The 70022-nt window shown below is 56.5% G+C and overlaps 3 protein-coding genes across 3 annotated transcripts in view; 2 read left to right on the top strand and 1 right to left on the bottom strand.

Annotated features, from left to right (window-relative positions):
- UNC93A (unc-93 homolog A) overlaps positions 1-7735 on the top strand; it is a 16545-nt gene extending 8810 nt beyond the window's left edge. Inside the window, exons 6-8 of the mRNA XM_032837235.1 lie at positions 518-653; positions 1641-1772; positions 7240-7735. Of these exons, the coding sequence (XP_032693126.1) occupies positions 518-653; positions 1641-1772; positions 7240-7505 (534 nt within the window). The 3' untranslated portion in view covers positions 7506-7735. The remainder of the gene's footprint in view (positions 1-517; positions 654-1640; positions 1773-7239) is intronic.
- Positions 7736-22796: 15061 nt separating this feature from the next.
- Positions 22797-32715, top strand: TTLL2 (tubulin tyrosine ligase like 2). The gene is given in 6 exon segments (XM_032837248.1): positions 22797-23658; positions 23661-23864; positions 23899-24050; positions 24167-24384; positions 27868-27951; positions 32376-32715. Coding segments are annotated over 6 exon segments (1860 nt in total).
- LOC116854973 (centromere protein J-like) lies at positions 32594-60197 on the bottom strand. The gene is given in 13 exon segments (XM_032837247.1): positions 32594-32770; positions 33357-33509; positions 34130-34247; positions 41539-41586; positions 45338-45419; positions 48165-48305; positions 49532-49627; positions 50420-50509; positions 55645-55755; positions 55871-56077; positions 59238-59367; positions 59705-59817; positions 59819-60197. Coding segments are annotated over 13 exon segments (1671 nt in total). The 5' UTR covers positions 60149-60197; the 3' UTR covers positions 32594-32718.
- Positions 60198-70022: the final 9825 nt, after the last annotated feature.

Here is a 70022-nt window from a genome sequence, read left to right as displayed (position 1 = left end):
GATCAGTGTCCTGCCCCAGAGGGGACATTTGTTCCCACCCGTGAACCTGCCATGATGCGTCTTCATCGCCCACGTCAGGGGTCACTCCTGGTGCTTGCGTTCCCCGGGTATGGACACGTGCGTAAGGACACGTGTCCACCATCACGGTGTCACACGGGGAGGCTCTGCTGCCCCGAGAGTCCTCTGTGCTCCCCCGGTTCGTCCTGCCCAGCTCTGTCAGCGCGCGGTGAGTGGAGCCAGAGCTGCCCCGATCCTCACGCAGCTCACAGGACCTCCGCGACACACGGTGAAGGACGTGTGGGGACAACCGGGCGCAGGGCCCGTCCTCGCTCGTTCCCACCCAGTTTGGGCATGTTGTCCTCCCCCGGCCGCCTCGAGGCCTAGACGAAGGTCCTGGCCAACCCAGCACGGCCACCGTCCCGCGGCAGAACTCGTGCCAGCACCACCCGCATCCCTGACCCAGACCCGCCACCGCACCCCGCGCGGCCATGTAATGTGCCCCGTGCTTCCCTCGCAGTCCTACACCACCTGCGCCCTCGGGATCCAGTTCGTCGGGTACGTGATGATCTGCTTCTCGGCCACCAACGCACTGTGCTCCGTGCTGTACGGAAGGCTCTCCCAGCACACAGGCAGGATCGCGCTCTACGTGCTGGGTAGGCGGACCCGTGGCCCCTTGCGGGCGGCAGCGGCAGCGGGCGGGCGGGCGGAAGGGGACGCGGGGCTCAGCGAGGGGTGCGGGCTGGCGTGTGTGGCCCTGCGGGAGGCTTCCCGTCCTCGCCCGTTGGGACAAGACTGCGCCTTAAGCGCACCTCACCCTCTGGTCTCTCGGAAGGGAAGATTCACAGCAGCGTGGATAGCCGGGGCATTGACGAGACCACGACCAGGCCGCCCAGTCCAGGTCTCGCGTGGCCGTGGCAGGGACACAGCAAAGAGGCCACAAACACTAGTCGGCGCCCCTCAGGGGCCATGTCATCAGACTAGGTTTCTCCGTTTCATCCTTCCGGTCGCCCTGGGGAGGGGACACCGCCCACTTTACAGATGAGGGAATTCAGGAACAAAGCAGGTAGTGAGCTGTCCCGGACCACACAGCCACGGGGAACGCGGCGGGCGTCTCCCTTGGACCCGTCGTCCTAGATGCCACAGTTTCCACAGGAATCACGAGGCCAGAACTCACGACACGAGTGTCAAGTCAGGAGGAACGAGCCTAGGGGACTCTGCCCACCTCTCCGTTCACATCCGCACCTGCTGGGGAGCCCAGCATTGTCCCCGCGCCCCCAGCACTCACCACGAGTCCAGGGGTCAATGACTCCCCCTTCTGTCACCCTGGGGTCTCCTCGTCTGGAGCACGAGGAGACCCCTGCAAGGTCCAGGGCTCATGGCCAGCCCCGCTGACGGGGTGGGGGCGAAGGTGGGCAGAGCGGCCCCCCACCCGGCGCGCGGCGGCGAGGGGCTGTGAAGGGCGCACTCCCGGGTCTGCCGGCGCGCCGTGTCAGCCTCCAGCGGCGGAGGGCGGTTGGGAGCGTTTCTGGGAACATTACTTACATGTTGAGGCAAACAAGAGGCTCCTTGAGCGTTGCCTGGTCTGCGCCTCCCGGGGGCTGCGCTCACTTCTTGCCAGTTTCCGCCCTCTGCGTCCACAGGTGCGGTGACCCACCTGTCCTGCATCGTCGCCCTCTTGCTGTGGAGACCTGACCCCCGCCAGCTGGCCGTGTTCTTCGTCTTTTCTGGGCTTTGGGGCGTGGCCGACGCTGTCTGGCAGACACAGAACAATGGTGAGTCTCCCCCCGGGGGTCCGTACCTGGGCCAGCGTGGGGGACACGTGGCAGGCGGGGGACCCACCCTCCCAGGGCCCCCTGGGGAGGTGGCACCTGCAGCGAGCCTAGAGCAGGAGGCAAACGGTGACCAAGGGTGCTCCGGGCGCCGGCCTGGACTGGAGCGTCTATTTAGGCCCAGGACGTGAAAGAGGGAAATGACCCGCGGGACAGCTTTCTTCCCTAAGAATGGCGGTCCCCTCGTGGCTGTCCGTCTGGAGAGCATCCCTGCACAGTGACACGGCAGTGCTGGGTGCTGGAGCCATGGGGCTGGATAGGCCTCCAGCCACCCTCGGCCTCGACGGGGGAGCTGAGCGGAAGATGGGCAGGTCACTGGGATAGCAGCCAAGAGGGGCGCTGGGACTGGGTCGCAGTCTTCTGGGGAACTGAGGGCCGGTCAGTGCGGCTTGTCTAGAGGTCAGGCCTGATTCAGGGCCTGGCTGACTGTCCTGGGGCCGGGCTGCAGATGGGAGGCTGGGGAGCTGGGAGGGGGGTTGCAAGTCTGAGACCGCGGCGCAGAGTCTGGGTCGCCAGAGGCCACTTCCTGGCTTGTGGAGACGTCTTCTCCTCTGCTCGCTGTTCCTCACTTGGCGGGAGGGACACGGGAGCTCTCTGGAGACTGCTTACAAGGACACAAATCCAACTCGTAAGGGCTCCCCCTTAAGACCTCGTCGCCCCCCAGAGGCCACACCTCCTAACACAGACACCTTGGGGTTAGAGTTCACCCTATGAATTTGGGGGACACAAGTGTTCTGGCCATAGCAGATGGGACATGCGGAGGGGACAGGCTGGGCCAGGTGCTGGGGGTGAGATGGAGAGGCTGGGGGCCTGATGGAGGCCCAGGCTGCCTGGGGAGGGGTCTAGATTTGCTCCGCATTGGGGCAATTAACAGAAAGGGTCCAGGTGGGAAACGGCAAGGTCAGCCCCTTCGGGTTATGGGGGGACAGGGAGCTGCTGCGTTCACTTGGGGAGGACAAACAGAGCGGCATCGAGGGGGACGTGTCGTGGAGCAGGAGGAGAGGGGAAGCGGGTCGAGCAGGAAGTGACAGGGCCAGCTCGGGGGAGGAGGATGCATGTGGCCTCGGGTGCAGCGTCCCCAGGATGGGGTATGAAGGGCAGACAAGCAGAGCAGAGAGAGGACGGTGCTGGGGGACGCAGCTCTAAGACGTGGTTGTGTGTAAGGCTCACCGCTCAGGCTCTGGGCGGGGAGCTGTGCACGGAGGGCCGCCTGCAGGGGGGACGTCATGGTCACCACACAGCAGCGGCGGGTCCAGGCACACAGTGAGTCCAGCGGGAGACTGGAAGGCCCAGCGGCCATCGGAGCAGGGGCTGATGTGGGCAGCAGCAGCAGCCGTGTGGGTGGGGTGTCTGGGGGGGCGCCTGTGTCAGCCGTGGGTCATGCTCTCCGTGGTGAGATGAGCCGTGGCGGAGGGGTGTCGGAGACGCCACGAGGAGAGGCAGGACACAGGGGTGCGGCAGCATGCGTGTAAGGCCGGTGGCCGAGGGCTTCCATTCTGGGAGGTGAGTGAAAGTAACAGCCTGCGTTTCCCACAGGCCCATCTCCAGCCTGGACGGGCAGCTGGTGCCGGGCCCAGGGATGTGGCTCCGAGGAGAGCCTCTTCTCCTAGTGACATCACTGCCCGGCCCCAAGCCGGGAAATGCGTGGGGGCTAGAAAGTGGGTCAGGCCAATCCACAGACAACACAAGGGCAGGGGCCTGGCTGCTGCCCCTGCCTCCAGGGAGGAGCACACAGGACCTCGGTCACCGTGGCCTCGGTGTCCCCGCGGTGGCCCCTTCCTTGCGAGCTGCGTTGTGGCCAGCTCACAGAACAGCTGGAAAAATGTCTTTGCACAAATCCGGTGCTACGGGAGTCAGGGGTCCAGACTTCCCGGCCTCCCAACGGCCCCGCGGGTGCAGGTGTCTTTGCTAAACTCCCGAAGCCACTGACAAGTGTGTGTGGACTCCGGGCCGTGATCGGACGCGGTTGCAGCAGGGACGGACACTGTCACAGGCTGGGCTGGAGGGTCCCTGCAGAGACGTGCTGATTCCGTGAGGAATGGGAGATGGAAACACCCTCACTTTTTGGGCAGCTCAGAACTGTGAGCCGGGTCAGGCCACGTCCTCTGGGAGCATCAGGAGAGAATTTCTCTGGGCCTCCGTGTGCAGGTGTGAGAGCCGCAGGGCGTTCCCGAGTGCACACGCACGCCGTCCTGCCTCCCACAGTGTTAGGCGATGCCTCCAAGGTCACGGGAACTTTGCAAGTGTTTACACATTACAAGTCAGGCAGGGGACAGGGGGAGGGGGGTCCCAGAACACCCCAGGCATAATCCTCTAGATGTTCCGGACGACTGCCGTGAAAATGCTCGGCTTTCTTTCTCCCGGAGACACAGGAATGATGGCGGTTTTCACCGTCCTTTTCTTGCCGAGGACAGAAGAGCCACGCAGGCCGAGCCTTGTCAAGGTTGTGCAGACGGGGTTCTGTGAGGCCCGGCGAAGCCTGGGACGGTCCAGCACAGCGGGTGGCCTGAAGCCAGACCCCCTGGAATAGGGGCACAGATGTGAAAGGAGTTATTTCTGTCTTTTCGTGCAGACAAAAAGTCATTTTTTTCAAGGACACATCGGCTATTGGGGAAAATTTTTCTTGTCGTTGCTTGAGGATTTCTTCCGGAGTCTGAGCTCTCAGTCCTGCTCGCGGGGACGGGCACTCTCATCCCTGAGTCCCGTGCGTGCTGATCGCGCCGGGGTCCCCGAGGACCTGCATCCCTGCAGTGCCCGTCCCCAGGTCCTAGTGTGCGCCCTCTGCCACGTCCCCATGAGAGCGCTCTCTTGGTTTTGCTTTCCTAAACAGCAGGTTGGTTTCTCCTCTTAGTCTCCCCGAACGTGTGTCTTGGTCTGGGAGGATAGGCGAGGCGAGTCCTGCCCTTTCCTAATTCTTGAGACTGAACTCGGTTCCATGCAACTTAGCCCTCCTCTCCGCCACGCTTCTCCGTTTAAAACCTGACTCAGAAGCCGACCAGAGGCCCGAGCATTCCCACGGGGCTCCGGGGCGCCTGCAGCCTTCGGGGCTGCCGGTCTGGGCCGCCGACCCCCATCTATTCATTTGCTCCGACGACGGTTCAGCAAAGACGGCACCGTTGCCATAGCAACCCCTCCCACCGCTGCCCGGTGTTTGAGATTCAGAATTTCTGGTCTAAAAATACGCTTCTGCGGCGTAAGCGGCCAGAGGGCTGTCTGTGCTGATTAACACAGAAAACGTGTCCCCGTTACAGACTCAGGTCACCGGCCCATCTTCTCCAAGCAAACAGGACGGCCCGATGGCGCGTCCACACCCTCACACGAGGTCAGAGGTCAGCCTCTGGTCACTCCCACCCGTGCCTTCCTGGGGAGGATGAGGCAGGAGCAAGGCTTTTTTTCTTTTAAATAAACTTTTTATTTTAGAATAATTCGAGTTTACAGAAAAGTCGCAAAGACTGTACAGAATGTCCCCATATACCACTGGTTAACCATCCAACCCTTGATTTCGGCTCAGGTCATGATCTCGAGGTCGTGAGACCGAGCCCCGCAGGGGGCTCTGCACTGGGTGTGGGGCCTGCTTGAGAGTCTCTCTCCCCATCCTCATCTGCCCCTTCCTCCCAAAAATGGTGAGGTTTCATTCCTTCCTGTGGCCAAATAACATTCCGTTGTGTATAAACACCCACGTCGTCTTCACCCACGCAGCAGTCGCTGGACGCTGGCTGCTGCTGTAACTGGGCGACTGTAAATAACATTGCTATAAACATAGGGGTGCATGTACCCTTAGTATTTCTGTATCTTTGGATAAACACCCAGTAGTGCAATTTCTGGGCCACAGGGCAGCTCTATTTTTAACGTCTAGAAGAACCCCCACCCTGCTTTCCAGAGCGTCTGCACCTGTCTGCATTCCCACCGACAGTGCGGGAGCATTTGCTCTCTCCGCGTCCGCGCCAACGCCTGTGGTTTCCTGCGTTGTTGATTTTAGCCCTTCTGACAGGAGTGAGGTGGTATCTCATTGTGGTTCTGATTGGCATTTCCTGCTGGTGGACGTCTTTCCTGTACCTGCTGGCCATCTGTACAAAGACAAATAAGAAACCTTTAAAATAAGCTTAGGAGTCACTAAATCCCACATTCTGTTATTAGACCCTCGTGGGTGTGCTTTCGTGAGAAGGGGCACGTCACAGTCTCGGACAAGAAGAGCCCCTTCTTCCGAGCCTTCCAAACGGCCTCTGGTTTCCCAAGTGCATGAAGTCATTTATGATGTATATCTGATCTTGTGTCTCTCTGATGGCCTCATCCTCCTGGTTCCTCCCACGGCAGGTGAGCAGCCGAGTAACCAAATGCCAACAAGGGCCTTGTCGGCATTGACATTTCCAGGCAGGATTGTAGGAGACCTCGCTGCTGGCCTCAAACCAGGGCCGGAGAGGCTTCTCCTCCCTATGTCCCTCCCCTGCGAAATGTGGGGAGGAGGAAATGGGCAGAGGCAAGAACAGGAAGAGAGCTGGCAAAGGACGGTGCACGGACGTCCGTTAGGGCCCTCCCTGCCACCGCCGCCCATCCTGCAGGCAGGGCACGTCTCTGCTGAGTGCTTTCAGCGTCCATCGGCCGCCCCACCAGGTCGGGAGAGGGCTTCTGGTCTCATCCAGGAACTCCGCCATTTTCCCATCCTGCAAACTGGAACAGCAGTAACTGACCTTCCTCTGGAAGCACTTATCAGACTACGGTCTCCTGCTCAGGCTGTCCACAGAGCGCAGCGGGTGGGCAGCTTACACAGCAGACCTTTTGTCTCTTACAGTTCTGGAGGCTGGAGGTCGGAGAGCCGGGGGCGGGCAGGCTGGCCCTGCTGAGGCGTCTCCCCTTGGCGTGCAGACAGCGTCTTCTCCGCGTGTCCCCGCATGGTCATCCCTATGTGCACATCTGTGTCCTGACCCCTGTCCCTCTAAGGACACTAGTGGTGGGATGAGGGCCCTCTCTAGGGACCTCGTTTACCTTCATCACCTCTTTATAGGCCCTGGCTCCAAACACAGTCACGTTCTGAGGTCCTGGGGTTCGGGCTGCCCGTGTGTGTCTTTGCTTTTAGACTCCAGCGAAGGGCCATGCCTCATTGACCCAGGTCGGGCCTCTGAGCCCTACTTTACTCTCCTGCGTACTCACCCACCGAGGGACAGCTGGACGGGGCTCCCCCCAGGGCTCCCCCTGCACAAGTTCTGCATTTCTCTTATGTGCCCTGGTTCTTCACAGCTAAAGACTGTCTCCAGACTTCCCTAATCCCCAGCGTAACGCAATTCTGTCTTTTTGAGAAGGAAACGTTCCTGATGTTGAGAGAATTGGGCAGCAGAAAAGCTGCCCCGTTTTCAGCAATAATGGGAAACTTTCAGGTTTCACAACCACGTGTTCATGCCGTGTCTCCCCACAGTGCTTTACGGCGTGCTGTTCGAGAAGGACAAGGAGGCCGCCTTTGCGAACTACCGCCTGTGGGAGGCCCTGGGCTTCACCGTCGCGTTTGGGTACAGCACGTTCCTGTGTGTCAACGTCAAGCTCTACGTCCTCCTGGGCGTCCTGAGCCTGGCCATGGTGGCGTACGGGACGGTGGAGCATCTGGAGGCCCAGAGCCTGGCCAGGCCAGCTGCCACAGAACAGAAAAAGCCAGCGAAGGAGGTGGTTATGGAGATGGCCATGTGACGGGGACGCACGCCCGCGTGCCTCGGGGCTTCTAGATGATTCTTCCCAGCGGCGTCAGCGGTTTCCAGCCGTCCTGAGCACATCACATAGTTACCTGCTTCTGTATGGTTTTTTCTCTTCTGACAAGTTTGCAGCCCACTGTGTCTCCGGTGGGGATGGAGAGTGTGCGCGAAGGAATCCCTCAACGCCAGACGCAAGGGAGACGTCGTCGGCCAGCGGCACCGGGCTTGGGTAGACAGAGCCCCCAGCTCCCACCTGCTGTTGTGCCCAGGGGCGCTGCTGTCCGTAAGAATCGGAAGGATGTGACGACAGTGCGTGTGACGCTATAATCGTACCCACGGGTAACCCGAAGCGCAGGCAAGTCCGCAGACACCCCCAGGGTCAGTGAGCGACAAAGCCAGACGAGAGTTACTGTCCCTCGAAGTTTACAGACTATGAGTTTCTAAATAAATGCAGTACAGACGTGTCTCCCACTCAGGTACTTCTGTTCTGAGCACTGGCGGCTCCCACGCACCGCGGGCGTCAGGTCGGGGAGCTAGTGCAGGCCCTTACCACGCGGAGGCTGACGACGCGGTAGACCCGGCCTGTGGGTGCATCTGGCGCCTGCCCCGTGCCCCGTCCGTTCAGAGCCCGCGTCCGCCGCAGCCTGCCCCCACCCTCGTGGTCTTTAACACCCCCAACGCTGCCTCTGCCCCCTCCTGAGGCGTCTTCCTTCTCCCTGAAGCTCAGCACGCCCGGCCCCCCTGACAGCATCCCTGGGCTCTTCCCTCCCCCTTCACCCCACGGTGCCGTCCGTCATCCTCAGTCCCAGGAGGCGGTCTTCTGCACGCTCCTACACCTCCTGCTTCCCTATGGACGGTGCCCCTCTGGCCCCAGCCCGCACGCCAGCCCCGCACTCCTCCGGGCCTTTAACAAAGTCCTGTCATCTGTGTAAAACCCTCACACCCCCCCTTCAACGAGGCAAGTGCAGTCCAGTCCCGAGGCCCAGGGGGGCTGCCGGGCTCCTCTCTGGACACTTCGCTCTGGACCTTTGCTCACAGGCTTCCTTGACCCTGAGAACCTTCCAGCCCCCCCACCCGTGCACCCAGCTCAGGCGGGCCGTCCTCACAGGCCAAGCAACTTCCGTCCTGCCGTACTGTTTGTCTCAGCATCGCCCCCAACTGAACCTTGAGCTTCGCTGTGCTGCAATACAGTATTAACAGGCACCTCGTGACTGTTTGTCTAGTGAAGAAAATCTATCAATAATTCAAGGAATCATTCACCCATTCCTGGGTCTCTCCATGAAATTCCTGCCAAACCCCGCCCCCCTCCCCCATTCAGTACAAGTTGAGCCCGTTTCACTGGCCCCGCGGTTCCCCTCCAGTGGGCTCACCTCCTCCTCCGTGGCCTCGTGGACCCACCACCTACCTCACACCCTCCTCTTCTCTCCTCCACCTCCGGACGGGCCAGGCCTCCCCCTTGCGTCTCTCCATCCGAAGCATTCCTGCCCTCCCGGGCCCACACAGAATTCCGTAACTTCCTGAGCCCTCCGTGGGCTCCACAAGACCAAGTCTTCACATTCTCTGAATCTCGTGTGTGTTTTCCCTCTCGCATTGCATTTGTGTGTACGATCTTGACCGTCTCCAAACACAGAGTTTCAGTCATCTCACGAAAACTCACAACTCAGCAGGTGTTTGTAGGAAGGCCTGGCACGAGCGGTGGATGACCAGCGCGGTGCCTCCAACTTGGAGGTTCAGGGCTCTGTGCGTAGAGGTTGTGTGGCTCCCGGATGCACATCAGGATAAGACGGGCCAGTTCGGAACTGATCTCTGGTTACTCAGCTCAGAGCCTTTGAAAGTGAGACACCCTCACTTAAGGAACCCTCATACCTTCCAGAGACGCCCTTGAAGATTATCCTAGAGACAACAGGCCACACGCGCCTGACCCTGCTAGACATCTGCTGACACGTAGACGGCACTGAGGAGTGTGCTCTGAGCCGAAGGTCCGCGGGAAAGGCCCCATGGGCTGCGAGCTGAGCCGGGACGTGTCGGGCAAAGGGCTAGAGACCTCCGGGGACACCTGTCCCAGCCAGTGTCTATTGTCAGAGCCCAGACCCAGAGGGGATGCAAGCCATCCTGATAGTTTGTTGTTTTGTCTTAGTTTGGTTTTTTTTAAATTATTATTATTATTATTTTATTTATTTATTTTGGAAGGCTAGGGAAGCGTCCTCCGTGATTGGTGACATTGGCTATTTCCTGACCCAGGGGCGGCATGCTGTCGAGTGTCTGAGGGAGGAGGACGGGCTGACCAGGTTTAAAAGGCAGAGGCCGGACCCTCGCCCCTGTTGCTGGGGGTGCCCCGCCCCTCCCTGCCCGAAGGGGTCTCCCTGATCCATCAGACCCTCGGAGATGAGAACGTGGGCAGAGGGGCCTAGCTTCGAACTGCGGGCCCAAAGACTGCCCTGGTCCCAATACCAGGAGCAAAGGCCACCTCAGGACGGACTGTGAGAGACGGGGTGGAATCTCTGAGCGTCCCCACAGCAGGGGCTGAACGATTTCTCTCGAGGCTAAGGGGTCGCCAGCGTGCCGGTGAGATGGCTGAGCCCGGATCCCGTCCGCTGCTGCTGATGCCAGTGGGGAAGTGTGCCAGACGGCACGGCTGCCCAGAGCCCAGGCCCCCTCGAGGGATGGGAGGCCCGCAGGTCCACCCTGACGCAGACACTGGCGGCGGCTCGTCGAGGAGGGTCTCCGCGGACAGCCCTTTCCCCTCTGCCCACAGCTGCTCGGCTGCGTCCCTGGCTCTCCCGGGACGATCGCCTACGGCATGAGGGCCTCCTCTCTTCTCTCCTCTCTCTTCTGTGCTTTGAACTCGCTGGTGAGAAGCATTTGAGAATGTGCCCCAGAGCCCTGGTGCGGGGCCTGGACAGAGAGGCCCCCCGCCCCAGCTCTGGCCTCTGCCCAGCCAGCGGGTGAAGGGTGAATGGCCCCCGCCCAAGGCTACACCAGGACTTCCAGCTCCTCACGTGCCGGCGCGAAGGCCGGATTGTAGCGGAAAGTAAGTGATGTCACCTTGCTTTTTGTGTTCCTTTCCCATGGTGAGACTCTTCCCGTGTCATAAGGAGTCAGCACGGCAAAGTGTTGTTGTGAACGTCTGTGAGGGGCTGTGCACAAAGGGGCGTTCATCCCCTGGACCAAGGTTGAAATACGGCACTTCCCAGCCTCCCAGGGCTTGACCCAACCGTCCTCACCCTCTTGGCGCGGCTCCCAGGGCCCAGCAGCTAAGCCGTGCTTACCCCCTCCGAGTCACTAACAAGGGTGAGGGTTACAAATTCTAGACCGTGGGGACGTGTGTCACGATATGTTAAGAAAAACTTCCTGCAAACGGGAGAGATAGCGGAAAGAAAACGCTAAATGTAGAAATAACAAAGTTAAAAGCATCTAATGAAGAGATTCATGAGAGAAGTCTAGGCAGTCCCTCCAGTTTGCAGAAACGAGCCCAAGTCTAGGGGCAGCCAAGCCAGGGCAGTAAGAAACCCGCAGATCACAGCGTCATCATTCCCGGAGGACAGCAGCCTTGTCAGTGTTTTCAGAGAGAATCACCTTCCAGGTCCCAGATCAGAAAGGGACGTTCCACCAAGAATGTGGGTGAGCCCAGTCCGAGTGCGGACCAAGGGCCTTTCGGAGGCCCTACCCTACCCCTACCTCTACCCCGACCCCTGCCCCTTCCCCTACCCCTGTTCCTACCCCTACCCCTACACCTGTCCCTACCCCTTCCCCTGCCCCTATGCCTACCCCTGCCCCTACCCCTGCCCCTTCCCTGCCCCTGCCCCTACCCTACCCTTAACCCTACCCCTGCCCCTTCCCCTACCCCTGCCCCTACCCCTACACCTGTCCCTACCCCTACCCCTACCCCTACACCTGTCCCTACCCCTACCCCTGCCCCTACCCCTACCCCTGCCCCTACCCCTGCCCTGCCCCTGCCCCTACCCCTACCCCTACACCTGTCCCTACCCCTTCCCCTGCCCCTATGCCTACCCCTGCCCCTACCCCTGCCCCTGCCCTGCCCCTACCCTACCCCTACCCCTACACCTGCCCCTACCCCTGCCCCGTGCCTACCCCAGCTCCTACCCTACCCCTGCCCCTACCCTATGCCTGCCCCTACCCCTGCCCCTACCCTACCTCTACCCTGACCCCTGCCCCACCCCTGCACCTACCCCTACCTACCTCTGCCCTACCCTAGGTCTACCCCAACCCCTGCCCCTACCTTACCTCTACCCCGACCCCTTCCCTACGTCTACCCTGACCCCTGCCCCAACCCCTGCCCCTACCCCTACCCGTACCCCTGCCCCTACCCTACCTCTACCTTTCCCCTGCCCCTACCCCTGGCTGGTGAGGGTCTGCTCCAGCCTGGGCTTCCTGTTCCTGCGTGACTGCAGCAAGTTTCACCCGCCAGAGAGAAGACACCAGGTGATAGCAAACGACAGCTGCGCGAGTGCGAGGGTGTTTGATGCCCACTTCCAGCTTCACGTCCAGTCAAAGCCAAGATATTTCTTCCTCCTGAACCCCTTTCTGGGCCCACGTCTGGGCCCCTCCATTGGCCCGACTGCAGACTTCTCCCAGAAGCCCCTGCCTTCCCTCCCCGGGCCACGTGACCCCTTGTCCCCGGCTCCTGCGGGCAGTGGGCATCCCAAGGTCCGGCCCGCCCAGTGACCATCCCGCTGCTGTGGCCCCTCCCGTGATGAGCCACCGCAGGCATCAGGTCCACTGCCAGGGGCCCTTCCTGGATGCCTCTGCAGCCCAGCTCTCAGCCTCGTCAGTCACCTGCTCTGTCGACGCTGTTATTGGGGAATCCTCCGACCCCCGTCTGTCCCCATGGTCTCCGTCGGTGGGTCACCCGACGGACCGGACCTCAAAGTGAGAGGGGGACACGCTGCTGTCCCTCCTTGTCCACCAGCAATGGCCACTCTCAATCAGGATGAAGTCCCAATGCCCTCACCTGGCCTACAGGGCTCCCCAAAGCTGGTCCCCCTCACCCTGGCCCCCCACCCCATCCTTTTCCCACACAGCGACATAAATGTCTCTCGCATCCCTGTGACGCTGCAGTTCCTGCTGGCTTTCCTGGAGTTCCTGTCCTCCTCCGTCTGCCTGCCTGAGGGCTCGGGATTCAGCTTAGCAGTCCCTTCTTTGGGGACGTCCTTTAACACCACCCTGTGCCCTGCAGACGGCAATCCACCGGCCTCAGTCTCCCTCTCGATGGGTTTCCAGTGCCTTCTGTCCTCCCTTCCACACTGGAACCTAAGACAGCCTGTCCCCTTATCCGTCCCCTCCCTGTGTGAGTGCAGGTGAGACGGTGGGCAGATCCCACAGCCAGAGGGTATCTGAGTCTGGCCATCAGCCCAAGGTGGGGGCTGGAGGCTCATTCCGCGGCTGAAATGTTGGGCTTTTGGGTCACTGTAGTTCAGCTTCCCTACCCGGTGATGGGGAAGGCAGGGATCATCAGTAAGATTAAAGTCACAGGGCTGGTTAGTTGAAGAAATGGGACAGAACTTGATTTCTCAACTCCGGGTCATTTTTCTACTAAAAGGGGAGCTGATGGCAGGAACCCTAGATGGCATTCTTCGACTGAAATATAAGCACTTAATTTTGGGGGAGCTTTCCACTGAATTGTAAAATAAAGACAGGAAATGTACAATTGTGCAGTTACAGCTTGATAAGACTTCACAAACTGCAAACACCCATAAAGCCCAGCCCCAGACCAGGAAACAGCACAGCCGTGTGCAGCCCCGTGGGGACCCAGTCCCTCCCTTCCTCTGGAGGCAACAACTTCCAAAACTACAGATTCTCCTTTTGTACTTAATGCCATGTATTTCTCTCTTGATTATGCTTTTATTGTAAAAGAATCATGTTTGTAAATGTCCTTCAAGGAGTACTGAGGTGATCACGGCAATCAATAAAAATCCATTCTCAATAAGCAGTCACCATCTTTCCGGGGAGCCAGGTTTGGTGTCATTGTTGTGGCTCCTAACCGGGGGCTTGGCCCCCCGCTGGGAAGACCTGCAGGGGCGGGGGAGGTTTCCAGGTTCCCGGAGCTCCTGCTGTCCCTCGTGTGGCTCTCCCTCGGGCTTGGGAGCTGGGAGAAGGAATTCTTTTTCCAATGGCCCCGGGGGTGTGAGTTTCGGTGCTCACCTGGTGGGTGGACTGGGGTATCAGAAAAAGGTGGGTTCAGTGTTTCCTTGGACACCAGCAAAGTTCTAGATTTAAACATCTTAATGAACTCAGCGTCCTCTGGAGCCTGTCAGAGAAGGTAAGTGTGTCTTGGATGAAGAGCGTTTGCCCCTCAAGTTGAGACCACGCGGACACCGTGAATGGCACACACTCGTGAGTCCCGGAGCCACGGACCTCGAGCCCCAAGGCTGTTGGCTCCCGCCTGGAGCAGAGGAGCGACAGGTGCTGGAACGATGCCATCATGGCTTCATCCTCTGACCCAAGCTCCGAGGCCTGTGTGGTCAGCTACCAGGGGGCCCCCCGAACTGCTCCCTGTCTGAGGGGACAGGACCCCACAGGGGATGCGAGCCAAGGGAGAACTGAGCTCACCGAGAAACTCAGAGGAACCACCCAGTGGAAGACCGTGGGGAAGAACGCTCCTTTCGGATGAAACCAGCATTCGACGGAGGAACGCTCCGCGTGCGGATGAAGCTTCTCTGGGAAGCACGGCCAGTGCTGCTTCACTGCCTGGGGCCCCCGGAGTCTCCTCGGGTCTCCGCAGCCGCCCCCTCGCTCCGAGAGTTACCGGTGGCCTCGGAAGCTCATGTGAACGTCTCCAGTCGAACGGGAAGATTTTAAACTACTGAGCAAATTCAGAATTTGTAGATCTCTAAGTAAACTAGCTGATTTCGGCCCAGATACCCTCCTCACTCCTGTCTGGGTTGCCAACCCTGTCCCTGTCCCTCTCTCCAAATCATGGCCAAACGCCCGTCCTCGGGCGCTGGTGAAGACAGCTGGGGGAAGGACTCCGTGAGTCCGATCCTACGTTATTGACCGGCGCCTACGGCTGCGGGACCAGAAATAATTAGCCACAAATGAACATGTCGAACCAAAAGAGAAAAATGCCTTGTCGGCTACAGACGATGAATTACTTTTGTCTTGGTGTGCTAACTAGGAAGCCTACAGCGTGGCCGACATCCCTGGTTGCTCTGTTGTGCAGTTTTACGTATCATGGGAGGGATCTACTGGGGCTGCGAGTGGGGAGCAGGGTCTGGGCATCGAAACATCAAACACTGATCGACAGAGTGATCAGATGCCAGAGTCCGAGGGAGCCGAGTACACGGGCCTACGGCCCCGCGCCTCCCTCGAATGCTGGGCGGATTCCCCCTGGTGTCTTCCCGAAGTCCCCAGGCGTGGCGCGTTGGCCTCAGGGACAGAACAAAGTCGCGGGTGGGGGGGCGCGTTGGGCAGTGCACAGCCTCGTGGGAAGGATGGCGCTGACCAGGGTCTCGGGTGTAAACTTGGCTTAAGAAAACAGACATTCGTTTTGCAAACTCAACTGCATTGGTGTGGAAGTGATCTATTTTCAGATCCCACCAGGGAAAAGCACAAGGAGATCCCAGGCAGCCCCTCGGAGGAGCCCACCGCCTCTTCTGGTCCGTCTGTCCACCGCCCCTAGCCCCTCTGTGTCTCTGATCTGCAGCTGACAGGGGCCACGGAGCCCCAGGCTGAGTGTGGTCCCCTCAGAAGGAAGAAAGTGGAGGAGATGCCAATGACGCTGGGCCCACATCCGAAGGGCTTCTGAAGCCCGCAGCCCTGCCCCTGAGGCGCTGCGTGCCCCCCTTTGTGAGGAGAGCGGGTTTGCATCCCTGAGCGACCAGCCCGTGTCCTTCCAGCTCTGCCCTTGACCTGGGCTCTGCCGCGGCTGAAGGCGGGCCGTAGACCCCCGGATCGTTCCTGCCTTCCTTCACCCCAAGCCAGCCTCGGGGACAAGTGCATGGAAGCCACGCCTGGCACAGGAGGGGGCCCCAGTGCATGCCTCCGTCCCGGACCTACCCTCCCCGAGAGCCCAGGGGGCCCAGGCTGCCGGCACCGGCCGCATCTGACCGGCAGGGCCCTGTGCTCCAGACTTCGTAGGACTCGGGAGGAAAAGCCCTTCGTCCCCAGCTGGCTTGCGTCATTTCAACGGTCCAGAAAAGACACAGATACGCACCTACTGTGTGAGCGTCTGCACAAGAGGACAGACGGGGTAAGCACGTTCTGCGACAAGTGGGTGAAGGCGATAACGCAGCGGCTCCCCTCGGAGAGGGGGACATTCAGGCCCAGAATCCCGAGCAGCCTGTGTTTTCCCGGATCGGATGGACGCCATGGCTTCAGGGCAGAACAAGACACCACGGGGAACGCAGAAGGCTGCAGGGAACAGTTTTCCCTAAGGTGCGTGTGAAGGGCGTGGGCCCCTGAGAAGGGGAGGAAGGGGGGCTTGAAGTAGGGACGCACAGAGGCCACAGCGAGGGGCTGGTGCCAGACCCCAGGCTCCCGACCCTCCTGTGTGGGACGTTGGGGCCGGGGTGCGCGGAGCAGAAGCTGAAGACTCGGGGAAGCCTTAAACCCCAGGCTAAGAAGTGTGGCCTTTGACGCAGACGGGGTATGTTGAGGCTGTCCAGTAGACAAAACCGACAGACAGACACTGGCTTCCCATTCACAGTGCGCAAAGGGCCCGCAAGTCCTGGGCAGGTGGGCCTGCTCCCCTCGCGCCTGTTCCATTCCCTGGGGTGGCCGTGGGGGCGGCGCTCCGGGGGGGTGGGGGCCACGGCGGTATCAGACGTGGTCTTTTCCCTCGGGAACTGACGGCTTTCCTGAGAAAACAGTCATCGATGCAAAAGAACAGTGCATGGGCACCGACGGAGAATCATTAAAGTTGTGCTGAGTTTAAGTTGATAATGTTTCCAGAACAAAACACAACAAAAAATGGTTGCGGGGTTGGGCCATCCTCCACCATCCGGCTTCGCCGCCTGAAACTCCGCTGGGGCCCACGGCCGCTGCCTGTTCGGAGCTGACACAAACGGAGAGCTTTGCACGCGTGAACTGCTCGCTCGTAAGTGTGAGAATGGCCGTGCTGGGCCGTCGTGTGCGCCGCGGGACGGCGCGTGTGTTCTGTATTTGCGGTAGGGCTGAAGGCGAGTCAAGGAAACCAGGTTTCCATGCGGGACACGTGAACATCGAGGCACGTAGAGCAAATCCCCAGTAATCCGCTCAAAGGCCCGGCAAACGCTTTGGACATCAGTGGTGGCGGTTCTGAAAGCAGAGACCGTTTGACAGAAACGGGTGCGGTTTCACCCCCTCCTCCTCTGTACCTGAACGAGGGACGCCGTGAATGCCAGGCTAACCCATGGACCGAGGTTCTCTGCGTGAGCAGAATCTGGGTTTGCCCTTGCCGCATCTGAGCTCAAGGTCACCTAAGGAGCATCCCTCTCCTCAACCCCCAGACAGTCCCCGTCTCCGTCCACGGACGACACACATCGTGGCCCTTGGCCACCTGCTTCACGCCGTGGTTGGATCCCAGCGGGCTGCTGGTCCCGCAGGCAGTGAGTGAGCTGAGCAGGGGTGTGCAGACAGAGAATGGGCTCCGATTCCCTCTCAGGGTTCCCGGCTGGAAGGGCGAGCGCGTGAGGACTGTGCTGGGAGGGGCCCTCCCGCAAGACTCCCGTTCAGGAATCCGTCTTCCGGGGAAAGCGGCGCACCTGCTATTCCCGCAGCGATGGCGATGCCGTGTGCGGCCAACTTCCCTGCTATGGGGTCCCATGTGCCCGGGAGTGTCCCCACGGCGCGGGACAGAGCGAGCCTGGACACGGAGGTCATCAAGCCCCATCGTTAGAGTAACGAGCTCATCAGGCCTTTGGGAGCAGTCTCAGCGGCCACCGGCCCAGTTCCAGCCAAGGAAGACTCGAGAATGTGGCTTGCCCCAGGATGTGGGTCTCCGGCAGCGCATCCCTGCTTCTCTGGCCTTTTACTTGCTCCCGGTTCACACCCAGAGTCAGACAGTGGTTCTGTTCTAGCGCGTGGCCATGACCTCCATCCAGACCGGGCCTGTGACCCTGGGAATGTTCCAGCAGCGCTCCCGGTCACAGACTGTCCCTCGCCTGAAGGAGGTGAAGGCATGTGGCCTTTGTCCTGTGGACCGGGGCACCCCCCTCCCTTTGGGGATGGTTTCTACGTGGGGGATGACCTTATCTTGGAATGCCACACGGGGACCCCCTCACCATCAAGCCTCATTGACAGACGAGCTGTTTCCAGTGTCTGCGGGTGTGCGGCCGGGCACCTGCCATGCGCCTCCCACGAACCAGCGCCCCTTCCGCGGGCCCCACCTGGAAAGCTTAGCCTCCACCGGAGAGAGCATCTGGAAGGGCAGGCGGGAGATCACGACTGAATCAGCACGACTGTGTCTAGATGATAATTGCTTTGCCACGAACTGGGAGAGCGTGCGTGTTGTTAGTGATCATTGTTACCCGGACACATTTCTGGGCCAGTCATGATAGTGCGCGTGACGGCCCCTGGAGGCTGAGAACTATATTCCAAATAAAGGGTTTCCACGCTGGGCGAGAATGCTTACTGGCCGCTTTTCTGGATAAAGTCTGTGGTCCCTGCGAGCTCTTCTGACGGAAGCACCATTGACACCCAGGTTGAGAACCGTGGCGTTGGTGTGACCGGGGCCTCCGCTTCCGTCCTGGATGAATGGCAGATATTTAAAAATAATCAACATGTCATATTCTATTTTTCATGTCACGCGTGTGTGCTCGCATATGACACATCGCATGACACGTTACTTTGCCTCTTAAGCCTTAGCACAGTGAGCCCAATTCAATATCTTCACTATTTATCATAAGCACCAATTAATATAAACGGACACCTTCGAGGAATAGCCGGGCCTCTCTGCCAGTGCTAGTGAAATGCCCAGCACCACCCTCATTACAGAAGTTATTTTTTCTTTAATTAATTTCATTATATTAGCTGTCGTCCCAATTTCCCACCGATACAGCTCGTATGTCACAGTTTACAAGCCCAGATCCCCAAATAACCACGTAGTTACTGATTTAAGCACTTGGAGAAAAGGTGGGAAGGTCTAGAGTTTATTTGGTACAATGTCAGGTTTGGTGATGTCTATTTTAATTGGGAATAGAATTTTCCACTGAACTTTGTGTTCAAGTCCGAGAAGCCCAAGTTATCCATAAACCTCTTGGCTTCTGACCTAGACAAATGGGATGTTAAACTGTTATAAAAAGGAGAGAAGATCTTAGGCAGAAAAGAGCAATGGAGTAGGAATCTGGTATCTGTATTCAGTGTTATTTGTCTGAGGCTGAAATGAAGGAAAAATGGGCGATATCTCATATTTCTCTAATTTACGAGAGATGTAAATCCCCGGCCCTGCACTGGTCTTCTGGTTCCTTCTTTATTCCTCCAGTAGACATGGCGCCCAATGCAGGGATACCCTGGCCTCGTAAACTCCTACTTCAGTGGGTGAGGCAGACGGATGGCCTTGCCCCACCAATGCTGGCCTGCAGCCCCCGGAAAGGGGAGACTCACCCCGAGACTCCAGAGCAGCGACAGACCCGATTGCCCCTCCAGGGTGCAGACATGCAGGCCCGACGCCCACCAGACTGGATGGGCCACCGGCAGCCGCAGCAGGTTCACTGTGGGTGTGCGGAGAGCACGGTATGCACACAGCGTCCCCAGGGCTGCTGCCCACGTCCGAGCCTGGCCAGCAGCGGTTCCTCCGTGTGAACACGCGTGTGAGTGCAGACACGGTCATACGTGAACAATCATCCAGCACAAAGCCCCCTTTCCTCACCGCAGGAGAGGCACGTGATGCTGCTTCTCTGCAGTCGGCACAGTCTGACCCCCTCTGGGGCCTGAAGCCTGAAGCCCCACCTCCAGGGCCCCGTCTCTCTCCGCCCTTCGACGGTCGCACACCTCAGCGGTGGTCCCAGGTGTTTCCTGCCTCCGCAGGCCTCCCTGCTTCCGTCCAGGTCCGCCCGGGCCCTGATCTTCTTGGGCATTCGGCTCCCCCTAAAAAAGGTCCCGTGATATTTAATCTTACAAAATACATGAAGGACTGTGACTGCAGAGCTACCACCCAGCGGACACAGACGTTAGTGTGGATCACCCTAACCCTCAGCTGGGCTTTGAGGCTCCCCCCACCTCCCCTCTCTGCTCCCCCTTCACCTGCCTCCATCTCTCCCTCACCTCCCCACTCTGTTCCCCCCACCTCTTCCCCTACTGCCCCCCCTCCCTTCCTCCCTCACGTCTCCCTTCCCTCCCCTCACTACTTCTCCCCCTGCTCCCTGCTCAGCTCTGCTTTCAGCAGCAGGAGACCAGACTTTGGGCCCCATAAAGAGAAGACACGTGCATTTCCTGGTGCTCCTTCTGTCCATGGACCACGTGGCCACGCAGGCTGGCGAGAGCAGACCTGTGGCCAGGCCCACCGTGGCCACGATCGCTGTCACCTCGTCACCTTCCTCCCTCCTAGAGAACTTCCTCTCCCTTAGCTCAGACCAAGGAAGAACATGGCAATTATGAAAAACTCCGTGGACAGCGGAGACAATGTCTTCCGCGATGAGACGAGGGTGTGACTGTTGGCTCTGCCATCCCGCTCCAGAAAGGGGCGCAGGCTGGTGGCCCCAGTGCCTGCAAGCCCACGGGGGTTCTGTCCCAGTTTCCTCCCGCAGGCAGGCTTTGCCCTGCAGGCAAGCGTCACGGCCACACCTAGACTCACAGGAACATCTTCCCTTCCCTTAAAATGAGCACTTTCTCCTTTATACCTATGGGCAGCCAAAGCCGGGGGACGGGCGAGTGCCCCGTGCTGCCGCGTACGGGCCCCGACGGCGTGCCTTGCCCCGGGAAGGCTCCTCCGCTGGCTCTTCCCCACTCAGTCCTCACACCCGTGTCAACCCCCCACGGCGGCCTCCTCCGGCCACAGACACAGTCTGACCCTCTCCTCCCAGGGTGCGCTTCCGAGTGGGTCCCGACCCGCTTGCCGTCACTGTGCCTACCCCCCCACCCCCAGTGCTTTTCCCAGGCAGACAGAACCATCGGGTCCTATCCGGACCTGTAAGTCCGAAAGGCGCAGAGTGAAAGAGATTTCAGAGGCTCCAGATGAACTTTTATTCGGTGGAGAAAACATTTCATGCTGCATCCGGTTTCTCAACAACATTTTAGCAGGAAGACAGACACTTAGAAAAGGCACCAGAGCCAGTGGCAGCATGAGTAGCCCAGAGTCCCATTAGGCCGCATCCTTCACCGCGTCCGGCACCTCGCGGGAGGATAACTGAGTGGCCTTCTGGGTTCCATGGTGAGGGGAAACCCAAGTTTGCAGACCGGCCTCAAGAGCCGAATTTCCAGGTCTACCCGTGGCCTGGACCTGCGGAGCGGGGAGAAGGCCAGGCTCCCAGCCCCCGGGTGCTGCTCCCCCAGGAAATGAGTCTCTAACTGGAACACCAGCCTGTCTCTTGTGACGGGCTTGTCTCCCCCGCTGGGGTTGGAGAGCGCCAGAAACTGGGCCGTGCTCAGTCGGTTTGTCCCACTCCGTGTTTCCCACACGGCTTCGGTGAAATGGCAGCGGACCAGAGTCTCACGAGGGTTTCAAGATCACAGCAGCTTGGGCAAGATGGCTTGTTTCTCAGAGCTAGAAAGAGAGGAAACACGTTCAGCTGCGTTTCATCCAACTTGAATATTTTGACTCTGGATCTCCTCCCCCTGCAACACACACACACGCACGCACACGCACGCACACACACGCACGCACACACACGCACACACACCCACACACCCACACGCACACACCCACGCACGCACACTCTCTCGGCTCTAATACCTCTTGATGTCGTTGAACGTAGTTTGAAAACGTGCGGTAAACGGCGACGACGGACTTTCTCCATCGCCACCCAGATCTGCAATTCCGTGCGCTCCTCCGGCCACAGCGGCACCAGCACTGACGGGGGCCGTTCGGCTGCTGGCGTTGCTTGTGTTCACGCCACGTCGGACACAATTTTGGAGCTGCCGCCCCAGCCTGTTCGCTGTGTCAGGACCAGACGCCAGCCAGACATGACGGTTGGCTTCAGATTCGGAAACAAGGTCGTGGGGGACGAGGTGTCTCCTCCGCTCCTTGACTCTTCCACTTTCGAGTCCGGAGAAGGAGGCGGGTGAGCGAGCAGGACGGCCTCCCCGCCTCCCCGCCTCCCCACCTCCCTCCTTCCCGCCCGCTTCCACTCTGGTCAGACCAGCCTCACGGAAAATACGGTACAAAAGTTTATTTACTGATTGATCAAAATCTCTCCGAACCACAGAATTTCCACTGAATACGTGATGTGTGCCTCCTTAGACGATGAAATAGGCATGAAGAGCCCTAACATTGTCGGAGGAACAAGTCACATTTGATCTTAGCCAAAAGGCCGAGAAGCGATCGGAGAAACAAGTCAAATGGCCTGAACTCGGAATTTCTGATGAGCACGTTGTTTAGGGCTTTGGAAGACGCGACGTCTCCCCCAAGAAGCTTTGACTTTATTACTTTTTTCCCTCTAGGTCGTAAGGGAACATGCCCCATCATCAGTTCTGATTTTCTCAAAAACGATCTTATTTTCTGTCCTCAAAAGCTCAGAAAAATGTCAAATATGCCCTTTCTGTGTATGTTGCAAACTGTGAGGCTCAATCTTCAATCCCTGTTTTTGCAGAATGAGTCTCTAAAATGTCAGATTTTTCTGAACTATTTTTCTTGCAAGTTACCACGTGTTTGAGTGAACCTCCGGCCACTGGGGCTATAGGGCAGTTGCTGGTGGCCGTCACAGGTGTCTGGTCAAAGCTCCTTGAGCTTCTCAGGCCAGTAGGAACCCTGCCAGTCACACTGACGCCAGCGTCTCATGTCTTTTTTGCACGTTCAAATTCATCTAACTATAGAAAACTTGATGTTTGCTTTCTCTAGAGAACGTTCCTGTTTTAGGCTGAGAGGATCCACTGTACCTCCAAGTCCAGAGCAGGGCGGCCCTCAGGAGTAGGGGCGGTCGGAGCTGCTGACATTTGGAACAGGTCTCTACGAGGACGAAGTAGGCAGGTGACGGCTGGATAGACGGAACACACAGGGAGGGCGGGTCTGTTTTCGCAGGGGTAGCCGAGATGCAGGCATCTGGTGAGACCGCCTGGTGTGTGGGAAAGGCACAGACCCAACGGCGGGCCGTGGGACGTGGAGTCTTTTATGGGAAAGCTCCCCTACAGGGCACCCCCCCGCCCACCCACTAACGTGGTCCTGATCCTCGATTTCTAGAAAAGGACACCGTACTTTATGGCAGAGGACAGAGCTCCGGGGCCCGCCGGGAAGCCGCTGGTGTTTCGCGTTGACGACAGCACCCCGGAAGTGGTGCAGAGCGTCCTGCTGGAGCAGGGGTGGGACAAGTTCGAGCAGGGGGGGCAGGACGTGGAAGGCTGGAACCTGTACTGGAGGACCTCCTCCTTCCGCATGGCCGAGCACGCCAACATCAAACCCTGGCAACATCTCAACCACCACCCGGGCACCAGCAGGCTCACCAGGAAGGACCACCTGGCCAAACAGCTGAGGCACATGAAGAAGACGTACGGCGCGGCCCTGGACGAGTTCATCCCCCTGACGTTCGTGATGCCCAACGACTACAGCAAGTTCGTGGCCGAGTACTTCAGGGGGAAGCACGGGGCGGGCGGCGCGCGGAGCTGCTGGACCTGCAAGCCAGCGGAGCGCTCCCGCGGGAGGGGCATCCTCGTCTTCAGGGACATCAAAGACTTAGTCTTCGACGACACCTACGTCGTGCAGAAATACATCTGCAACCCTCTGCTCGTGGGCAGGGACCAATGCGACCTCCGCGTCTACGTGTGCGTCACCGGCTTCCAGCCTCTGACCGTTTACACCTACCAGGAGGGGTTAGCGCGGTTCGCCACGGAGACGTTCGACCTCGGGAACCTGCAGAACAGCCACGCGCATCCGACCAACAGCGGCATCAATAAGTGCGGCGCCCCCTACGGGAAGGTCAAGGCAGTGGTCGGCCACGGCTGCAAGTGGACCCTCAGCAGGTTCTTCTCCTACCCTCGCAGCTGGGACGTGGACGACCTGCTCCTGTGGCAGAAGATCAGCCACGTGGTGATCCTCACGGTGCTCGCCCTCGCGCCCTCGGCGCCCGTCAGGCCAGCTGCTTCGAGCTCTTTGGCTTTGGTACTTTGGTCGACGACAACCTGAAACCATGGCTTCTGGAGGCCAACTTCAGCCCCGCCCTGTCCATAGACTGCTCGGCGGACGCTTCCGTGCAGAGGAAACTTATCCATGACAGCATCGAGCTGACTGGCTCACGCGGCCCAGGAGACGAGAGGGCAGAACGGCGTGAAGGTGTCAAGGGGAGACGCGGCGGCCCCTGGCCCAGCCGCACGCGGCGGACTCAACGAGCCTGGCGGCACGCGCTCCCCCGAGGCCCTCTTACGGCGGACGGCTAGAGCTTTGGAGGATGAATGTGCCGTGAAGAAAGACCTACAAATATGCCCTGAAAATAAACATGCGTCCCAGCGGAGGGACATGGTGAGCGGGAGGAAGGACCCACTTCCGTCCACAAAAGAACCCCAGCACCAAGCCAAAGCCAACGGGCAGACTCGGCCTATCCTAAGACGCCGCTTCCATCCATGTCGCTCATTCAGTCGCGCGTGGGCAAGACCAGCGTCTCCCCGTGCGTCCCCTCGGACAGCAGCGAGGGGCCGGGTCTCCAAGCAGAGAATTTCGTGCTCATTTTTCCTCTCAATGAAGCGACTTACGGAGCCTCTAGGAATGAATTAAATGTCAGAAGAATCACCCAAGAGCTCCGGAAACTCATGAATAAGCAGCATCCCCACGTGGTGGACATGGAAGCAAATAGAAGGTGATGGGCTTTGAAGGAAACCAGGGATGCCTCCACCGGGGACGGGGACGGCAATGACTCAGCCCTAGACCTCTGCACTCAGCACATCGACCACCTCCCCGGGGCCCCCGGTGGGGGTGCGTATGTAAATGGAAGGTCTCCGCAAAGTCAGACACATGCGGGCGGGGATTAAACTACGTGATATGACTGGTTTATTTGGTCTGGTTTCTTGGGATAATACAACCCTGCCTCTTGCCTGCGCTTGGAAATGCGTCACCTCAATGACACTACACGCTTGTGTAACCGACACAAGATTATTACAATATTTTTTAAGGACTCTTATGTGAAAACAGTACCATAAAAGGGTCAAGCCTTAACTTGTTTTTTAACATACCATTTTTTGTTCAAAATTGTTTTTGTCAACTTAATGATGAAACAGTCGTCTGGGTGAGGCCAATTGCTGAAAACCTCCCCCCAAAATACCCAAACAACTCTGTCATTCCTCAGTCCCGGGCCCTAACTAGACACTGTGCCACGTAGCTTCCCACTGAGGACACCCATCGACCATACCCAGAAGGTGGCCGCCTCTCGGTGGGTCCCCTCGCTGAGAGGTCACCATCCTGCATGCGACCGCAGAACCTTCCAGACGCACCATGTTACCACTCCTGCCTCATAAGAAAGCAGTGACGAGTCCTAAGACACAAAGTCTCCAGCATTGACTTGAAAACATTATGCGGAGTGAAGAAAATCCAGACACCAGAGGCCACATGTCGTAGCATTTCCTTTACAGGGAACGCCGCGGGTCGGCAAACCCACAGACACAGAACACAGACCAGTGTTGGCAGGGCCCAGAGGGGTGGGCAGGGGAGCGACTGCGAGTGCGTAGGGGGTTTCCTTTTGGAAGACAAGAATGTTCTGGAGATGGTTGTGCAACACTGTGAGTGTCGAGTGTCACTCATGGTAGGTTTCACGTTAAGCTTATGTTACCACAATCAAAGGTTAGAGCAGAACGAGTTAAGTCGGGCTGGCTGGAACTAGAGACCGGGGACGCGGGACAAGGTGGGTGACAGAACGCGGGAGGTACCAGCATACGGTTACGATTACGAGCTGGGATCGCACGTGCGGCGCCCCTCCGTGGCTAATGAAATCTGAGCGCTTGATCGCAGCGGTTCAGAAAAAAGGGGGAGAGAGAATTCGGCACTCTTGACACGAGGCCCACGTGCCCATTGTGTCCCTGGCCCGGCTTCCGGCGTGAGAGCACTTACTTGCTCCCAGCCTCGTTCCAGGAAGGGCTGAAGGGAACGCGGGGGAACGTGAGTGAACCACGGTTGTTTGGATCTTTCGTGTGAGTACTTGGCAAAGAACAGGTTCTTTCTACAAGGGTTGAGGTGTGCTCCAAGACCAGACCCGGAGGCTGGCATCACTGGAAAACCTCCATGTCTTCAAATACTCTCCCTTCACCGCCAGCCGGGTGTTACGACCCCGCCAGGACGACGAACGCCGCAGAGAGGCATGAGCGTGTGCTGTGAAGGAAAGATGGTTTTACTGGAGCGTTGGAAGTTTTACGGCAAGAGCCTTGAGCCACCGGTCGGGAAAAACATGCCACTTCTGGGAAGTTTATCTCTTAAATGGCAAAAGGTGAGCCAATTAAGCCAAAATCATGGTGGGTTAATGTAAGCCTCAAACGGGCCAGGAAACTGTACGAACGCGGAATTTGCATGCCGGGACGCAGTTGTGGGAGGGACGTGGAGGGACACACAGACGCAGTCTTCTCAGGCAGAAAGGTCAAAACTACAGAGACCAGAGACTTCCAGGAGACGTGGGAGCTCTTCAAGGAAACCCCCAGACTTGCATTTGGGGGAAAATGGAATAGGCTGCATTTCCTCGTCCTTTCGCTAAGTACAGCTGAAGACTTGGCCGGCACAAACAGACCAACGTAAGGGGTCGCTGAGGGGAGAAGAAGTCAGTGCCGCCCGGGGCCCCAAGAAAAACAGTGTTGGGTTTTCTGGCTTTGGGGATTTGGGTGTTTTGAGTTTGTTTGTTTGTTTGTTTGTTTGTTGGCCTCATACCCACGCGCGGGGCTGAGGGAGCTGACAAGGCACATGGACACAAAGAACCGAGCCTCCTCGCCGAGCGAAGGACCCGGCCCGCAGATGGGATCACGGGCCCTGAGAACGCTCCCAGGGAGCGGGACCCTCCTGCCGCTGAAGGGGAGAGTCTTGCGTCATTTCCAACCTGGGTCCGATCTCCCCTGGACTCAGGGTTAGACGAAGCCAACAGCAGGGCCACAGGAAGCCAGGATGAGAATCTTAGGGAAGGAACGGGGAAGGACGCGTGGTCCAGGGACACTGGGGTCACCCTGGGCCGCAAGGCTTGTGGGTGTGGGGGGGACGCCCCCCGAGTGGGTGGAGCCTGAGCCCGAAAGTGCGGGGTGGCAGGGGCAGGCGGGCAGCAGGTGCACAGCGGCCCACGGGCAGGAAACAGACCCAGCGGGGCACAACTGGGCTGCAGCCCGCCACCCTCGTGGGCATGCAGGGGTCCGGCGGACACAGGCGGAAGGAGGGCAGCCCCCCACGCAGTGTCTTCAAAACCTGCCCTTCAAGACCCCTCTCGTCTGTTGAGCGGACTCACCCTGTCCATCTGCAGATGTGTGCGATGACGGCATGGCCCCCCCAGGAGAAGGCTCGGCCTGGGCGTCTCCACACCCCTGCAGGGTGCACCCATCAGGAAGGGACGGTGGGAGGTAAGCCACATCCCCGCGTCCTCTGCTGAGATGCTGATGTGCCCAAGCAGGCTACCATCTGCAGTCACTGTCCATTCCAGTCCCCGCTGGGGCTAGTGTCTGCAGGGCCTCTGCGAGGGGACAATGCACTAGACGGGGTAGTGGAGGGATGGAGGGGGGTTACTGGCTCAGGCGGGAACGGACGGGCCGCTGCGTTCCCTGCTGGATGCCACCCTCCCCTGGCTCGGCTCTGACATCAGTCTGACATCTCATCTCAGGATCAGATGCTAAAGAGAAACCTTCTCTCTCTCTCTGAAAACTCCAGGGACAACCCTGGCCCACGTTGCCCACGATGACAGGGCAGGTCTAGGGCACATGGCTATCCTTTATCCCAGAGAATGGGGATTCAGATTCACCCCTGGGGGCTCCCAGAGCCCCGGAGAGCAGGAAGACTTTCCTTGAGGAAAGCAGGAGGTACAGTTCTCGGAAGAAGGGGTGCTTGGCAGACACAGGCATGGTTTGCCTGTGAAAATGGAAGGGGGTAGTCCCTGAGGCCTCGATGCTACCTAAGGCCGCAGGTGGATACTGGAAGTCGGGCAGCATCTGCCGCAGGAGAAAGTTACAGATGCACTGGCCTAGGATTCCACCCTCGGTCCGGAAAAGACGGAAGCAAGAACACAGACAGCAGCGGCTGGCAGCACAGGCGAGGGCTCCACAAGTGGTCACTGCCCTCCTTTCTGGACCCTCCCACCTCGTGGGCTGGCCACCATGTTCACCCACAGCCACTCCCGGAGGACGGCACTGGGCTTCAGGAACCTTGTCCCCTCAGAGAAGGAGGAGCCCAGCAGACGCCGCTCCCCGGGAGTGTGAGTGCGTGCGGAGCTCGGAGCCGGGCCTTCCCAGCCATCGGCCTGTGGGGAAGGGTGCCTGTCGGCCCCGGGGAGCCGTGCAGAACTGATCAGTGCCTTAATGGGGGTGAGCGGACATTCCCAAGACCCGCATAGTCACCTCCTGTCCCACTTATGAGCTAGAAAACTGCAAGGGAGTCTGGTGATGAGGGTCCTGGGCAGTGGGGCTGGCCCGGAGTTGGGGGGGGAGCTGGCTCTGTGCACCGCCACAGTAGCTGGCCACGGGGGTCACAGCCATGGGGCCTGGCCACGGGGGTCACAGCCAAGAGGCCTGGCCACGGGGGTCACAGCCATGGGGCCTGGCCACGGGGGTCATAGCCATGAGGCCTGGCCACGGGGCCCTGGCTATGGTGTGCTGCTGCCTTGCAGAAGCACGGAAGGGCCCCGAAGCCCACACCCAAGCAGACGGCACCCAGGTTGAACAAGCAAAGGGCGCCCGAGCTTTCCAAGGGCAGACAGGAAGAGGTCGGGGTCTGGCCTGTGCGGTGGGAAGGAACGCAGGTGTCATGAGGAGTGTGTCCCCCCTTCCTCCTCCCCAGCGCAGCGTCCCAAAATAGAGCACATGATTCACTAGCAAGAAATTTAAGTTCTAAAATAACTCAATATTATTGTCATTAAAAATCTGACTTGGGGTCGGTTTGGTGACTGTTCTGTCATCAAGCCTGTACTTCCTACAAAAGCTGGACCCCGTCAAGGCTGACAGGGACTTTTTTCAGGTTCGTGAAGAGGTTTCTGTTTTATTTTGTTTTTCCAAGCATTTTCACGTAGCTCTCTGCTGACTGGCATCCAGAGAGCTGGAAGGTGCCCAGGCGGTAGCACAGACCCAGGCCCCCGGTGCTCCCAGGCGGGGGCTCCCAGGCCGCGTGAGGCCACCTCCCTCAGCCGGGGGGTGCGACCTGCTAGAACTTTCAGTATCAGTCTTGCATTTATTTTAACCAAACCCCTCCCTGTCAGTTTTTCTTTAAAAAAATAAATAAAATCTATAAATCCAAAGCAAGTAAAGGAAACAAATTTGCCGGGATCGCGTTTCTAATAGCAGTGCTGGTGCTGCGCAGACCACGTTTTTCATTCCTCGTGTCCCAGGTCTGGAAACGCGCACCGTCCGCAGACTGCATGGTTCCGGGGGGGACTTGCCTGGCATCTTCTGGTGCCGAGGGAAGTGTCTCAGGAGGGAGTGTTCTTGTTCCTGAGAGCCCTGGGGTGACGTGAGCCGAGCAGAGAAGGACAGTTATCATGTGGGGTCACTCGTGTGCAGAACATAAGAAACAGCGTGGAGGACCACAGGGGATGGAGGGGAGACGGAGGGGAAGAAGTCAGAGAGGGAGACAACCCATGAGAGGCTCCTAATCATAGGGGACAGACTGAGGGGGGCTGGGAGGGAGGGGGTGGGGGTGGGGCAGCTGGGGGCGTGCGTTCAGGAGTCACACGATGAGCACGGGGTGTTCCATAAGCCGATGAATCACTGAACATCATATCTGAAGCTGATGCTGTGCCATATGCTGGCTAATTGAATTAAAATTAAAAAATGAAACATTGTACTAAAAATAAAATCCGTGGGGCACATCCCGTGGAGCAAGTCGCCTGGAGAGGAGACAGGTTTGGGGCGATGGGTCCATGCAGGGCTGCAAGTGACAAGGTTCCGTGATGTCCAGGTGTGCGAGAGCCCCTGGCAGGCTGAGGGGTGTTTCATCCGTCCTGTGTGTCGCCAGTCCCGGGCTGTCACGAGGGGACGGTGGGCTCTCGGCGGAGATCCGCTGCAGGGAGGACAGCACCCAGCATCCTGCCACCGCACACATGGCACCATCAGCAGAAACCTAGCCACCGAGGGACAGGGACGCCACAGAGCTTCTCACTAGAGGCAGGTGACCACCAAGCGAGGGACAGAACTAAGGACATTTTTAGCTTCCTAAATTCGCCCCACTTCATCAGAAACTTTCGCACGGAGAGAACACTGTTGGGTGGTATCCACGGGAGGCAGCGATGTCCCCCAGAGACGTCTGCACCCTAATCCAGGGGCCTGTGTGGTTGTCACCTCATGCAGCAAAGGGCTGGTAATGGGAGCAGAGTCCGGGAGACGTGACAATTCTGCGTCACTGGCTCTGGGGGCAGAGGAAGGGCTCCATGGCCCAGGACAGGCGGGCGGTAGCAGCTGGCAGGAGGGAGGGAGCGGGTCCCTCCCCGAGAGCCCCCAGCTGGGACGGGGCCCTGCCAGCCCACCTCAGAATCCCAACTTCCAAACTAGAAGCCACTGTGGCTAGAGATTTGTTTCGGCAACAGGAGACTAAGGGCTGAGTTCTAAATAAGAAGACACAGACTAACACAACACGGGCTAGCGCGGTTGTTTAATGGAAGCATAAAAAACAAGGTCAGTTCACATAGCGTACATAGGAGGCGGTCGGCTTGGCTCCCCGCAGACTCCCGGTCTCTCCGGCTCAGGGTTAGCGCCGGCTGATTGGCAGCCTGCGTACCTGTGAGAGCGTGCACATCCCCGCGGCACAGGTGTGGGTCCCCGCGGCACAGGTGTGGGTCCCTGAGGCATAGGTGTGTGTCCCTGAGGCATAGGTGTGTCCCTGAGGCACAGGTGTGGGTCCCCGCGGCACAGGTGTGGGTCCCTACTGTACAGCATGCACGGAGCTCAGGGCCACAGATAGGACGAGAGGGACAGACATATCCCCTCCCTCCACAAACCTGGCCCGAGGCATTTTGGGAAACATTCTAGTGGATAAAGGGACTGTTTAAGGTCCAGCAGCACAATAAAATCTATTTGGGAAAAGCCGTAAACATCCACAACCTTAAGAAGAAACATCAGTTGAGGCTCTGAGCAGAGGTACCAGCAGCCGGTGCGCTCCACCCGGATCCCAAGCTCTGAGCACCCCTGCTCTCTGGACTCGGTCTTCAAACTCTGCTGCCCTCGGGGTGCCCGGGAGGCTGTCAGTGAAGCATCTGACTTCGGCTCAGGTGATGATTTTGGGGTCCTGGGATTGAGCCCTCCTCAGGCTCCCCACTCAGCAGAGTCCGTTTACCCTCTCCCTCCGCCCCCTCCCTGCTTGTGCTCACTCTTTCTTTCTCAAATAAATAAACAAAATTTTTAAAAGGCAAAATAAATATAGTGACAATTCTGGGCAGGCATGAAAATTAACTACGGACGAGTGAGAAACTAATCCAGGCTGAAGGATTGGTCTAAGCTGAGAGCGCGTGACACTGTCATTAAGCACCGGGTTTATCTTTTGCGTGGGGTGTTTATTCTAAAGCACCAGCCGCACTAACCTACAAAGGAAAGTTTAGTTATTTAAGGACGTCTAATCTAATTAGCACCAATCTTCAAATGCTCAGGAAAAAGTCATTTCAAAGCTACACTGGATAAACTGGGCATTAAACAGCGCTCATTGTTGTGACTGTGGCCGTCCTCGTCCAAAGTGCTTCCGATTTTACAGAACCAGCGATAATCAGACATACAAGGACCGTGTCCTGTTACGGACCCGCTCACTTACACCAGAACTAACTTCTGAAACCTCCAGGCCCTCTCCTCGCCGTTGCGGGGAGGGGCGTCAAAGATGTAGGAGACCTGATGTCTGCCCCAACTTGCTCCAGGCCCCTTGGGAGGGACACAGGTAAGTAGGTGGTGGGAATGCAGTTGGGGACAAGCCTGGGGACAAGGGGGCCAGAGGACTGGGGGGACGTGCCTGACTGCCAGGAGCGGGACCCATGGAGAGCTTTCTAGAGCAGAGGCGGCCGCGCAAGCCTGGGAAAGACAACAGAGGTGGCTTGGGTGAGACGGGACTGGTCCTCGGGAAGGGCCTGTCCCTGAGGCGTGCTGGGAGAGGGCGCTGGCGGGTGGGAGGGCAGAGGCGGGCAGGGCAGGTGGGCGGGAGTGTGCCGGAGCTAGAGTGCCACGCTCCGAACCCAGACCTTTTCGGTCCCGCGCCGAGCCTTGAGGAGGCGCGAGGAACGGGACCGGGGCGCGATCCAGCGGCTGGCAGGTGCGGCTCAGGGGGCAGGGTCCTGAGCGTGTCCCGACGGCCAGCGCGCCCCAAGCCCCGCGTGAGTCATCCGGCTCTGATTCCGGATCGCCGAGCGAGACCGCTCCGGAGCTGGCAGGGACACGTCAGACGCCGCCGGCCAGGCCCGTCCTCTGGGGCCCGAACGCGGTTTGCCGACAAACACGATCGTTAGTTCCCGCTCCCCATCCCCACACAGAAGCTCCGTTCCCTTCGTCCCGCACCCCAGCCCGCGTCCTGCTTGCTGCAGTGGAAATTCTCGGGATAAGCCGATTCAAAATAAAACAATCAGCACGTTCTTTTCTTTCTCTCTCTCTTTCTTTGTTTTAGCCAAAGCAGAGGCAGCTTTTCCTAACAGATTAGTTTCACTTGTTAACTGACCAGTGACCGGGCCGTGGTCCTCGGGAAGGAAAAGGCCTCCGTCCGGGGCAGCTGCCCGGGGAGCGCCTCTGCTCTCCTCAGAGCCGAGAGCACGCTGTCCCTGGGTCACTTCAGACAGCGTCACCGGCGTCCCGACAGCCTCCGTAACACGGCACGGGTGACACTGGCTGACCTGGTTATGCTACTGACACAGGACGGCTCACGTCCGGCAGAGCAGAGCACATCGAAAACACAACACAAACCCACGTCTCGCGACAAGATGGTTCCAGAAGGGTTTCCTCCCCGGGGACTGGGGGAGTCTCCGCGTGAGGACAAGGCCCGCTCACTGCCGTCGCGCTGTTAGTGTCTAGGCGGCCTGCAAACGGCACGATGAGGAGGTCACCGGTCGCTGTCGTGACCTTGAGAGGAGAAGATCCTGAGCCTCCCAAGGGGGCCACTGCCAGGCAGGGACGGGCCCCGAGACCCTCCATGCTGAGCCGGGCCAGGCTCCCGTGGGGGCTACGACTCTCTTCCTACCCGACCCGGCAAGGTCAGGGGTTAGAGGTCATGGAGGGCAATCGGTCTGGCTGGGGCTTGTGGAGGGAGGGGAGTCGGTGTCTGCTAATCAGGGGCCTGATGGGGCCGCTCTGCTGACCTCCCCCATCCTGTCGCAGGGCAGCGCTGGCTCGTGACAGGCGGAGAGCCAGCGGCCCTGCTAGGGCTCCTGTGACGCGCTCTCTGGTGAGTCCCCTGTCCTCCAGCTGGTGCCGATGGAACCAAGGAAGCCTGGGGTCTGCGGAGTCACAAATCCTGCATGACTTGGGGTGTCCTAAAGTTTTGTGTGTTCTCCGCCATTTGGGGCAGTGAATATACTATTAGTTTCTGTGTCTATTTCAGCAAATAAATAAATAAATAAATAAGAAGTAATTGGGAAGTCACACGTAACGTTGGGTTTTGAGGGACGCCCGACGCCTTCTGGCCGGGAGGACGTTCCCAGGCTCATACCTGATCCTCACGGTCCCGGAGGCGGACCGGGTTTCCTGGGAGCCCGTGCAGTACACGGTCCTGACGGTGCCATCGGGGTATTCCCGCTGCGTGAACCCGGCCGTCTGGATCTCCCTCTGCCCGTTGTTGAACACGATGGTCCTGTCGCCATTCCTGGGAGGGGAGAGCGAGCTGCTGAGGGAGCCAGCACGGTGGCGGGGACCGGGGTGTGGGAGAAGGACAGGGCGGTGCACCTGCTCCCGCACTCCGGGGCTGGAAGCTTGACCTGCGGGGACGGGGGAGGGGCTGCAAGGCAGTGAGGGGACCACAAAGTACAATACTCCGGAGAAGAGGTACAGAGCTCACGCAGACTGCGCCGTGGGGACACCTGGAAGTCCACCCCGACGTCCAGGAGGGCCTGTGGGGCCTCGGGCGGCTGGCTGGCTGGCACAGCCTCAGCCTCTCCCCGCGCACACAGGGTGTTGGAAGGTAGCGGGCTCTGGGAGCGCCTCCTCGGGGTGTCTCCCGCGGCTGCTCCCGTGGGCCTGCTCACACCCAGGCTCCCATCAACACGAGCCGACCGGGCGTTCGCCGAAAGCCTCGAATACTTTCAGGTGCAGCGCGAGCCTGACCACGGTCAGCGAGGAGAAGGCAAGTCATGGTCATAGACAACACCGCAGGGTCAGTGACAGCATCTTCCATCATCCCGTTGACACAGACACCTACTCTTTTACCAAAGTTAACCTGAAGAAATGGTTGCCCGCACGCACCTGTCATCCTGTCATCGTACTGACCTTTCCACAGTGACGACTGTCCCGTCCGGAAACACAGTCTCCTCACGGCCGCCGCTCAGACGTCTCACGGTCCCGTCCGGATGCACGATTTCCTTCGAGCCATCAGGGTGGTATTTTTCTGTGGAATACACGTCTTAGAAATGCAGCCCCTGCTCTCCGTGCTGTGTCTCTCGCGGCTCCCACGTGTCCCCCAGTGACCCACACCACAGAGCACTGGTATTCAAGACGCGGTTTTGTGTCCTGCTCCATCATTTTTTATGTGTAGTCGAGTGTCTTGCTCAGACCGAGCTCCCGCGTCTCCGTAGAAGACAAAATTTATGTTCTTCCAACTTTGCACAAATCTTTCCCTTGGCTGAAATGTTCTTTTCCTTCCGTGTGCTCTCCAGGTCCTTCGAGATGGAAGGTCATTTGTCCATCCCGCACCGGGCGACCTTGGGCTTCTGAATGCCTCTGACCTTCACTCTTACTGTTTTCACAGTGACCTGGGGCGTCAGACCAGATAACGTGGGGAAGACCCAGGCCTCCCTCCACGCGAGCCTCCAGAGGCGAAGCTGACTTTCAACCTTGTACAAGAGACAAACCCTGAGGGGCTCCCAGCTGGTTCAGTCGGTAGAGCATGCAACTCTGGATCCCAGGGGTGTGAGTTCGAGCCCCACGCCAGGAGTGGAGCTTACTTAAAATAAACAGAACCTTTAAATGCAATGAGGCTCTCTGTCCAATGCCGAGACCCTGCTCTATCCCATGTTCCTACAGGACCAAAGGCAGGTTATAATGCACACCCGTGGTATAAATCACTATTCGCATGTGATTGTCAACAAAAGAAAAGCTGTTAGACTTAATCGATTAGTTTCTGTTTTCTTTCTGAAAATATGCGTGTGCTTTTGTTTGAACTGTTAGCAGTTGCTGGCAGACAAGAGGAAACACCAAACAGACAGGAGAAAAACAAATCTTACAACTGAGGGAAAATTCCACCCATTGAAATATTTTTTAGCAAAAAACTGTGAAAGCTTGTTTTTCTGTGGTATATTGAGGGAATGCCCAGAAGGACCTGGGGGGGGGGGCTCTTCTTTGGAACGATTCTCCGGAGCCCCACGGACCCCACGGAGCTCACAGACCCCCAGTGCCACTCTGAGCCCAAGCCTGCTGGTCCGCATGAATCCTACAAGAACATGCGCGTGATACACAATTGCACACATCAGACGGCAGGAGTGGAAAATGAGGCCTTTGACCGCTCTCCTGAAATGTCCATCCCAGGGAGCAGGTCTGAGGGTACAGACGCATCTCCCAGGGCAGTGACGGGACTTGGAGTTTCTATGGAGAGAATGAAGCGGTGCACACGTGACCTCTTTGTGGACCAGCTGAGACTCGGGGGCTCCGAGGCTTGGGGACAGCGAGGAAACACAGGTCTACAAAGCGCCTCTCTCTCCAGGTGACCCGACCCCACATTGATGAGTCACTGACACAGTGTGTGGGAACTAGCACATGTCGCGCTCTATTGTTAAGAACTGGCGGAAGGTCACCGAAGGAGGCAACTGCTCTCGTGTCCACCTCTGCACGCACTTGCCAAGTCAGAGCCCAAAGGACAGGCTGTGAGGGTCCATCTGGGCATCAGCTGGAAAGAGCCTGTTTTGGGGCCCCTCATGCCCCTGATGACGGTCTGTTTAGCGATGACCTTGACTCTCGGCGTGCGGCAGGTCAGACCCTCTGACAACACCGCCACCGCCAAGTATGATGCCCGATAAAACAGCACTGGAGACCCGTGTTGATGCGCTCACACCCACGACAGAGGCCTGACCTTGCAGGGGCGGCCGAGAAGCAGACGGAGTGGACTACAGCCGTCCCACTGTCCGGGCTGCCCTCGCAGGGGCTCCACGGGGACTCAGAGCTCATCCCTGCTTCCAGATGACACGCTCACGTCATGCCCCCCGGACAGGGACGAGGCAGAAAACATGCATAGCAAGACAAGGGCGCCAGGGAAAGTGTCCCGTTCCGAGCTCTGCAGGAATCTGGGGAGAAGGGACACCCCAGTCCCAGGAACAAACCCAGAGGAGCCCGGGCTGGCAGCGCCTCTGGCAGAAGCAAGCCCAGATCTCTCCCAGTTGACAGACCCCGACAGGGACCCGGGACGCAGCACTCCCCACCCCACCCCCGCACAAGCCGGCAGCTGGGGCCACAGAAGTGGGGAGGGAGTGTCCCGCAGGGTTGGCACCAGCACGGGCTGGCCGCCAACGCCCCGAGTGTGACGTTGAAAACCAGAGAAGAGATGTTAGCACGAGTGACGGGCCGGCCCTGTTCTGCCGGGGAGACTGGGAGGCGATGGTGAGCAGCTCGCCCAGGAAGCAGCAAACCCAAGAAAACGTGGTGTGATGAGCGACGGGGAGTGGAGGGAGCAGCTGAGCCCCACACTCGTGACTGGAGGGACAGGGACGGTGCAGGAGGGTCATGCTGCGGTGGATGACGGCTGAGGGCGTTGCTGAACTCGGACGGGTGCCGGACGCGGCGGAGGGCACCCCGGTCCACCACGCCACAAAGGGCTTCTAGACTCGCTACGCCCATGAGTGCGCTGCGTGGAACGTGCTTGTAGGAGGGCATCGTGCCGTCTTCTAGGCTCGCCTTTCCCCAGGCCTCCTGCGACTGCGGGCGCCCTGCCTTTCAGAAGACGCGAGTCACTCACCCTGAGGCACACACCGTCCCCAGCACCGTGATGCGGTCCCATCTGCAGCCGCCCCGTCGCAACGGACCGCGAGATACAGCATCCCCCACGAGCAGCAAAAAGAAGAAAATTCACCCGCAAAGGAAGACATCGGGGGTGCCAGGCCTTCCCACCGATGCAACAGAGGACGCAGGAAATCCTCCCCGCGCTGAGAATGATTGCTTGTTGTGCTTTTGCTCGAAATTCTCCAGCAAGGGCCCTCCACGCAGAAGCCCGGGTCCCGCACACCCCGGCGCACCCCGCCGCCACCTCCCCTCCGCTGCGCGGCCCCAACTCCTCTCCCCTGCCACACTGGCCTCCGTGACTTTCCTCAGACATTTCCCTTGCTCCTCTCTCTCGAGTGCTCCTCCCTGGAAAGCACATAGCTCTCTCCCTCTCACGTCATCCTGCCTCTCCCGACAGATCACTTCCTCGGGGAGGGCCTCCCAGATCACCCTACAGAAAGAGGACCAGAAATACCAGACCCCGTCTCCATTGTCCACCTCTTCCTTTTCTCTGTAGCTTTTAATATGTGTTGATTTTTATTTACTTATTTTTACCTCTTTGTTTTCTGTCTCCCTCCCCTAAAACTTCACGGGTTGGGGACATCTTACAGTTTCGTTTACTGCCACACATCCCGTCTGAAAACAGCACCGGCCCAGGGTAGGCACGTGGAATTGTCCCTCGTGATAAATGATCACGCGTGAGCAAAGGTGCCATCAAGGACGGTTTCAGACGGAGCACAGCGAGCTGTGGTGCCATCGGGAGACCGTGCTCAGAGTCGTACCTGCACCAGAAGGTATACGAAGGCGCAGGGAGCCGGCAAGTGCAGTAAGCGGGAAAAACCCAAAGCCAACCTCCTCTGTACAAACAGTGACAATCGCGATGAATTAAAAAAGAAAACAACGAGGGAGAATGAAAATGCTGTCAGGAGCGTGTGGGAGGGCGTGAGAGGCGGCGCGGGGATCCTGGCCGCTCCCAGAGGACGGCAGAGCGACAGGCAAGCCGCCAGCTGGTGAAGCACCCCCTCCGCTTAAATAAAATTGTCTCGGGTTGTGTGTTTTCCGTTTGTGTGTTGCTGATAAGAACACACCTTCACACACAGCTTTGAAAATAGCAGAAGGAAACGAATGGGGAAGGGCAGACCAGGCAATCACCACCTGCCAGAGGCCCCGCGTGGGACCACGCATGAGGCCAGACCTAAGTGTGGGCGTCGCTGCCGACGATCAGGAGGGAGGAACGTTCCAGACAGACTGCGATAAATCCACGGTCAGCAAGACAGATTTCCACCACACTCTCATTATTTAGGAGCGTGTGCTGATTTTAACATTAGTAAGAGCATAGCGTATTTAAAGACGCATTTTTTTGTTTTTATTTATATTCCAGTTAGTTAATACACAGTGTAATATTAGTGTCCGGCGTACAATACAGGGACTCATCACTTCCGTGCATCACCGGTGCTCCTCACAGGTGCCCCCCTTCATCCCCATCCCCCGTCTCCCATCCCCGCCCTCCTTCCCTCTGTAACCATCAGTGTGTTCTCTGTAGTTAAGGGTCTGTTTCTTGGTTTGTCTCTTTTTCTTTTCCTTTTCTCATTTGTTTCGTTTCTTAAATTTCACGTATGTGAAATCATATGGCATCTGTCTTTCTCTGACTTTCTCACTTGGCATAATACCTTCTAGATCCATCCATGACATCGCAAGTGGCAATATTTCATTCCCTTTTATGGCTGATATTCCATCGTATATAAATACGCCGCATCCCTCTTATCCATTCATCTGTCAGTGGACCCTTGGGCTGCGAACACAGTTTGGCTATTGTAAATTATGTTGCTATAAACATAGGGGTGCCTGTATCGCTTTGAATGTGTCTTTTCATATTTTTTTGGCTAAATACCCAGTAGTGCAATTGCTGGGTCGTAGGGTAGCTCTATTTTTAACTTTTCGAGGAAACTCCACACTGTTTCCCGGATTGGCTGCACCAGCTTGCGTTCCCACCAACAGTGTAGGAGGCTCCCCTTTCTCTGCAACCTCGCCAGGACCTGTTGTTTCTTGTGTTTTTACTTTAGTCATTCAGAAGGTGTGAGGTGGTAGCTCACAGTGGTTCTGACGTCATTGCCCTGATGATGAGTGATGCTGGGCATCTTTTCTGGTGTCTTTTGGCCATTTGTATGTCTTCTTTGACAAAATGTCTATTCATGTCTTCTGCCCATTTTTTAACTGGATTTCTTGAATGTTCAGTTTTATCACTTCTTCATATATTTTGGATACTAGCCTTTATCAGATATGTCATTTGTAAATATCTTTTCCTGTTCTGTTAGTGGCCTTTTAGTTTTACCGATTGCTTCCTTCACTGCGCAGAAGCTGTTTATTTTGGTGAAGTCCCAGTAGTTTATTTTTGCTTTTCTTTCCCTTGCCTCAGGAGACAGATCTAGGAAGAAGTTGCTGTGGCCAGTCCCGGAGAGGTTACTTCTTGTGTTCTGCTCTAGGACTCTGATGGTTTCCTGTCTCACATGTAAGTCTTTCAGCTATTTTGAATTTATCTCTGTGTATAGTGCAAGGAAATGGCTCGGTTTCGTTCTTCTGCATGGGACTGTCCAGCTCTCCCAACACCCTTTGTCAACGAGACCGTCTCTTCCCACTGGACATTCCTCTTAGCTTTGATGAACATTGATCAACCACAGTGTTGTGGGTTTATTTCCAGATTTTCTACTCTTGAAAACACAACTTTTAAAAACCTTAATCTAAAGGCAATTATAGATGTAGACATGCTCTCAAGCACATATTAGACATTTGGGGGAGAATGACTATATTCTGGGCCTTAAAGGAAGACAAAAGATATCAAAGAAAGGGTAATAATATAAGCTATGGTTTGACACAACTTAGCTGAATTAAAATGAAAGCAAAAGGAGAGCTAAAACTCACCATACACTTGGAAATTATTTCAAGACACTTTCAAACGTAATTCATGAGCTACAAACTACAGGAAAATAATCAATCAATCAATCAATAATCAAACTACCAGAAATAATAAGAGACACTTAGAACTGCATTAGAAAAATAAATGCTAACACAATTTGAGGGATATAATGAAAAAGGCGCTCAGAGGGAATTTATAGCCTGGAATGTTTATATTAGGAAACAAACACCAGAAACGGAGGAGAACTTATGCCTCCCTTAAGGATCGTTTTTAAGATATTTATTTTAAGAGAGAGAGAGCTCAAGTGGGAGGGGCAGAGGGGGAGAGAATCTGAAGCAAATTCCACACTGAGCGCGGAGCCCAACGCGGGGCTCGATCTCACAACCCTGAGATTGCAACCTGAACCAAAACCAAGAGTCAGACACTTAATGGGCTGTGCCACCCAGGCGCCCCACTACCTGAAGGATTTAAGAAGAAAATGAAGTCAAACAAAACACATAATAAATATAAAGCCTGAATTTGTGAAAGAGATAAAACAAAGCTGTAGTACAACACATCAACAAAATCAGAAATCAGCAATTTGAGATAAATAATAACCACAAAGACCTCTGTAAAATTGGTCAAGGGAAAAGCTTTAGGAAGGAGAGAGAAGCCACAGCCACAACTGAAGCAGACGCGAGCACACACGTAACACGCTGAGTCCGATCGTGCGTGACTTCTGGGATCCTGAGGGACAGCGTTTCACTCGGGGCTCTGGAGCCAGACCGCGCAGGAAGCCAGTGCGTGAGTGTGGACAGGCCGCGTGCTCGCTGCTCTCAGCTCCCTCACTGCTAAGATGAGGACAGCGAGGGCACCTATGTCGCTGGATTCTTTGAAGTTTCCGTGTGTAGATGGAGAGTAGCTAGAAGCCCACCGGCCACGTAATGACCAACATGTAACTCAGAGCTAGTCTTACGGTTCTTAGTACTAAATCATTAGGGCTGTGGCTTTCATTAGCTGGAAACTTCGAGGGACCTTTCTCACTCCCCAACAACTAGACCTCAGCTGTGAGACACACTGGAAAATGTACCAAACGTCCAGGGACCACCTCCCAAAATGAACAAAAGGAGAAATGAGCAGATGATGGCGGCGAGCCTGAGAAGCATGGGAAGGAGGGGGTGGGCCGGGGAGGCCCCGAGTTCTGTAGGTGAGAAAGAAGTTGATGTAGAAGGACATGGGCTGGGAGTTCCAGAAGAAGAAAGGAGAATGCAGAGGAATGGCAATATCCCCAAAGGTCACAGCTATGAACCTTCTAGAGTGGACGAGGAAACGTAAATCTGTAGGTATAAGAAGCAGAACGAATTCCAAGCAGAATAAATAGAAATCCTAGGGCTATGTTATGGGTGGAACTGTGTTCCTGCAAAACTCCTGTGTGCATGTCCTAACCCTCACGGCCTCAGAATGCGGCCTCACCCGGAAAGAGCATCTTTGCAGTCATAGTGAGTTAGGATGGGGTCCCACTAGCGTCGGGTGGGCCCTGATCGCACAGGGCTGGAACGCGCACAGACACACGAAGGGTGAAGGGGCCTGGAGGTGCGCAGCTTACCCTCCAGGGGCCAGGAAACAGGATGAGATCCACAGGCACATGCACACATGCGGGCAGAGAGAATGCTAAAGCAAATACGGCAAAAAGTTAAAAATTAGTGAATCTGGGTAAAGGGCACACAGAAGTTCTCTGTATATCCTGGAAGTTTGAAATTACATTAAAATAAATGATAATCATTTTAATTCAGAGCAAAGAAAAAATAACGGATCATACCGGCACAGCTAAAGTCTGCGTTAAAGGACAGACCCCGAACGCGACGCCCTCAGTGAGAGAGTGTGTCTTGCCTCCAGCTCACGCAGGAGCAGGGCACTGAACACGCGGACGCTGAAGAGAGGCAGGACCCGTGCAGACCGTGTGTCCGAGTGTGGTGCACACACCTGTCACCGACAGGCGGAAGTTAAACAACAGACTTGAAACAGACGGGGAAGGGATAGACTGACGGCTGGTATCACACCAGCAGGACAGAGGGGGTTGTCGCGCCCGTGGGGCATGGTGACCCACTGCCGTACCACCCCCCACAAAACAGGATGCTCCTTTGGCCCCGGGAGGCTGGGGGTTCGCAGGAAGCACCCACCATGCTTGACACAGCCGACCTGGGTGGGTTAGTTCCACTTCCTTCGGAGAGAAAGGACAAGCACCTGGGCACGATAAAAGGAGACTCGGTGCGAACGGAGGTCATCTGCATGCTGGTGGGTTAGCAGGATGGCTAATGTCGAAAGTGGTTTTGACTCTGTGGATTACAGACTCGGAGAACTCAGACCCCCCCCCCTCACGTGGGGAGGTCTTGATTTTGTAAAATTTCAGCTTGCTTGGTTTGAAAAGCAAGCTGGATGGACCCACCCATCCCAAACAAATCCATCAAGAGCGGAGATACTGTAGCCCCTGACGGGTAGGAAACGTGCTTGTGGTTTGAAGACCTGAGAGCGAAGCTCGAGCCGTCGGAATGAGAGCAAGAGCCCCAGCTCCTGTGCGGGAACAGGGAAGCTGATCTCTGAGCAGAGACAGCTGGTGGCTGTTCGCAAACTTGACCCTCGTCCTGGCCACTGCGGGGGGCGCTGGAATTTCACCCTCTTTCCAGACGTGCCTGTTGGGCCAAAGGCTATTTCGTAACCATTTGCAGGGTCAGGAAATGTAGCAATGCTGCGTAGGAAATGTGCCGTCAGCGTGCAATTCATTTTCAAATTGGCCCCAGATCAGGAAGTGACATTTTTTACCCCGTGCAGAGAGCCCGGATTTAACCATTCCTGCTGCTGGAAGCCAGGCAGGAAACAGCACAAAAACACAAAACCCAAAGGGCAGAGCAGCCAGGCAGAGAGCATCGGAGGCGAGGCGGGGAGCAGAGACAAGGCTGCAAGGAGTTTTTCACACGGCGCACTGGAGTCGGCAGATCTCATTGGTATTTGGGTAAATGTGCAAACTCACTTAGATTGGAAGCCCTCGGCCACCGCAGAGGCCGGAAGCAGAGGTTAGCGTTTGGGGTGCAGGCCTGGCGGCGAGGAAGGGGCTCTGGCAGGAGCTGAGCCTAGGACGGGAGCAGCGGGGACCCTGGAAGAAGCTCAGGATTAACCGGGTCAGGGACAAGCGTGGCCCGAAGAGTTCCAGTCTTATTCCAGCAAGATCTGAGCATTGTCACCCTCGCTCCGTGAGGACGACCTAGAAATTAACATCAGACTCAAATTCCGTGGCCGGTGTCCACACACGTGCCACGTGATACGTTTACACAGAGCATCCCGAGGCGGAGAATCCGTCCACGTCCACATAACCTTTGCTGAACTTTTAAAGACCCAAGTAAAAAAACAATCAGCCACAAAACCTCCTCGTTACTGAGATACTATATATTTTCCCAACAAGACGCCTAAGGAACATACTAATAGTCGGTCCATGAAAAAGCATTGTGTGCTGACCTACGTTTGCGAAACAGTGAGCGCTCCTGCCTCCCGTCCCTTCCCACGGCGCCCCCCCCCCACACACGATAACAAAGGATGAATGAGGACAGAAAGGAAAGGGTTAGCTTCCCCAAGTCCAGCGTTTTCCTAATCTGTTTGCTGGAACCCTTGCGTTGTGAGTGGCGGTGTTGGCAAGCGTTCTGAGCATAGTGTGGGAAATCTCAGTTTCCAGGGTCAGAGCTCCCCAGCCAGCGGCTAGGCCCGGGATCGGGGGTCGGGGGCGGGAACCCAGGCCCGCAGCACCCGCCGCACTGGCCAGCGCCATCAAGGCTACCACACTGCCAGGGGCGCCCCGGGCCCTGGAGCCAGTATGGGTGTCCACCCCCGTCTCAGCTCTCACAGCACCGCCTACAGGCCCCGGGTCCCTGACCAGTCCATGGGTCGGGGCTTTCCCATGTGATGTCCATGATGAAACTCAGACAAGATGTCAGGCGGCCTGGGGTCACTCAGCGAGCAGTCAAAGGTGCACTGGCTACGGCCCCCAGGTCAGCACCCTTGAAATGACCTACTCACGGGACCCCTGTTGGGTTGACTTTACACCCCCCATCAGCATCACTCCGGAGAAGAGAGCTGCGACAGCCTGACAGGTACATTCTGGCATGAAGGTTTTCCGTTTGTTCTACAATGACGGTTAGACTTCTTACAGTAGAAGAAGAAGAAAACCAAAGAGCGAAATCCAGACCAAATACTCATTTTCTCAGGGCTCCTGGGTGGTTCAGGCAGCTCAGCGGCTGCCTTCAGCTCAGGTCATGATCTCAGGGCCCTGGGTTCGAGTCCCGCCTCGGGCTCCTTGCTCAGGGGGAGTCTGCTTCTCCCTTTGCCTCTGCCCCTCCCCCCGCCTGTGCCCCCTCTCTCTGTCAAATAAATAAATAAAATCTTTCAAAAAATAAACTTAAAAAATACTCATTTTCTAGAACAGTCTTTCAACCTACTTTATAAATAAGACTTGTATAAAACCTATAGCCACTGTATAGTTAGACTAAATGACTGCATTTACTGATCACAACATGTTAAAACAAAACAAAACAAGCCACCTAACATCCTTCTGCGCGGCGAGCGTCCCTGGGGCTAATCTCTCTTGGAGAAGCGCTGCCTCCACCCTCTGTGTGCACAGCCCGCAGCCTGGAAGGCTTGTGGGGGGCAGCCCCGGCGAAGGCCAGCTTGGTGAGAAGGAGCCCCCAGCCGGGCCGTCTGGCACCGGCGGCTCTGGGAGGCCCTCAGCCCGTCACAGGGAGGCGGCCGGCTCCCTGCAGGAGGCCAGCCCGAGGACACAGGGTTTTGGAACCCTGGACGCTCGGCCCGGGGTCAGGGCTCTGTCTGTTTCAACCAGGAGGGAAGCAACTTGGGAAAAGGGAATGACGCGTCCTCTTTCACACACAGTGGTGGTGGCCACGGCGGACAAGGGAGACACCAGGAATACGACCTACCTTAATGGGCACTCTCTTAAAATTCACACTCAGATTCTGGTGGGGGTCGGGGGGACAGTGGTGACCCTGAGGAGGACATTGTGAGAGCGTGTCTTTTCAGTGGGGAACTTGCCCACGAGGTGCCCCATTTAGAGAGCCGGTCCTCCCAGAGCACAAGTCATTCGTGTGAGAGAAGAGGGACTCAGCACAATGAGAGATAAAATTAAACGGTTGGAAGCCAAATCACAAAGCCAAGAACCTCAGAGTTTAACCAGAACACGGAATTCTTAGAACTTGAGAGAGGACAGCTTCGGAGAGAAAGCCGCTGGAAAGCTGAGCGGCGCGCGTCCGGCCTCCTGCTCGTCGTGCCCCCTTCGGGGCAGACAGCGAGCGCACAAAGCGAGGACGGACTCTGCCGGCATCTCCTCGGGCATCTGGAGCGTTTGCAGCCCCCACCCCAGCACTGGGTCCCGGGCTACGTGATGCGAATCAGAAACGAGACTTGGGTCCTCACTCAGTTCCCCAAGCCCCGAGGTACCCGGACGGTCGCTGCTGGGGAGAACTGGCATGCCAGGCTCCGTCGTCCGGTAAAGCGAACGTTGCACGAGAAGCGCCGACGGCCGCCCGCGCTCAGCGGGCCCGAGATCCCGCGCCACTCACCTGTCTGCTCGGGGAACCGCACGACGGCCAGACCGCTCGGATGGGTCGTGCGCGAGATCCGAGCGTCTGCGAAACTGTAAACCTGGAACCAGAAAAACCCGCGTCGGGAGGCTGCTCGTGTTAACATCTTGAACCTGGCTTTGACCGAGTGAAGTACTTCCTGCCCCATCCACGGGAAGGTCCTGGGGCTTGCCACCACTCTGAGAGGTCACCTCCTCTGGGGCAGCCCTGCCCTTCCCCCCGGGCGGCCTCGTGGTCCCTGGGGAGACCTGCTGCTAACCCGGGCCCCGCGATTTCCTGATGGGCGCAGAGAGCGTGAGCCGGGAGCCCCACGACCACAGCCGCCCAGCTCCCGCCAGGCGCTCCAGGGAACACGGATGGGCCCCCAACGCGTTCAGACACCCACGGACCCTGCCTCTGGGACCGGTCACCGGATTGTGATATTTCAAATCGGTGTGACGCCTTTGGGTTCCAGCCAAGTGGAGAGGGAGGGCAGGAAAGAGCAGCCGCGGACGAGGAAGGTTACGGGGAAGGAAGTGCTGCTCTCGGCGCAGCTGAGTGCCCCAAACCATATGGGCGGGAGGAGACCCTAAACAGAAGAAGGGCAAGGAAACAAAAACCCATTTCATGCTAATGTTTTCAAAGTGAGACTCGGAAGGCAGACATTTCACTCAACTCCTAGTTCGGGGGGCCCGGCCCCGGTCGCCTCATGTGGGTCACCTGCAAGGACAATGTCCCCACCGTCAGGAAAGGAGGTGCAGTGCACTCGTGGGGAACGTGTCCGATGGAAGGAAACCATCTAGCCCCGTGCTGAGAGCCGAGGGCCTGGCCTGCCCTCCTGTTCCAGAGGCTTTCCTCCCATGTGCAGAATTTGTCCAAAAGTGAGACACGGGGAAAGTGCTGATTTCTCTGTCATTAGAGTGATTTTAGGTGCAACCCCAGGCCCGGGGCTCAGTTTTCCCTCGAGACCAAAGAGCCAGCAGTGGAGAAAAACACGGCCCACTCAGGCAGCAGGTGCCCCACCACGACACGCTTCTGCTCGCGGCCGGCACCGCGCCGGGACCGTGCCAGGACCGAGATGGGGAAGCTTTCCTTCCAAGGACGGCAGTGGGGCTCTGGCTAAGAGACAACTTTGGGAGACTCCGGGTTCCGAATTTAAAGTGTTGAAGTAGGCGATGAGTTCAGTGTCACGTATGACTCAACCACACGGGGACATAAACAGAGTCACCGTGTACCTGGGTCTTCTAGGCTCTCCGTGTTGGCGCTGCCTGGCGGACAAGCGGGCGTGGGGTTACCTCGGGCCAGTGACAGGGCGCACGGCTGGGATGCCACGGCTGCGACTGCACCAGGATTCTAACGGCCGCCCTCGCAAGTGGTCAGAGGCCTTTGGCTGGGTGGAATTACAGAGCAGGGAGCAGACGCCTCTCATTACAACCATTGAAACAGGAATGGAAACCGGAGATGAGCGCTGCGGTCATTCACAACTCCCCAGGCCCTGAACCTCCACATTTTCATCCCAAAACTTGGTGAAAAAACAAAACAAAACAAACATAAACAAACAACAATATTGATTATTCTAAAAAGACTTTTTAAACGAAACGAGTAAGTTTGTAAAGAATACAGTTTGGCGACGTCTCTGTACTACAGGCCTGTCATCCGTCTACTACAGCCTCCCTTTATCTCCAGGCTTTACTTACAACGAGCCTTTGTAAGTCAACCAAGTTTTCAGAATCACGGTAAGTCCTGAATTGTCCGGGTTGTTGCCTCTCCGGCAGTCTTGCCTGTAAATCCTCCACATTTTTCGGACTCTATCCCCCCCACAACCATACGACAGCGTAACAGCACATGGACATGCACGGTGTCCCAGGGTCACAGACGTATCGGGGCTCCCCAGCGTCGAGGGAGCCGCCGTCTACCTTCGCACCTGCTCGCCGTCATACCGTATCGTCTGACTTCACCCGCCCCCGCGGAGTCTCGCCACTCTCCGTTACCGCTCTCCCACCTCAGCATAAGGGGCAATTTGGGCAGATCGCTCCTGGTTGGGAGGGGCAGGTGGCGCACCCCGGCCTGCGCCCGCTAGATGACAGCAGCACCCACCCCTCCCCACCCCGCAGCTGGCTGTGACCCTCCCAAGTGCAGACACTGCAAATGGGCCGGGAGCAAAACCGTCCCCAGCCGAGAGTCACTAACCTACACAAGAGCTATTTCCAGGTTCTTCAGGCACAGAAACTGGGCTCGATGAGCTTAGTTCATCTGCCCCTGTGCGGGCACAGGGTCACTGGGAGTCCACTAAGTCCCGATCCCTGCAGCCCACGCTTCCTGCCTCCCCACACTGGTGGCGGCTGCGGGGAGACAGGCCTCCTGAACAGGACTGTGAGAGCCACAGACAGAGGAAAGGACGCCGCGTCTCCCCCAGTCTGAGCCATCGGGTCCCAGCTCGCACGAGGCACACTAATTGCTCTGTAACTGAGTGTTCACTGTGTGTCCCTAGAGAACGCGGAGGTGGGCCGCTTGTCCATGAGTGTCCGCACCGTCTCCGAGTTAGCTCCCAATCCTAGTCTCCCACTACAGAGGCGTCTCGAGGCTCACGGTCTCCAAGTGGCGGAGCGGGAATTCACGGCCAGCAGGTGCTAGCGCTTGCTCCCACCGGAACTCAGGGGCTCATCAATTAGGAATCTCATGGCCCAAGTGCATCCAAGCCGCCCAGCAGGCCAGAGGCCCTCGTTCTTGAGGCCCCAGGGGAAGAAGGGTGCAGATGGATGGAAACCTTCCTAATAATTGGTGGTCTTGATGAAAAAGAAAAGGCAGGAATGGATTCTGTACTCACCACCCTCTGATCTGGCGGGACCTTCTTCACGTCCCCATTTAAGAACCGCAGGACGGTGGTCTTCTGGCCGGCCCCCCTGTTCTTGCCAGTGCCCTTCGAGAAGGTGACGGCTTCATGGCCCTCGCCAAGTGCCTCAGCCACCTTCATGGAAACACAAAAGTTCCAGCACAAAAGATGACGTAAAGTGTGATTCTCACGGTTTCATTCTTCTCCCCCATCCAGAATCCTCGCGTGTCCACAGTACAGAGTTTATCTCCACAAGTACTAAGTCAGTCCGCCCCAAACCTCACCTCAGCCCTGAATCTCGTTGTGAAGGATGGAGGTTATGATTGGCCCCAAACCTCTGCTTCTCTTAAGCTCACGTGATGCGAGTTATCTGTCGTCTGTCTAGACCGTCCACGTCACTGAGTTTGCTGAATGTGGGAATCCTGAACCGTGTAAATGGCAGTCATTACTCTGTCAGAATTACTATTTGTACATTTTTCTTCCCTTTCCATCCCTTTGTTCTGATCCCTACGCCACTCCGCCTGACCCGAAGACTCAGGGATTTCGATTAACTGTCAGCAAAACGGCGCGTGAGTTCAGAGGCATAACGCTAACTAGGAGTTTTGAAAATAGTATTCATGTAACTATTAACAGAAAGGGGGGACGCTGACAGATGGAAGCTCAAGACCTGGAGGGCTGGCATCTGCACGTCTGGTAACATCTGCACGTCTGCTAACAAAGTCCGAACGGAGAAAGTGCCGTTATTAGTCACGTTGTGGCCTTGTCGTTCTCGACTGCAGCTTGGAATAAAGGAGCTGATTCGACTGGGGAAGGTGCAGGGGACGACAAGTGGAGTCTGGGCCTCTTGAAGCCTCGTCGGCGACACGTCGAGCAAAGGTCAACGGTGGACACCCCACCTGCCCGCGACGCCACAGCCATCGGCTTTGGGCGGGCACCAAGACCTCTTCGCCCTCGTTCCAAACCAACCGGCGAGGTGAAGCGAGTCTGTGTTCAACTCAGTCTTAGAAGATCGACTGCTCAACCCACAATGAAAACTCTGATGAGGTTTGAGGACACAATCGCGCCTCAGAAATGAGAAAGCACAAGTCATGTTTTAAACGTTCCACATTAGGGAAATGTTAAGTTTTTGTTTCCCTTATAAAAAAGGAAGGCAGGAGCGAGAGGCGAGCACACAGCAGCGCATGTGTCCAACGCAAGACACACACGGGGGCACCCAGGCCGGAGAGATGTGGGAGAGAGCATGGGGGTCACGGGGCTCAAGGGGCCAGCAGGTGCGTGAGGCTTTGAGGCGGGGGAACCGAGCCGCCTTCTGCACCCCCAGCCCTCGAGGGGTCCTACGGTCGAGGGAGCGAGTCACCCACGTTCTCGTCCAAGGAGTGGGTAAGCAGCGTCGCTTCCTTCTCATAGACCCCCTGGTGAGACGGGGAGGTAAGGTCTTCAAATCCCATGGTGTCCCCCTGAGAAACCAGTACGACAACCACACCAAGGAAAGAGCGTGTAGAGGGATTCAAGCTGTCCCACAAGCCGCACTCCCTCCTGTTCGTTTACGCGGATGTTTTCTCTGCTTATGAGCGCACGGGTCCCCCTTAGGTCAGCCAGAGCTCCCCGCAGGATGAGGACAATTCCACAGCCCAGTGGGAGCGGCTCAAAACAAAGGCTAGGGAGGGGCGCCGGGGTGGCACAGTCCCTTACACCCCGCGCTCGATTTCGGCTCAGGCCGTGATCGGAGGGATGTGAGATCAAACCTGACGTCAGGCTCCGTGCTGAGCGTGAAGCCTGCTTGGGATTTTCTCTCTGCCCCTCCCCCTCAAATCAATAAATCAATACATCTTTAAAATGTTGGCTATGGAGGAAGGCGCTGCTGCCGCTGTGTCCCGGGGGCATGGGAGACCCCAGGGGCAGTGACGGCAGCGTGCCCTTCCGCAGGCTTCCTGAGACAACCGTCATCCCGCGGATGCACCCTTCATAGTCAGGAGGGCTCCTCAAGGGCAAAAATGTGGAGGCCAAGACAGACCACAGAAATGTGGAGGCGATAAGGGGCAGGTCGGGTTTAAAACATGTTTTTCTCATTCGGACATTGTGTGGCTTTATTTACTGGAAACAATCCGGCAGCCAAGGACACTACATTTGTCCCCTCCGAGGGCTGCTTACCTGGCCCCTGGGCCCAAGCCCGTGGGCACCTGCACGGAGCCCCAGAGCCAATGACAGAGAAGCGCCCTCCCTCCCAGGGGACCAGGGCGTCTGCCTACCTCGCTGGCCGGGGACCTCATTCCTTTTTCTTGGTCCCCCTGTTCTGTCTGGGCGCCCACGTGGGAAGGCCCTGGCTCTCCAGGAGGGTTCTGCAGGAAGAGAACAGCCCTGGGCCCACGAGGTCTCCATGAGATCTGCGGCTCTGAGCGGGGGGAGCCGGGCACCCCGACATCCCGCAGCCCTGCCCACGAGGTCCGCGCTCAGCAGCAATGGCACAGCGGGCCACACGGTGTGCTCCTGCGACGGTTTCTGTCCCCGGCCTCCTCTCTAGGCAGACCTGGGCCAGGACACTCTGGGGACAACAGTGCGGCCTCACGAAGTCACGCATGGGTAGGGAGAGCACTCCAAGAGCCCGCGCGCTTGCGTTCTGAGGTGCTGAAGGGGTGCACCCTGGAGCCCCAACAGCCCAGTTCAAAATAAACAGCCCAGAGGAAGCCGCTACCGCTCGGCACCGCGCGGGGTCGGGACGGGCAGAACGGACGTGGGCTTTTCTTGGGAAGACACGAGAAAAATGGGACCCGTATTTTCATATTTTCCTACTGGTTGTCTGTGTTTATATCATAAATAAGCTTATATCTCACATTTCCTCCCATAAAGAAAATTATCTCATTTCTTTGACATTTGTCATTAAATATAACACATAATAAATGAACCGCTAGCTGGGGCTTAAAAGTATTTCTGCTGTGGGGCATGTCGGTGGCTCCATCGGTTAAGCGACTGCCCTTTGGCTCAGGTCATGATCCTGGGGTCCTGGGATCGAGTCCCGCATCGGGTTCCCTGCTTGGCGGGAAGCCTGCTTCCTCCCTCTCCCACTCTCCCTGCTTGTGTTCTCTCTCTCCCTGTCGCTGTCAAACAAATAAAATATTTTTTTAAAAAGGTATTTCTGCTATATGTGCCTTTGATGCTGTTAATTTTAATGAAAATTTATAAATAAAAATGATATAAAAGTTTGATTTGGGAACTCTTCAGTGATATACAAATATCAGTCTTGTTTTGACTTGGTGCTAAGTGCAACTCCAAAATCTAGGGGGGAAAATGACCAGTGTAAACTAAGTGTCACCTGTCTGTCCACAGACGCGGCTGGGCTCTCGGCAGAGGGCGTCCCCCAGGAAGGAGGCATTCCCCTTCCGTCCCGAAGGCTTCCAGAGAGAGTTTCGTCTCCATCGTCACATGACCTTGTCTCCCTGACTTGCTTCTTTCTGTCTCCATCATCCCTGGCTGGACACAGAGGTGGGGGCGCTCCCACATTCACAACAGTCACTCTACCCGAAAGTGTCAGCAGACGTGCCGTGCCGCGTGTGGCGAAGGCCAGGCCGGTGGAGCTCTGGTCTGACACCTCACATGGCAGAACTTTTGGGGTGGCCGTTTCTCATGCCGCAGCCCGTGCTCTCACAGGATTCTGGAAAGTTCTGATGGATCCCGCGGGAAAGGCTGACCATCACAGCAAAATAAATAGCTCAGAACTGAATTTGAAAATGTATAAGAATTTTTCTACCCTTTGCAGGATTCGAAAATTGGTGTCTTGAGACGTGGCTGAGCCAGGGAGGCTCTCACTCATGCATTCATTTACGAAGCGATGACACGGTGTGCAGGTCAATGACTCAGGGCGGGACGGGAACCGAAGACAAGGCTGCACCTCAGAGGACCCCAGACAGTCACGCGGTTTGTCCTGGGACTTCAGAATCTCTGCTCACCTGACCCAAAAAATAGCTCTTCCCACTCGCAATCAATGCTTGGGTGAGAGCAGATTCCAGACCCTCCTTCCAGGGGCGAAATGCCGTCTACTCAGCAGCTGTGTTGGGAAAGAATGTCAGGACATCAGGTCGTCTTGATGACTCGGGGGTCTCAGTCCACGGTAATCCTGTTACCCAAAGCTGGCTGAGGATAGAGAGGGGCTTCCGGAGTAGGAGGAAGAGGAAAAGCTGGGGTGGCCTCCAACTTGCTGGCTGACCACACTAAAGCAGAGGTCACCGGAGCAAGGAGAATGTCCTAGACATCAAACAGCATCCCACACTGAGCCCCAAAACAAAGCCATGTGGAAACAGTAGGACAAGCCATGGCACTGACCCCAGGAAACACCACAGCTTTAAAGCTAGGGGACACAGGAACCAAAGAACATGAAGAGATGTGCTACTAAAATCCCTGCCTTACCAAACTCAATGCCCAAACAAAAACATACACAAAAAAACCCAAAACCCAGTCAAGAAACGGGCAAAAGACATGAACAGACATTTCTCCAAAGAAAACACTCAAATGACCAACAGACACATGAAAAAATGCTCCACATCACTCAGCATCAGGGAAATACAAATCAAAACCACAACTAGACACCACCTCACACCCGTCAGAACAGCTAACATTAACCAGTCAGTAAACGACAGGTGTTAGCAAGGTTGCGGAGAAAAGGGAACCGTCCTACACTGTTGCTGGGAACGTAAGTTGGTACAACCGCTCTGGAAAACAACGTGGAGGTTCCTCAAGAAGTTAAAAATAGAGCTACCCTATGACCCAGCAATCACACTAGTGGGTATTTAAAGATACGGATGGGCACATGCACCCCAGTGTTTTTATCAGCAATGTCCACAAGAGCCAAACTATGGAAAGAGTTCAAACTTCCATCGCCAGATGAATGGATAAAGAAGATGCGGTATTTATATACAATGGAATACTATGCAGCCATCAGAAAGGATGAAATCTTGCCGTTTGCAACAATGTGGATGGAACTAGAGGGTATTATGCTGGCTGAAGTAAGTCAATCAGAGAACAACAAATACCATATGATTTATGGTGGAATTTAAGAAATAAAACAGATGAATATAGGGGAAGGGAAGGAAAAATAAGATAAAAATAGAGAGGGAGGGAAACCATAAAACACTCTTAGCTCTAGAGAACAAACTGAGGACTGCTGGAGGGGAGGTGGGGGGGGGAAGCCGTGACTGAGGGATGGGCGGGAAGGAGGGCATGTGGTGTGATGAGTTCTGGGTGTTGTATGCAACTGATGAGTCACTGAATTCTGTCCCTGAAGCTAATAAAACAATCCCTGCCTTAGGCATCATGAATAGAAAGAAGGCACACAGCCCTGGGTACGAGCTCTCACCTGTGCTCATCTCCCAGCCAGACTCTCTGTGCTGAGTGTGCTGAGGAGACCACCTGCCAGACTGGACCCCTAAGTTTGCAAAGCTGGATCCTTGAGTTTGCAAGGACTGGATCCCTGAGTTTGCAAGGACTGGACCCCTGAGTTTGCAAAGCCTGGATCCTCGAGTTTGCAAGGACTGGATCCCTGAGTTTGCAAGGACTGGATCCCTGAGTTTGCAAGGACTGGACCCCTGAGTTTGCAAAGCCTGGACCCCTGAGTTTGCAAGGACGGGACCCCTGAGTTTGCAAGGACTGGACCCCTGAGTTTGCAAAGCCTGGACCCCTGAGTTTGCAAGGACTGGATCCCTGAGTTTGCAAGGACTGGACCCCTGAGTTTGCAAGGACTGGATCCTCGAGTTTGCAAGGACTGGACCCCTGAGTTTGCAAAGCCTGGACCCCTGAGTTTGCAAAGCCTGGATCCTCGAGTTTGCAAGGACCGGATCCTCGAGTTTGCAAGGACTGGATCCCTGAGTTTGCAAAGCCTGGATCCCTGAGTTTGCAAAGCCTGGATCCTCGAGTTTGCAAGGACTGGATCCCTGCATTCATAAGGACAGGATAGTAAGGACTGCTCCTTCGGGGAGGCAGGATTTCTCAGGGACATGCTGGTGGGATATGTGAGTTTATGTGCTTGACCTCTGCTTTCCTTTAAAGGTCATGCACACTGAGGGTCTCCTGGGAAGAAAGGCCAGGTTTAGATGACTGTCCCTGTCCTATGACAATAGCACTATGACTTCTGTAGCCTGCATGTTTCAGTAACATCTCTTATCAGTTGACAGATATAACATTTTCTCAAAAGCAGATTGTGATACCTACAAGGAGGTTTATCACAAAGAAAAATCAGAGGAAATGTCCACATCTTCGAAGGTATAGTAACTATAAGACAAATTCAAAATTTAACCAGTCAACAACAATTGCAATGTGCTAGGAAGAAATAGGGATGCAAGGGGAGGGGTCTTGGGCTGGTTCCTCCCCCCGGCCTGTTGAAGGCGCTCACAAACACAGCATCCCCAACGCGGGCTCCTTCTCATGGCTGTTCACTGTTTCAAAATACCCCACGTTCCCAAAGGCCACAAAAGAAACGACACCCACATTTATGTCCTTGGATTATGTGTCTTCACCTGGGAAAGTGTTAAAGAAAGAAGGAAATGTGACCCTACTTTTAGCATTGTCTCACAACGCAGAATCTCAAGACTCGGTGTTCTGCAGCCAAGCCGGGACAGCAGGACGCTCAGCGGAGGGACGGGAGGACCCAGGTGGATGGGGGAGGCGACTGGAACTGCCTTTGGTCCCATTGCCAGAGCGGCTAACCCTCGGTCTTACTCTCGTGTGTCACTAGCCGTTCGAAACACTGTCCCTACAGTCGCTTCTGCTCGCCGAGGGGCCTGGGCCTCCCCGACGTGAGAGTACCTAGCCATCCCGTCCTCTTCAAGTCTGTGTGCCCTTTTCCGAGCCGATGCTGTCCTTATAAACCCCCCACCCTGTGACCAGAGCAGTTCGCAGAGTCAGCGGACGTTTCGAAATTCATCAGCACATGAGCTCCCATGAGTGTGATGTGCGAGCGTGTGTGTGTGCGTGCGTGCGTATGTGAAGCGTTGTCATAGCTGATGGTCCTGACTCCGAACTAGAGACCTGCCACTTCACACAGTAAGTGCAAATAAGAAATACGAGAACTTTCCCAAATTCACTAGAAAATAGCCCACGTAGGTTTCTCCAGGATTTACACGGTTTCTTGTGGACAGCTGTGCACAAGCCTGTGATGACCTAAGTTGCTCAGATGCACACTCAGGAACTAGGGGACGGATGCAGGGGTTGGGGGGTGCTGACCATGGCCTCTCCAGCACGTCCCCTCAGCCCCGAAGTCTGCCCCACAGTCGTCCTGCTGCTCGGTTCCTAAATACGGACTCTGGAGGTGGGGCAAGGCGGTGGGATCTCTCCCCACCCTGCTGTCTCAGTGCTGATGAGAGCACCCCTGGGGGACTGTGCATGGGCTCTGGCATCAGAGAGCGGGGCCCCAATTCCAAGCGCTCCAGGTCTGTCCCTGGGGTTAGCACCGGGGTCCCTGCTGTGCACAAACAGGCACGCACAGCACCTGCCTGGCCTGCACCCAGTCCTGGAGACACGCGGGAGGCTGCCCTAATGGGTCACCAGGTGCCTGCAGAGAGCCGGCAGCTCCGGAGCACCCGTGCTTGGTGGCCACCACCTACGGGAGTGCAGTGGGTTTGCAGACAGGAGGGCAGTGTCACTGCCAGCGCCACGGACATGTGTCCCCATTACTGTGATGCCACCTCTACGTAAAACAAGCACGCTTTCCATACCAGAGTGTCCAGCTTCCTCCTGGCGCCCAGGGCGGCATCTGCCTCCCACAGTGGCCGTGGGGTCGTCAGTCCATCCCGGAGCTCCATGTTCTGCTGCACGAGGGCATCTATCTGGCTCTGGAGGTGGCGCTGAGCTGCGGCCCACCGGGACTCCTGGCTCCTGAGGGCCTCGTGCAGCTGGGCCACCTGCTGCTGCAGCTGCTGGTTCTGGGGAGCACGGGGAGAGAGGGGAGCATGGGAGAGAGGGGCAGACGAGCTCTCAGGTGGCACTGCTCCAGCCAGCTCGCCAGCCCCTCCCGCAGCGCCCTCCAGCCCGTCCCCATGGGTCACCCGACATTTCCAGGAGAGGAACGGAGGACACAAGCACGACCCTGACACCGGGTCCACCTCTGCAAACGAGTGGCGCTCGTCGGGAGCTATTCCTCCTGATATAACCAGAAAAGATGGTTCCAGGGTCATTTTGTTTGCAAGCAGAGGCCGAGAGCCCACACTTCTCTCTTAATCTAATGCTGAGGTGGCAGCAGGCGAGGGGTAAGAGCAGGCATTCGACGTGATCCGGACCGAGGTTCTAATCCTGGCGTCACCACCGCCCGGCTGTGTGACCTCTGGTAAGACACTTCGCCTCTCTGGGCCTCCGTGTCTCCTCCGAAACAACGCCAGCAGGACCTCAGGGCGTTACTCTGAGAGGTGGGGCCTGGGCCGAATGGGGGCCCTGGACGATGGAAGACGCAGAGTGAGTGCTCGCCATTGTATCTCCCGTGCCCTCTGTAACATGCTGCCAGTTCCCAGGGGAGCACACGCGTCAGACGTTCCGGTAAGAGGGGAACTGAGTGTCAGACAAAAGCAGCGAGTCTTCGTACGTGAGAACCCACCGGGATGGCGGGTATCCCCCTGCCTACTGGGAAACGATTTAGCAGAGAACCTCAGAATAAAGAAAATGAGTTGATAAAACTCAAAAACAAACAGACAAACAGACAAACTAAACCAGGGCGCCTGGGGGGCTCAGTGGGTTAAGCCTCTGCCTTCAGCTCAGGTCATGATCCCATGGTCCTGGGATCAAGCCCCGCATCAGGCTCTCTGCTCAGCGGGGAGCCTGTTGCCCCTTTCCCTCTGCCTGCCTCTCCCCCCATTCGTAGTCTTGCTTTCTGTCAAATAAATAAATAAACAAATAAAATCTTTTTTAAAAGACTCAAGAAAAAAGTATTTTCCTCTCACAGAGATTATCTCTGAGAAATAATTAGAATCACATTGCAGGTTTATGATTAAAAATGAAAATAATACCATTTGAGAAGGAATTAGTGACTGTATCATTCTGTTTACTCTAGAAAGACTGGGAAAGAAATGCATTTTCATTTTAAATTAAATTCATCTCCTCCCCCAGGAATTAGCCTGACAATGCTGAATCTGTGGAAACTGGGAGGGCGCAAGGGACCTGGGAGGCACTTTGGTCACTTTCCCACCAGGAGTCTGCGCTCGGATTTGGCGAGGATGTGCAGGGGAGAGGCCCGCGGGGAGAGGGCGGTGAGTCCTCTCCAGCCCCAGACAGCACCACCAGGCCGTCGGTCCATGGGGGCTCCCCGCCGCCTGGTGTGGCCGGGCACTGGGGGCAGATCCCTGGCCCGGACCCACTGGGGGCGGATGGCTTCGGGCCAGGAACTTGGCTCGGACGCCCCCCGGGAAAGAGGCGAGGGCGTCCTGCACACCAGCCCCGTGAAAACACGGTCTACCCAGCTCCTGCTGCGTGGTCGACACTGGCGCCCGCTTCTCAAGGCCTCTTGTGTAATTCTGAAACCAGCCTTTGAGGGAAGTGACCTCCTCCCGGAGAACGGAGGCCCTGCAGGCCGGTCATCTGCCCGAGGTCACAGACTCATGGGCTGGGGACTGTAGATGCCCACAGAGAGGTCAAGCCCAGAGCTGGTGTTCCTCCCCGTGTCTCGGAAAATGTTTGTCACTCTGTGACGAGACGAACAGCCCGTTGGCTGTGCTCATTCTCGTTCTGTCTGTCATCGACAGGACCGACGCTGCCCAGTAAGGCCTCCCAAGGTCAAACAGAGCTGACCCTGGGCGAGGGATGGGAGGAGACAGGAGAAGGGACAGAGAGGGATCTGGGGCTCCGTGGTCACAGAGGGGCTGGAGGCACACCGTTGGCCAGGCGTCGGGGACAGCGGCGACCCCAGCTCAGGGCTCGGGGCCAAAACCGCCCCCTCCGGGAGGGGTTTCCAATTGGGCTGTGATGCTCGCAGTCATCACAGGACCCCTGCCCCACCCTTTCTGGTGGTCGTGGTCTGTGATTTGTGCACAGCCTGGATCTGAATCATATCTGAGGAGAACCTCAGACACGTCTCCTAACCCTCTGAGCCAGTGTTTCCAGCTGATCAGAAACTGTCCTCTGTCCCCGACCACATGGCATCGTAGGGTCACACAGCGCCCTCCCCGTGCACCCCTGCTGCGGTCGCCAAGACCGCGTTGGCACCGGTTCACGTGTCTGTGTTCCTGCAAGTCTCTGAGCGCATCACCTGCCCTGGGAAGTCAAACAGCCCGAGACGTAGGGCTGCACCCGCCTCTGCTGCTTTGGGACTGTGAGCAAGACGCCCCTTCTTTCTGCCGCTGACGTGGAGACGCAACAGCTCCCCAGACCCCTGAGGGTCCAAGGCGCTGGGGGCACCTTACACGCTCAGGGCAGGCCCGGCGCTCAGAAAACCCACTAACGACCTCTGCCCCTGCACCAAATACCTCCGAATTCCCAGAAACACAAGAAAAGCCTGTGTTGTGTTGAAGTGGATATTTTGTCAACTGCTCGGAAGTTAGCGGAACCTACGGGGTTCTAAACCCAGTGGACCTGCTTTCCGTGGGATGCTTCATCCGACACTGTGTGTGCAGCATGGATAGGGCTGTGATGGGAGGTAGGGTCGTGCGTGGTGTGGCCACAACCCCTGGACCTGTGGCGCCAAAGGAGGGGGACACGTGGGGGCTTTCGTGGAGGCCGGCTGGAGGGCAGCGGACCCTCCCCTCTGGGCACAGGGGAGGAGGCTGAGGGCGCTCTGGAGCTCCGACCGCAAGACTGAAGTCACCGGCACCTTCTAACTTTCTTTTAACCAAGTGCGTCCAGTCTTGCGCCTTGTCCTGAATTAGGGCAGTTGACTGAGACACCCAGGGGTCCTTACCCATCCTGCCTCTCATCTACCAAGACACAGAGCCACAGAAGGAGACCCGTTTGCCCCTCCCAGAGGGGACGATATCGACAGCCATGTCGAAGCATCGGGTCGGAGGAGGAAGCCCGGGGACCTCAGTGCCGGTCTCGGGGACGGGGACAGCAGCAGGTGAGACGCAGGGCATGCCCCGTCCCGTCCCCAGCAGGGCCACTCACCAGCGTCTGCTCAGCCAGGCCGTGCTCCCCGGAGCGCGTGGCCGTGTCCTCGGCGTGGGCCCCAGGCCCGCCATCCTCCCGCAGGCGGCCGGTCTCTGCGGGCTCTGAGGGCTCCTCCGCAGTCAGCATCCTGCACGGGAAGAAGGAGGCCGTGGGGAGCGGCCAGGGCCCCCCGCCCTCCACTGTGAGGTGAGCCCGAGTGACAGCCCTCTGTCCCTACGGTGACAAAACTGACCCCAGGGAAAAGCCATCTCTGTGTCAGGAGCCACAGACCGTGGGGCCCACACAGGCCACGGAGAGAAAACGCGTTAACTCCTAGGAAATGGGCCCCAGCACTGTGGCTGGTGTGGTCAGGGTCGTCTCCCTGGGAAACCTGGGGCTGGGCTCCTTCCCCGGCCCTGCTGAGCAGTCCCAACCCCAATTCTCTGAAAAACCCCACACAGATCCATGTCCCGTGCTGGAAATACCGCTTTCCCAATAATTCCGGGGCGGGAGCGGGGCCGCCGGGGAGGCCTGGCTCCCAGAGAGGCCGGGGCTGTGTCCCCTGCACTCCCGACAGCCCCTACCGCCCCCCCCCCCTCCGGACATCTGCAGACGCACCGATGCCCTTGCTCTCGCTCTCGCTCCAGCTTGGGACCCGGGGAGCGGCTCTGGGATGTTGGCTTCTCTGCGGCGCCGGGAGGCTCGCGGCCTTCCTCTTCCTCTTCCTCTGCACGTGAGGGGACGGGGTCTCCACCAAAACAAGGCTGAGTTCTGGCCCAGAAGCACATCAAAGACTTTCTGGCACAGGGACGAGTCTGGGGAGGGGGCGGACTTCGGAAGACGCCTCGGGTGGACCGACAGGTCCCCTGTGCAGGAGCAGGAGTGCGCCTGTCACAGACCACAGGCTCCGCGACACGAGGATGAGCCATGGGACCAGAGCGACGGGAGACAGGCCGGGCGAAAGCCTGTGTCTCTTGACCAAAGACCATCAAAGGTCCCGACAGGAACGATGAGTGAAAAGCCGGTGTTCCCGCCATCCCGGCGGCTTCCTGAAGCCTCACGGGGAAGTCGGCTTGACCTCGTCACCCCCGCGGCCCCGAACCAGGAGGCTCTTTGCCCCCATTTCTCTGACGTGGGGCATCCGGCCTGTCCTCAGTTCCTCCCTCATCAGCCACTTGTGCGGCCCCTGGTGGCAGTTCTGTCCCCCCAGTGTGCCCCCCGCATCTGGTTCTAACGGACTCCCTTCCTTAAAGGGGCGCTCTCCCCCCCGATCACCTGGAGGCCCAATGACTTCGGAGCTTTGGCACGTGCTCTGAACACCGCAAGCCCGTCACCCATGAGGGTCACCTCCCCACACAGGCGACCGGACGTGACAAATCCCCCTCCCAACCGACCAGAAAAGTGGGAGATACCAAGTTTTCAACGGACAATATACGGTAAGAACTTGTTTCTCTCTCTTTTTTTTAATTAATTTATTTATTTGACAGAGATCACGCGCAAGCAGAGAGAGGGAGGGAAACAGGGTCCCCGCTGAGCAGAGAGCCCGATGCGGGGCTCGATCCCAGGATCCTGAGGTCATGACCTGAGCCGAAGGCAGAGGCTTAACCCACTGAGCCACCCAGGCGCCCCTCGTTTCTCTTAACACACGTTCTTGAAGTCACACCAAATGCAAAACGCCTCTCTGTCTACATGAGCTGTCCACACGAGTTTGCCATAATGCACATGACGCGGAAGTAGGAGAATCGACGTTCGGTGCTACACAGGGAAGGAAGGACAGTGTTACCGTCCTTCCCCATCGATGGGCCTGTGCACAAAGTAGTCACACATCTGGGAAACCTACCCGTGCATGCTCCCTCACCGTGTAAGACCCTGGGACGCTCCAGCCACCGCTGGGCTGCAGGACAGGCTCCTGCTGTGACACACCATGCTGGGGCTGCTCCCCGGGGTCTGATAACCAGCCCTTGCTCTCCTGGACCAGCCTTTCTCAGCACCCAGTGCTCCGTGTGGTATTCAGGTTGTCCGTGCTAGAGCCCTGAGATCTCTAGGACCGCTGGCCCCGGAGAAAGGTCCCCTGCAGAGTAGCTCCTGCCAGCCACATGAAGTAGGACTCACAGAGGCGCTCCTGGAGTCCCGACACGCCCTCGCTTGGTGGTCCCAGACACCCCCGCAGCTCCGTACTTGCTGGGGAGCCCAGAGCTCGGCCATGCACACAGCCATGTCCACACAGCCTCCTCCCCCATCCTCTGTAGCCTCCAGCCACAGAGGCCTCTGTGGTACCCTCAAGGCTGTCCACCTAGGTTTCGGTCTATCTGCACCCACCATGGCATAGGTCTATTGACTTACAGGCAAAGTATGGGTGTCTTGAATGAATGGAGCTAATCTTTAGGGCCCCAAGTTACTCAAATACGAGATGGTCTAAAGCCTTGCCCATCTACATCTGATGCGGTGATGTGCCGTAGACTACGCCATCTCCAAACTCCTCCTCCTCCCAGTTCCAAGGCAGAGCACCCGGTAGCTTTTCTTCTTCACTTTCTGATTTCAGGTTAAGGATATGTGGTTTTGAAATAAGAATTTTTGATACTTGAATGAGGACGGTGTTTAATTCCTGGCCCACAGTAGACCCTATGTTCAAGGTCGTCAACGAAACAGTCAACTTAAGGCAGGGAATGATCGTGTCCTGCGCCTGCACACACGAGGCCGCCTCCTGAGAAGCCCAGGTGTGTGTGAGAGATTCGGGTGGGGTCTGGGGACAACGGAGGTGGGGGGCTGCCAGACGCAGGCATGTGTCCGTGGAGAGGAGCACTGATGCCCGACACGAAGCCACGTGGCTTTCTCTCTTCTAGACCCAATGTAATGAGTCTTCCGTGTGTGCTGTCTGACCTTCCGTGATTTCTCCTGGGAGAGTGGAAAGCCTTCCGCCTGGGTCACGTCACACTCTCCTTCAAATTCCTGAAGTATCATTTGCGCTTTGTCAACACAAATTGAACAAGCCTGTTAGAATTTCTAGGAACAAGAAAGAGAGTTTTATCTGAGCCCCAGTGAGGACAGCTGCCCAAGGTACCCCACCTTCGCAGAGATCAGAGAGCTCCAGGGAAGAACACTTAATACAGAGTTAGATGTGTTTTGGGTTTTTTTTGTTTTGTTTTTTTGTTTCTTTCTTTTCACCCAAAGAGTTAAAAATCTTCATGGTGAAGAACATTTCAGAAAGCTGCAGACTTTATCTTAAGCTTTTAGTATGTGCAGGCTGCCTGGCTCGAGTCTCATGGGAACTTGAAGAGGTTTTACTCTTATCTTTATATTTGAAATGTTTTTCTAATGTCATATTTCCACTAAACAGATGCACAATGTGTGCCCGGCGCAGAAACAGCCCACGCTTTGAGGTCTGGTCGAGTTGTTCTGACCTTGGGAAACGTTAAAGGACAGCCTCCCTGGGAGCCCAGGAGCAGGGCCACAGACATTAAAGCTGAAAATCTTTCTTTTATAAGTTTCTTCTATCAAAAAACACATTAATAAAAATCAATATGAGGGTTTGTGGTTAAAAAATAAAAGCTACAGAATCTAAATTAAATAGATGTAACTATATAATTTGCCCTTGATCCAGGGACTGGGAAAACCCAACGTGGGACTTGCTCCAAGGCCCTGGGGTCACCGTAGGGAGAGCTGTGATACCACGGGATGACGTAAGAGAACCAGCACCTCGTTGTCCATCCCCCCCAACCCCAGCCTGGAATGTACAAGAATTGTCCAATTTCTTACTGTATTTCCAAGCAAACTTTGAAGTAAGAAAAAAAAAACACAGCATAAACTAATAGGGAAGTGATTTGTGCCAATATTTGGGGGATGTTGGGAGCTGGGGCTTGAGCCAAAGCCCAGGTGACTGTCTTCAGAGCAGGTGCTGCTCCGCTCCATGTACAGGTGGAACCAAACACAGCCACCTGCCCTTGGGCCCCGCCCCGGAGCATGTCCTGCCACACTCAGTCTGTGCTGTGGGCTCTGCCCTGGAGCCTGTGGTGTGGACACACGGAGGGGCAGCCGGACTGCACAACACACAGCTGCCTTTCCCAACCTTCCCCGGCAAGCGCAGGCCACGGCGTGCCAACCGGACACTCGACGGGACAGTGTGAGGACCACCTAAGCACAATGTCCGGTGGGCACGCGTGCACACACACACATACACACACACACACACCATCAGTTTCTTTGTTGTTTTGTTTGTTTTTTTAAGACTTTATTTGACAGACAGAGATCACAAGCAGGCAGAGAGGCAGGCAGAGAGAGGAAGGGAAGCAGGATCCCCGCTGAGCAGAGAGCCCGATGCGGGGCTCGATCCCAGGACCCTGAGACCATGACCTGAGCCGAAGGCAGAGGCTCAACCCACTGAGCCACCCAGGCGCCCACCCCCCATCAGTTTCAAAAACCAGAGAGCGATGGAAAAACAGCCCTGAAACAGCGGTAAATAAACCTGACTTTCACCTCCTCTGCCACCCCATGACTTTGCCTGTCCCTGAATCTGCTTCTGTAAGTGTCGCCCTGACCAGCAGGGCACAGGCTGCCGGACTCCCGCTCTGGAGGTGAGGTCGGCTCTCCCTGGGGTTCGCTGAGGCTGTGATGTGCGCGGCCACTCCTCGGGGTCCGTACGTCTGTGTGCGTTTGGTTTTCCGTGGTTCAGTTCTAAAACAAAACTGCCGTGTTCTCACGTGGTCAAGTCACCAAGACAGTGTTGTGAGTCCTTCCACAGACACTTCGTCTGAAAAAGCCCAAAACGTACAAAACATCACAAGCGGCGTTCTTCTGAGAACCGTTTGAGGGTACGGGTTTTGTTTGATCGTTTTAAACCCCGTTTTGCCCAATGTCAGTGTCGCTTCCCCGGCTTTCTTCCGGCATGACAGGTGGACGTTTCTCCGTCCCCTCACTTCTTTTTTTAACTTATTTTATTTAAATTCAATTAATACATAGTGTATTCTTAGTTTCAAGGGTAGAATTTAGTGACGCATCAGCTGCATGCGACACCCAGCGCTCATTCCACCACGTGCCCTCCTGCATGCCCGACAGACCGTTCCCCCTGACCCCGGAACCCCCAGTTTGTTTCCTGCAGTTAAGAGTATCTCACCATTTGTCTCTCCTCACTCTCAATCTTTCAGTCTGGAGTGAGCCTCTTGAGGAAGCAAAAGGATTGGTCTTTGTGTGTGTCCGTGTGTGTCTGTGTGTGTCCGTGTGTGTCTGTGTGTGTCTGTGTCTTTGTGTGTGCATGTATGTGTCTGTGTGTGTGAGTGCGTGTCTGTCTGTGTGTGTGCATGTGTGTGTCTGTCTGTGTGTGTGTCTGTGTGTCTCTGTGTGCGTGTGTGTGTGTCTGTGTGTGTCTGTGTCTGTGTGTGTCTGTGCATGTGTCTGTGTTTTTAATCCTCTCTGTCACCTATATCCTTTGACCCGCTCAGAGTCCCACGGCTCAGGGAGCAGCCGGGGGTCCGATGTGGGGCAGACACGCCTGCAGGGAGCAGAGGCACCACAGGGAGGAACGGGGACGGGGTGAGGCAGAGCCGCGCGTCCCCAGCAGGAGCTCTTGGTCTTGGGCCGAATGTGTCTGCAGAGCTTCAGGGCTCTGGCTGGGATTTCAAGCTACTGTTGACCAGAAAGAAGCAAAGGAAAAATCCTCATACAAGGCGAACAGAACCCCTCAGGTGCCTCGCAAGTTTAGTCCATGTCTGTAATGACGAGCGTTGCAGATACGCACAAATGTGCTCTAAGTCTTCGTAAGACGAGCCTCACTGACCCGCTGTCCTGGTGGAACGGTTTCCAACTCCGTCACGTGCGAAATCTCTAACGGAACACGGCGTGTCCCCCGAGGGAGGAACTGAGCTGTGTTTCTGATATTGTGTCTATTTTATGTGAAAATATCTTAGGATTATAAAGATTATTTATATTTTATCTTTATTGTTAGAAAGATGATGATAAAGATCGAACACCAAATTAAAAATACTCCACAAACTCAGAGAACGTCTTATTTATTTTTAAGGAAGGAGTCGTTGATGCGAGGAACAAATCTTTGGATTTCCCAGCTTAGGAGAAAACGGGATCCAAATGCTGCATTTGTCATGAGGGAGCAGTAGAGCCCTGAGCCCCAGGGCCTCGCAGGCGAGGGGAAGACGGGGAAGGGGAGAGGAGCGGCCGTGGTGGGTTGTCCCAAAGCACAAGAGAAACGGACACCAGAGAAGTGTGTGTGAGGTGCGGGACGGGAGGGGTCCCAGACCCGAGTCACACCTGAGGGCAGAGAAGGACAGAGGGAGCCGTGGGGGGGGACATGGGGGCATCTTGGAGACTGACCTGCATCTGCTCAAGTGTGATGCTCGTGTGGGTGAAGTCGGAGAAGGTCCTTGTCCTGAGGGGCCCGAGGACATCCTCAGTGACTCCCACAGGCTGCACGGACCACGCACCTGGGGAGAGAGCACGCGGCCCTGCCGTGAGCAGGGATGGACCGAGGTGACGTTCCACGGCCCTGCGTGAATTATGACTCTCGGTCTTCTCCGTGGCTTTGAAATGGCCCAGAGTAAAAGCTGGGAGGAAAAAAAGCATCAACACCAGTTTCATAAATACCAAAACGCAACAGCTAAGATTTAAAAAAAGAGTAAACGGATTTCTTGTAGGGAGGGGAAGGTCTGGGATGGGGCAGTGGGTGAGGCCCTGCTAATTCTTCTCATGAATCCCACAGGACCTCTTGCTTCTGTAAGTTATGTGCATTTATAATTTGATAAAAGAAAACTGTAAATATAGATCGGGTTTTAATTTCTTTACCACGCCAATAAAAGAAAAAATTATTTTTTTAAAATCAGTTTTGAGAGCCTACCTATGACATGAAAAATGAGAAAAATGTCAACATAGAGGACATCTATAGGTTCCTTTTAACCCCATGGCACTTATTAAATTTAAGTTTTTTCCTATGAGATATTTAAATCACAACATTTTTAAATAACATGTAATTACTTCACCTACTACGTTTATGCAAGACCAGTAAACGCAGATTCAAAATCGTTCTCGCCAAAGAAACCAGCAGCGTCACACTTTGCCTGACAGCAAAACAGGGGCCTGTGAACGCGTTCATGTCCTCTGGTGCATTTCTCCTCAGTGTGTGTGGCCTGGACTCAGCCACCTTCGAGAGAGGGCAGCGCAAAAGAAGAAATCCCTACCCGAGCCGGCCTCCGTCACAGAAGGGTTATCTGATCTGGGGAAAGTCACATTATATAGGGTTTGAACTCAGTGTTTAGTTCCCCTTTTAGGTCTGAATTCTCAAAGAGGGCCCCAGTCTGTGACGCCAGTGGAGGCCACGGTGAGACGCGGGTGGACAGCCAGTGCGCTTCCACGAATCCGCCAGCCACGGTCTCGGACTCGCCTGCTTGCCGGCACCCGGGGACCCACCAGGTGTCATCCAACCGCACACGGTCCTACTGCGCATGACAAGCAGGTAATGGTGTCTCTTACAGGTACGTTTCAGCAGGATCTTGTCAGAGCCTCGGCTAAAAATCTTCCTGTAAGACACAGACATTTATTACACGACAAGAAGTCACAGTACAGATTTCACCTCCTGGTCATTATCGAGTCAGAGCTCTGCCAACCAGCACTTTCTAGATAGTTGCAAATAAATAAGAACGAATGTTGGTCTTGAAATTTTCTATCGGATGGAGACCAATTTTCTAACTTCTTGGATACGAATGGGTTGGCAATCTCTTGGGCCGGTGCTGAGCGGGTCACTGAGGGCCAAGGACAGATGGAAGACGTGGCCCCCCGTCTCTAGGAACCTCAGGCACACCTGGGCCATCGAGCCTCAGTGACGAGGGGACCGTCAGCACACAGACGGCACGGTGCTGACCAGGGTTCTTCCTCTGCAAGGAGGCGCCGGAAGAGGCCTTGAGCTGAGGCGAGCTCCGAAGGACGAGAGAAAGAGAACGTGTCCAAACGGACCTGCCAAGCAGGGGAGCTGGGCGGAGGACAGCCCACAGGCCAGCCCTGCCTCCAGCAGTGTGTGGAATGAGGCTGGAAGCCTGGGGTGGGCTCAGACATGAGCTGGTTGCACCTGGTGTGATAAGCAAGTGGCCACGTCCATCGAGACAGACCTGGGGGCTGCGGGAGCAGACTCTGGAGGAAGCATGTAAACACACAGGGAGAGGGAGAGCCCATTTAGAAAGCGTTAGTAACCCAGTCACACAGCCATGTCTACACCAATGGTTTCCACATTTTACATCTGAATGAAAATTGTCTTCAGCAGAGTAATGGTCCCCAGGAAAGCCCACAGGCCGAGCCCCAAAACATGTCAATCTGTCACCTTTCCTGGCAGAGTGACTTTAAATTGATTAAGTCAGGGCTCTCAAGATGGGAGATTATCCTGGACCATCTGGGGGCCCCCCTTAATTACCCCTGGCCTTCAAGGTCAGAGTCCGGGAGAGAACTTGGCCCCTGAGCAGGAGGGAGAAGCCTGAGGAAGTGACGCTCCCCTTTGGAGACGGAGGAGGGGCCACGTGCCAAGGAACACAGGTGCCTCTGGGAGCTGGAGAACACAAGAGAGTGGGCTCTCCCCGGAGCCTCCGGAGGAAGGGGACCCCTGGCTGACCCCTGGGTCTTATTAGGCCTGACGGTCACACGCTGATCTCCTGACCTCTGACTCCTTGAGAATTATGGGCTTTGGTTCCAGCCACCAGGTCTGTGGGGATCTGTGGCAGCGGCCCCAGGAAACAGGAAGCAGGAGGACACCGTGTAAACTGTGCACATCTAGGCCTTACCCTCAGAAGCTGGAAAGGAACCGAAATGAAGAAAATCAAACACTCCAGCTCCTTGACGGGGAGAACACAGGTGACGGAGGGACTGAGGTTCTGATGGGGAGGAGCGGCAGGGCCGCAACACTCTGATTTCCAGCCAGAGGCAGGAGCAGTGGTGCCCCCTACAGATGCAGGAGAAGAGGAGGGCTGACGCCTGGGAGGCAGAGAGAGGGTCTCAGAGGCGGCTCGCCACAGTGCGGCTGCCCGGATGTCCCAGCGCAGGAGGCGAGGAGGACTGTGGGTCCCCAGCGGAGCCCTAGAGGCCCGCTGCACCCACAGACCAGGAGCGGAAGGAGCTGGATCAGGCTCTCGGAGGCTCGAGGAGAGAAGAGGCAAGGCCAGGGCCGGCTCCGTCCCCGGGACTGCAGACCAGGGGCAGGAGGAGAAAGAAGAGCTGGGCAAGGAAACAGCCTGAAGACTCCCAGGGACCAGACGTTGTGGGAAGCGTGTTGTCAACAGTGTCGGCCGCAGCTGGGCGCTCCGGGCACGTGCAGGAAGGACAGAGACGTGAATTGGGAAAACTTGGCCCAGGTCAAGGTCAGGTCACTAAATCTCCAGGGGGTTCGGTTTCCTCACCTGCAAAATGAGAAGTTGGGGTTAATTTCTAAGAGGTCACTTGCTCTAAAAAATGCTGTGATTCTATGATTTAACAGAAAGATCATTTGTAGCTGATGACGCCCACTGAGTAACAGTTTGAAAACACAGTAGTGACCGTGCCTAAGGTGATCCCTGCGAACAGTTAGATTGACTAGATTATAACGTTCTTCAAATACGGGAAAATGGCTAAACTGTAGCCAAGATGTCTTAGTTTGGGGCATAACTGTCTCCCCTGCTCCACTGAGGGCCTCAGGCTGAGAAACGCAGCTGGTCCTGAATGGGGTCCACTGTGAACCTCAGATCCTCTTCTCTCCCTGTATGGGCAGATCCGTTGTCCCCTGGAAGTTCCCTCTCTGCCTGCTAAGCGTCAGGTCAAAGTCCTCTTGCTCCCTGGCTTCCCCAGAACTGGGAGGACTCTTGTGTGAACGTGGCTTCACTTTCTGTTTGAGTGTGATAAAGGGAGAAAGGTACTTGGTTGATAAAATGTGATTCTCTCAGGATTCCTTCCCCCCCCAAGTCTGTGGGGACCAGCACTCACCCACAGGAGGACGGCTCGACCGGCAGCTCAGCAGGGGACAGGCAGGCTTGTCACGACCTCAAGCCCAAGAAACAGGAAAACGAGGGCTTCTCCCCCAAACTCACAGCTGTGCAGCCAGAGCGCAAGGACACCCAGAAGAGAAAGGGGGCGGCGCTTCTCAAGGATCAGGCTCTGAGAAGTGTGTTTCGTTTATTTTCATTTTTTAGAAGATTTTATTTATTTATGTTTGCAAGAGAGAGAGAGAACACAGGCGGGGGAGGGGCAGAGGGAGCAGCAGACTCCTGGCAGAGCTGGGAGCCCGACGCGAGGCTCGAACCCAGGACCCAGGATCATGACTGAGCCACAGCAGACGCCTCACTGACTGAGCCACCAGGCGCCCCTAAGAAGTACGTTTTAATCAGAATTACAAACACTCCCATCCCTGTGTCTGCTCCTCTGCTCACTGACAAAGCGTGAGGCCCAGGTGTCTCGGAGAATAACACACCCTGAGGGGAAACTGAGACTCCCCCGCGAGTCGCCAGAGGGGCCGCCTGGTCTCTCTCTAAAACATAAATTAGTAAAAACTGCACGTCGAATGGAGGCAAAGCCCCTTGTGAGCCGCGTCCAGCAGCACCGACTCTATCTTGTCCGTTCGACCTCCTGGAAGGAAATTCTCTGCACAGCAAGGTTATAAATGATGTTTTTCCTTTTTGACCCTCCTGGTGCCTGTGTTTTCTATATAGAAGAGATCATTTCTGTTATTAGAAAATAATCACAAATTTAAGGATTCAATTATTAGGTTGTGAGTTTGCACTGTGCTGGGCCAGTGCTGGGCGCCAGACAAAGGTCAGGGCCTGCGGCCCGCACCGACGGCCCATGGGCTCC

The sequence above is a fragment of the Lontra canadensis genome, unplaced genomic scaffold (genome assembly GCF_010015895.1).
Source record: "Lontra canadensis isolate GAN:19392208 unplaced genomic scaffold, GSC_riverotter_1.0 scaffold97, whole genome shotgun sequence".
Lineage (NCBI taxonomy): Eukaryota > Metazoa > Chordata > Mammalia > Carnivora > Mustelidae > Lontra > Lontra canadensis.
The sequence above is the reverse complement of the archived record's forward strand: the minus strand, read 5'-3'. Positions and strand labels throughout refer to the sequence as shown.